Source organism: Hemitrygon akajei, unplaced genomic scaffold (assembly GCF_048418815.1).
Source record: "Hemitrygon akajei unplaced genomic scaffold, sHemAka1.3 Scf000047, whole genome shotgun sequence".
NCBI classification, from domain to species: domain Eukaryota; kingdom Metazoa; phylum Chordata; class Chondrichthyes; order Myliobatiformes; family Dasyatidae; genus Hemitrygon; species Hemitrygon akajei.
In genome coordinates this window covers 1,438,836-1,499,783 of record NW_027331933.1, presented here as the reverse complement: position 1 = coordinate 1,499,783, position 60,948 = coordinate 1,438,836, and the positions used below count along the sequence as shown (strand labels likewise).

The window sequence follows — 60,948 nt, the reverse complement described above, 5'->3', positions numbered from 1 at the left end:
TCACTGACCCTCAGGTCACATAACCCACAGGGTTGTCTCTTTGGCCCTCTCCTTTACTTTCTGTGCACCCATGACTTGTGTTGCCACCCACAGCTCCAATCTACTAATTAAATTTGCTGACAACACTACATTGATTGGCCTAATCTCACATAATAACTTAAAATCGTTTAAATGCCTCCTGACAAGTCTCGGTCCAAACAAACATTTCACCCTTCTTCAGGTTAGTCAGAGGAAGAGCGACAGCAGCAAAGTTCTTACAGAACTTATGATAATATCCATCCATTCCCAGAAACCTTCTAAGAGCCTTCTTCACAGTCAGAATAGGAATTTAAGAAATTGCCTGGACTTTTGCCCGAACAGGAGCCAACTTGCATTGACCGACAACATAGACAAGACAGGTCAGAATGGCATGGCCAAATTCACTGTTAGCTAAGTTAACTGTAAGGCTGGCCTGGGAAAACCTGTCAAACAATTTTTCTACTGCAAATATATACTCTCCCAAGTGTCACTCCCTGTGACTAAGTCATCAATATAGGCATCTGTGTGTTCCAACCCTCGAATTACAGAATCATTCATTTTCCGGAATGTTCCTGGACCAGTTTTCATTCCAAACATCAAAACATTGTATTCGTACAACCCAGATGGTATCACAAATGCAGAATTTTTTCTACCTCTGTCCGTCAATGGAACACACCAATACCCTGTAAACAGATCAATCTTTGTAAGAAATTCAGCTTTTCCAACCTTATTGATGCAATCATCCATCCTAGGGATAGAATAGGCATTTGTTTTTGTTACTGCATTTGCGTTCCTATAATCAGTGTAAAATCTAACACTACCATCAGGTTTAGGCACAATAATGCAGGGTGAGCTTGAATCTGATGCTGAATGACTAATAATACCATTTTCCAGCATATTTTCAATTTCTTGCTCAGCCTATTTACACTTTTCTACGTTCATGCGATATGGGTGTTATTTAATCGGTTTATCCAATATCTCCATCATGTATTGCGACTGTGATTTGCCTGGGAACATCGGGAAATAAATCTTAAAACTGCAGAATTAATTCCTTCGGCTGTTGTTGCTTTGGCTGCAGATGAGCCAACTTGTTATCAATGTTTTCTGGAACAACCGAGTTCATTATCCTAACTGGGACCATGTTTGGCTTGTGAAAAGTCTCAGACAAGGCTATTGTTTCATTCTCAGGGTTACCAGATTCATATGTTTTGACAACAACACTCACAGATGGTGCCTGCTTGTCAAAATAAGGCTTTATCATATTTATCTGTACCACCTGTGTTAGTTTACATCGGTCTGGTGTTTTGATAACATAATTCACATTATTAATTTGAGAGACTATTTCATACGGTCCATTGAGTTTTGCCTGAAGTGGATTTGTCAACATTGGAGATAAGGTAAGCACCTTATCCCCACCTGGTATTTTCTTTCGCAAGCCCACTTATCAAACCAACACTTCATTTTTTTTTCGAAATCTTTATGTTTTGTCTCGCTAGACTACAGGCCTGTAGTAGTTCATCGTTGAACCTCAAAACTTAGTCTAACAAGTTATCATGCACATCCCCATCAATTCACTGTTCCTTTAAAAACGTCAAAGGTCCCCTCACTCTATGACCAAATACAAATTCAAATGGACTAAAGTCCAGTGATTCCTGTACCAACTCTCTTACTGCGAACAAAAGCAAATATATTCCTTCATCTCAGTCTTTTCCATTTTCAACACAGTATGTCTTTTTTTGGCATGTGCGTGCGTGCGTCCGATAATGTATTTTTCAAGCCTTTATAAGTCATGGAGTGAGAGAGAGAGACAGTGTGGAACACATTATGTCTTAATCATTGTTTTGAGGGTAGAATGAAATCTTTCTAGAACCCATTGCAATTCTGGATAGTACGCAGACGATGTAATTTGTTTAGCTCCCAGTTCATAAACTACCTGCTGGAATAATCCAGATGTAACATTGCTTCCTTGATCAGACTGGATTTCTTTAGGCAAACCAGATAAAGTAAAAAAAACTTGGTAAGAGCCTTCGCCACAGTTTTAGCTTTAATATTTCTGAGAGGTATTGCCTCTGGGAATCTGGATGCAGTACACATAATAGTTAGCAGATACTGATGGACAGCTTTAGTCTTTGGCAATGGGCCAACACAATCCACTATAAATTTTGAAAATGATTCAACAAATGCAGTTATATATAGACTGCAGTGGGGCCACTGGGGTGACCTGATTAGGTTTACCCACAACTTGACCAATATGACAGGTTCTGCAAAAGGTCACATCTTTCCTCAGATTAGGCCAGTAGAATTATTTCATAATCCTGTTTACAGTTTTATTTACTCCAAAATGGCCACCAAAAGGCATACCGTGGGCCAAAGTTAAAATTTCAGTCCTAGAAACTTTAGGAACTACAACTTCGTGAACAATTGCCCATTCCTTACTCACTGGTATAGTAGGTGGCTTCTACTTCTGCATTAACACTCCATCCTTGAGATAATACCTATCTGGCACTTTCTTAATCTCATCATCTGAGAGAGCTGTTTCTTTTAAAGCTTCAATCTCAGGGTCTCGGTTCTGTTCTGCTATAAACTCGTCAGCATCGGCAGACATTTTAGCCATACTTCGAGTTCCTGCGCAGGAAGGATAAATGTTAAAATCCATCAGTTGGTCGTCAGTAGTTGGGTTACTTGTTAACTGCACAGCAGGAACAACTTTACCATCTGCCTGGTCATTCACTAACAGCAAAATAACATCTTCCTCTGGTAAACTGGAGCACAATCCGATCTCAACAGATCCCGAAACCAACCCCGACAGTAAAGTTACCTTGTGCAATGGCACGGAAACCATGTCGCCCCCAATGCCTTTAATAAGATTTACCTCACCAGTGTTAGTCTCATCATCAAACTTTAGAACGCTGTCTGATATAAGTGACTGAGAAGCCCCAGGAACTTAAAGAGTTTTCACTGGTACCGGGGTTGACGCTTCCTTTACTAATACAAACACATCTGACATAAAATGATCGAATCCCTTCTTAACACGGTCAGACCTCTCAGACCTTAACTGAGCCTGAAACAGAATGTTCCGAACCCTGTGGGTTGACAGGTGCTTCAACATACTGAACACAGGCATTTGGGACTGTCTCCTTTTCCTTTTTCCTCTTCAGGATGGAACAAATATCCATCATATAACCAGCTTTCTTACAATAGTAACAAATGAGACCAAAATAATTCTCCTTCAACTGCTTCCCTTCATCCTTACTCTTGTCACAAGTCCCAGCTTTAATGTCTGGTTTACCCTGGTGATCCCTGCTACTCTTTTGGAAGCTCTTATTCAGGATAATCTTAACCTTATGAGTAAAAACAATTCATCTGCTAATCTAGCAGAACCCTGCAAAGTGGCAGCATCCTTTTCATCTAAATATCTCTTTATGTCATCGGGAATGCACCTTTTGAATTCTTCAATTAAAAGCAACACTTTCAGGCTGTTACAATCATCATTTATATTTTTATATGTGCACCGGCAGTCAAAACACAACAAACTTCTCATAAGCAAGTTCCATATAAGTCTGTTTCACAGATTCCCTCAAATTTCCAAACTTTTGTCTGTATGATTCTGGGACCAACTCGTAAGCTTTGAGCACAGACTGTTTCACTAGGTCATAATCAGCTGCTTCATCAACTGTCAAAGCAGGATAGGCTTGCTGAGCCTTCCCCTTAATTACACTTTGTAAGCGAAAAGGCCAACCCTCCTTTGGCCACTTTAAACTTTGAGCAACCTTCTCAAAATGCTGAAAGTATATATCTACCTCTGCTTCGTCAAATGGAGGGACAATTTAACTTCCTGACTGGCCTTAAACTTATCACTAGAGTCTAAGGCCAGACCCCTTTGCTGCAATCTCTCTATCTTTTCAAGCTCAAACAGCCTCTGACTTTCTGCTTCCTCCCTTTTTTTCTGCCTCCCTAGCCTCAAACTGCCTCTGCCTTCCGCAGCCCCATCTTTAATTTTTCTCACTTGTACTGGAGCACAAGCCCATGAGGTTTACTTTCAGGAAACACCTCCAACTCCTCCACTTTAAACACACCCTCAGATACATAATGTTCAGCTATTATCCTCTGCATCTGTGCCCTCCTTATTGTCGATTTCAACTTAGCAAGTTTTAACCTTCTAGCAAGACTCAACAACTCAGTCCATTTGGCATCCTCTAATGCCTCAGAGGTTGGCACTTCCTGACATCTATCAACATCCATTGCTACTGATTTTCCACACACAAATAAATCAAAGGGACTTCCTCAATGAAATCGATGATTAATGACAATGCCCCCAAAACTGTTAATATCTGGGACGCAGGCCCAATTTTGTTATGAATCTTAATGCTTTAGAAATGAACCAGCAGCAATAGACTACACCTGGAGTCTGTTTTTGAAGTTAAAACTATGATTATTTGAATCTACTTATAATATAGTAACAAGCAAGATAAACAAAAGTTAACATTGTTGTGTGTATATATATGTGCAAATATAACTCCAAAATTATTGAGCTCGGGGGAAACAAGACTTGGAGTCTTGAGATGGCAAAGTATGAAAGTTCAGTTCAACCATGGAATAGGTGATGAGAGAGATATTTGTAATCCAGCGTAAATGTTTAGAGAAGGCAATTATGTCGAATTCCACAGGTTTCATGCTGGTGAAACAAGACAACAGTTGCTGTAAATTTTATCCGTCATCATTCCAAATCCACATATGAATTATCACGGAAAGTGACTTGTCACAAGGGGTATTGTCTTCAAGCAAATTACCACACCACACCCAGCCAAGGGTTAATACATCAGTGGTCTTCATAGGATACCCCAAATCAGATCCACTCCTACCGATCAAACGAGGTGACAACCACACATTTGAGTACGCTGAATCGATAATTAACCCACCCTTGTGGGAATAGGAAAGTTGCGATCAGTGACCCTTGGCCACCAGTTCTCTTGTTCTGATCTTTCCATTTTTCCTTCTTCGTCTCCGTCTATCTCTGAGTGTCTGTGTCCTCGGTTAAAACTAAACAAGCTGCGAGCGATGTAAACAAGCTGCAAGGCAGACTGATTCACCTTCTTAATCTCTCTCTCTCTTAAAATGATAGTCCACGGCAAACAAAACCTATGGAATCATAACAACGGCCACATCCCAATGTGAACAGACTGGTGTGCCAGTAATTGGGGTGACTGAGTGAATCCTTTCCCACATTCTGAGCAGGTGAATGGCCTCTCTCCAGTGTGAACTTGCTGATGTCTCTGTAGATGGGATGACTGAGTGAATGTCTTCCCACAGTCAGAGCAGGTGAACGGCCTGTCTCCGGCATGAACTTGCTGATGTACCTTCAGATGCGATGATTTAGTGAATCCCTTCCCACAGTCTGAGCAGAGGAATGGCCTCTCTCCAGTGTGAACTGATTGGTGTCTCTGTAGGTGGGATGCCAGTGAGAATCCCTTCCCACATTCTGAGCAGGTGAATGGCCTCTCTCCAGTGTGAACTCATTGGTGTATCTGTAGGGTGGATGACTCAGTGAATCGTTTCCCACATTCTGAGCAGGTGAATTGCTTTTCCCCCGTGTGAACTGACTGGTGTGCCAGTAATTGGGATGACCGAGTGAATCCCTTCCCACACTTTGAGCAGGTGAAGGCCTCTCTCCAGTGTGAACTCGCTGATGACTCTGTAGTGTGGATGACTGTGTGAATCCCTTCCCACAGACTGAGCATGTGATTGGCTTCTCCCCGGTGTGAACTCGCTGGTGAATCTGTAGGTGAGATGAATGAGTGAATAACTTTCTGCAGACTGAGCATGTGAATGGCCTCTCTCCAGTGTGAATTCGCTGATGACTCTGCAGATTGGTTGACTGAGTGAATCCCTTCCCACAGACTAAGCAAGTGAACGGCTTTTCGCCAGTGTGAACTCACTGGTGTGCCATTAGGTCAGATGACTGAGTGCATTCTTTCCCAGAAATTCAGCAGATGACAGCCTCTGCCCGGTGTGAACTGACTGTTGTGTCCACAGGTGGGAAGACTGACTGAATCCTTTCTTACACACAGACCAGGTGAATGGCCTTGCCCAGTGTGAACTTATCTTCAGTTGAGATGACCGAGTGAATCTATTCCCACTGTCTGAGCAGATGAACGGCCTTTCTGCTGTGTAAAATGACGGGCGTGCCAGTTGGTCAAATGCACGACTGAATCCCTCCCTACAGTCTGAGCAGGAAGGATGGTCGATTGAATCCCTTGCTCCACTTTTTGAACATCTAGACAGAGACAACAAAACTGGCGTTCCGTGTTTGTGATTCCCGGAGACAAATTCCTTCTCATTTTTAACCTGTAAAAAGATTTACAAAATACATCAATGGGTGTAGGACAACATTTCAAGTGAGATTACTTGAGTTGCCAAGGTTATTTCCAAGCACCTTAAAACTATGCCCCCTCGTGTTAGCCATTTCAACCCTGGGAAAAAACCTCTGACTATCCACACGCTCAATGCCCCTCATCATTTTATACACCTAAAAAAGGCTCTAAACACAAACAAGGAAATTATACATTGGATTGAGGATTTGTTAGAAGTATAGAAAATTATGAGGGTATAGATAGGGTAAATGCAAGCAGCTGTTTCCACTGAGGTTGGGTGGGATGACAACCAGAGGTCATGGGTAAGTGGGGAAGGTGAAAATTTAATGGGAACATTTGGAAAAGCTGTTCACTGTAATGGCTGTGAGAGTGTGGAATGACATGTCAGCACTAGTGGTGAATATGAGCTCGGTTTCACCACTTAAAGGAAGTTGGGATGGTAGCCTGGATGATACGGGTATGGAGCGTGATGGTCCCAGTGCAAGTAGTTGCATTAGACAGCTTAAATGTTTTTTTCAGCATTTACTAGATGGGCCAAATAGCCCATTTCCGTACTGAACTTCTCCATGTTTCTGTGACAGAGAAGCTGGCCAAACTTGTTTGGAAGGGAAAGATAGAAGTGACAACAGAGCAGCAATGGCTGGAGTTTCTGGGAGCAATTCGGGAGCTGCGTGATTCCACAGAAGTGGAAATATTAAAACGACAGGAGGACAGAACCGTGGCTAAAATGAGAAGCCAAAGCCAACATAAAGCCAGAGAGAGGGCACATAATAGAGCAAAAACTTTTAGAAACCAACAGCAGACAACTAAAAAAAACTCAGATGAGCTCAGTGTGTGGAATCCTGATACTGTAGTCATTAATGGATCTTGGTAGCACCCAACATTCTGAGGGATTTAGAGGAACAAAATATCTGGGGCCTCGATATCTCTTGAAAACCAAGGTTCCCTGCACCAGTTATCTCTCAACTTTTATTTTGGCAGGCACATACTAACTCTACACCCTCAAAATTTCACTTCTGAAGGCCTCCCACTTACAAGTACTCCGTTGCCAGGAAACAGCCTGTCCCAAAGCACATTTGTTAGATCCTTTCTCATACCATCAAAATTGACCTTTCTCCAATGTAGAATCTCAACCCATGGTCCAGACTTCTCTTTTTCCATATTTCCTTTGAATCTCATGGCACTATGATCACTAAATTCTGTCACCAGCCTTGGATCATTGCCTAACAGCTTATTGCACACTTCTACGTCGGGAATTTTACGTACTGATTAAAGGCACTTTTGACAAACTCTATCCTATCTAGTCCTTTTACAGTATGGGAGTCCCAGTCAATGTATGTAAAGTTAAAATCACTTACTGAATATACCTAAGTTTATGGACATGGTCTACAATCTCTCTACAGATTTGTTCCTCTAAATCCCTCAGACTGTTGGGTGTAAACAAGTCCCAATAATGGCTATAATATCATAATTCCCTGTCCTGAGCTCATCTAGCTTTCCTACGATGCTTCTTGCATTGTGATATACACAGCTCAGCACATTCATCGCACCATGCTCAACCATTTGATTGCTGACTCTATCTGAGGTCTGAACAAGATCTGACTGGTGTCAAGAAAACAAACTCTCCCTCATTGTCACAAAAACAAAGGAGCTGATTGTGGACTACAGGAGGAATGGAGACAGGCTAACCCCTATTGACATTAATCAATCTGTGGTTAAGAAGGTGATGAGCTTTAAGTTCCTTGGCATAAACACCACCGAGGATATCACATGGTGCCGTGACGAAGGGTCTCGGCCAGAAACGTCGACAGAGCTTCTTCCTATGGATGCTAGCTGGCCTGCTGTGTTCCACCATCATTTTGTGGGTGTTGCTTGAATTTCCAGCATCTTCAGATTTCCTCGTGTGTACGTACCAGCTGTGTTGTGAAAAAAGCACAGCAGCACCTCTTTCACCTCAGACGACTGAAGAAGTTTGGGTTGGGGGCCCAAATACCAAGAACTTTCTACAGGAACACAATTGAGAGCACTCTGACTGGCTGCATCACTGCCTGGTATGGGAACTGTACTTCCCTTAATTGCAGGAACCTGCAGAGAGTGGTGCGGACAGCCCAGAACATCTGTAGATGTGAACTTCCCACTATTCAATCCATTTACAGAGACAGGTGTGTAAAAATGTCCAAAGGATATTGGGGACCCAGTTCACCACAACCACAAACTGTTCCTGCTGCTACCATCCAGGAAACGGTACCACAGCGAAAGGACCAATAGGCTCCGGCACGTTTGTTATGTGAAAGCTACTTGTTGCCCAGGACCAAGGTTTCTGATGTCATTATCTTCACAGAGAGAATGGGTCAAAACATGTCGTCACGGGTAGAAAGGTCCAGAACAAAAGGAGGTAGAGCAAGCCACACACACAAAATGCTGGAAAAACTCAGCAGACCAGGCAGCATCTACGGAAAAGAGTACTAATGCTCTAAAACTCAAGAGTTCCTCCGGCATTCTGTGTGCGTTGCTTGGATTTCCAGCATCTGCAGATTTTCTCTTGTTCGTGATTGGAAGTGTAACAAAGGTGATTTTCTCAACTGGTGATGTAAAAGATTCTGTTCCCTTTCTCCGAGTTCCTAATCCTTGCATTTAGATAGCTGGAGCTCAGCTCTGTCTGAGAGATCCATCGGTTCCCATTCCCTCCCCGGGGCCCGTGTACGGATCGTGGGGCTGAGAGAGCGGGAAGAGAGCATGACTGTGTCGGGATTGCGGGCCACTGCACCCGCAGTTCACAGCAATTGACCCTCACTCGGTGTTTAAGACAGTCACTCCGAGATAATCGCTTACCTGCGTCCGAGACCAGCAGCCGTGTTCCCGAGAAGCCTTTTCTGAGCTGCGCGCATGGGTGATATTCGCCAACGTCATCAAACTTGACGCCTGCGCAAATGATCGATGTTTCAGCGCCGGTGCACGGCATTATGGGTAATCACAGTGCAATTAACTGTTTCTGCAAGCACAGGTTCCATGTCCATATCTCAGTATTTTTTGTATATAGAAAACTCAGCAGCTGTTTCAACGCAGAAAGAGGCTCCCATAAACAATATACTCAATATCAACGTGTATCTAATGCCAAAGTACAATCTCTTACAAAGGTCGATATGAAACACAAGAAATTCTGCAGCAGCTGGAAATACAGAGACGCACACACACAAAATGCTGGAGGAACTCTGCAGTTCAGGCAGCAACTAAACAGAGGAGTACACAGTCCAGGCATTCTGAAGGAGCCCGGCCTGCACGTTGTCCATTTATTCCTCTCCAATTTTGCTGCCGGATCTGCCGATTTCCTCCAGCGTTTTGCATTTTTTTTCCACTCAATTTCCAAATGTTTCCGATCGTTCATCTGTAGGCACATCCTGCTCGCCTGCTTCCTCCTTCTCCTGGGAAACTCTACACCCCATCTCTCTCTGGAGCCCCAGAGTCCTGATTCAGGCTGGCAGTACTTTGCTTTCTGACTCTGCACCATCGAAGATTCACTCACTGGTCTGCTGTCAGACTTTAGAGGCGCATTGCAACAACCTAGCTGTCTGAAGGACGTCCTCTGAAATGTGACAATATTACAATGACGTTCAAAAGAGCAGGGAAGGAGTTTAACCACCTTAGTCCGGAGCCCTGGGGAACGTCACAACCACAGTGAGCTCATCGTCTTATTTAGTCTGGAGAAAATCATGCAGGTGTATAAGATAGGTACATGGAACTTAGAAAATTAGAGGGTAATGCAGTATCGTCATTCTAGGCAGTTCCAAGAGTACTTTATAAGGTCAGCACAACATTGTGGGCCGAAGGGCCTGTATTGTGCTGCAGGTTTCTATGATTCTATGACATTCAAGGAGATCTCTTCTTCCACGGACTGGTGACGTGTTGCAACCTGTCATCACTGGGAAAGCGAGAGGGAAACGGCAGGGAGAGATTTTAAAATACTGTTATGGAACAGAAACATGGGCAGGGTCCAGATGGGCCGAGTGGCCTTTCTAGTGTACATTGTGAGTGTGGTAGAGACTGTAAGTACCTGAGACACGGGATTTGATACAGAATTGATTTATCTTTCACAGATCCACAATATTAAACACCAGTCTAGTTTAAGGCTAACATCAGCAGAACAGACTCCTCCAATGCTCAGTGACCAGGGTTCAGTCCTGGGTGCGATGAGCAGCCGCAAGAACTGCAGAATCTGACAGTAACAGTCCCTCATGAACCTGCAGCTGCCTTCAGTCACCGTGATGGTTAAACATTTAACACGGAGCTGATTTGAACTTCCTCCCTGATGTGAAGTTGCTGGTGTTGCAGCAGCTGGGATGATTGAGTAAAACTCTTTGCTCACTCCGGACAGAAATGCGGCCTCTATTTATTGTGAACTCACCGGAGCATCACAAGGTGGGTTAACTGAATGAGTCTCTTCGCACATACGGAGCAGGTGAGCGGCCGCTTCCCAGTGCGAAGTTGCTGGACTTTTGGAAATGGTGAAGGATGTTGTCACGCTGAATAAATCAGAAGGTCAAACAGTTAAAGAAAGCTGGGAATTATATTAACGAGAGGGAGAGAGAGAGAGAGAGAGAGAGAGAGAGAGAGAGAGAGAGAGAGAGAGAGAGAGAGAGAGAGAGAGAGAGAGAGAGAGAGAGAGAGAGAGAGAGGGAGAGAGAGAGAGAGAGAAAGAGAAAGAGAAAGAGAAAGAGAAAGAGAGAGGGAGAGAGAGGAGGAGAGGGTGAGAGAAAGATAGAGAGAAAGGAGGAAAGAGAGAGAGGGGGTGGAGAGAGAGAAAGAGAGAGAGTGTGAAAATGTGAGCGAAAGAGAGAGGAGGAGTGAGAGAGAAGAACTTACAGGATGCTGGATAACTCGGAATAACTCGGCCAGAAGTTCATTCGGCGAGGATCAGGACGACCGAGCCCCGGGGGATTAGCACCGCCCCATTTGATATACTCCAGGGCACGAAGGAATCAGAGCCCAGACTCGGGACAAGTTTACAGGTAACCAGTCTGATAAGAGGCAAAAGTCCAAGGGGACTCAACTGGATTTATGCAAAGTCTGAAGGAGAATTAATTCGAAGTATCCAAGGATAATTGCAGCGTGATTGTAAACTATGGAAGACACAACTCTAACATATAAAAATCCCCGAAGCGCAACAACACATTATAACTATAATTAATAAAACTCAGAGAATGACAAAAAAAAGCAGCAAAAGGGAAAAACAAAGAGCTGAGAATACTCTGAACCGAGGGTGAGGCAAATTCCGTCCCACCATGGCCGGCATCTGACGGCCCAGTACTGTCCGGAATGTCCTTTGGAATTCTAAATTAAGGACAGGATCCAAAATATCCCTGGTTCCTCCGGACCACATCCCTCCCATACTGGTAAAATGATCCCCAGTGGTGAGGGGCGGAGGAAGAGGCATGTGTGGCTTCCGATTCGGGGCCAAGTAGCACAACACACAAGTTTAAATCCCGATACATGTAAGGCGGGATGAGGGGGAATGGTCTCTGTTGGAGGCTTGTGGAGAGATGTTATAGGGGGAGACGTGTGTTTACTGGGAGGTGTGTTTAATGAGCAGGCGAGCTGAGGGGGAATGGTCTCTGGTGGAGGGATGTGGGTACAGCCCGTCCGGAAGGCGCTGGGTGATTGGAAGAGGTTAGAGGAGGACTTGTGGTGTCTGTGGGGGCTGAGAGATTCCGAAGGTCAGTATCTGTAGTTACTTGGAGACACGCGTAGTCAGTGTGAGATTGTCGCGCAAGAGGCGTGTTTTATTATCGGGAGTCACGATCTTCAGTATTTTATTTCACCTGCTATATTTCCCATTAACCCTCTATATCACGGTTTTGTTTTCCCAAAGTTTTCCCGCTCTCCATTAGGGATTATAAAAATTTGGAAATGCTACTGGCATTTGAGGAAGTCCAGTGTGAATCCTTCACCGGTCCGGAGAAGCAGCAACATTTCAGGGCTTGATTCTGCAGAGTCGCGCTCCCCGTTATTGCACGATATCAAATCTCCATGGCAACCCGATTATCCAGCAGCTTTTGGAGGTCAGTAACTGCCCCTTTGCATTAGCTTGCGCATCTTCTGCTTCACTGAAGGGTTTTCCCGTGTTACTAAGAAGGATTTTTTTAACAACTTCGTTCTAATATATCTCAATTGTCCTAGTGAATGCAAATTGAGCCCCTTCCCTGCATCTCCATCCTCTGTGCGGAATGTGTTTTGATTCCCGGTCAGATTCTTCGAGACACAGTCACTGTATTCTTCCGGTACCGACAGTCCACAGTCCTTACACCCACTCTGACTCTGCCTTCCAAATTCTCAATCATCCCGGCAGACTCCCCACATCTTCTCTCTTCTAGGCATAATTTAAGTACCTTCTCCAAATCTTCTATATAACTGAAAGCCAACGTTCTTAGCATTTGACTGTCCTACAAAACTTCCATATCATCCGGGCCGATTCCATCACAGCCTCTCATCTTCCAAGGATAATCTAACCCCTCTCGCCAAATCACCCGTATCACTGATAGCAAACGCTCTTAGCAATTATGTTGCAAGTTTATCGTTTGATTGTCACGATAAGAAGACAACATAAATAATAAAAATTAACACTGTGATTGACCTTACTGAAGCAAAATTGCCGGGCACACATTAGTCCGACGGAAGATAATGTCAAAGGTGAAAACCAGGCAGCTTCATCACAATAAATGACTCGTGACTGCCCCCTACAGGAATAGTTGGGGTAACGCATTCCCTTTCGTCCAATGTGATCACAGGCGATCGGCACGTTTTATCACATCCGTTCAATATGATATTCCTCAACAGACCAGCAAGAGCTTCCGGCCCGGAACGTCGACTGTACTCTTTCCCATAGATGCTGACTGGCCTGCTGAGTTCCTCCAGAATTCTGTGTGTGGAACCTGTAATTCGACAAGAAGTGCATCAGCTGCACGATCTTCCTTCTAAAACCTACACTCCACGGAATATAAACATCGAGAAATCGCCATTGACCGCGGTATTCGTGAAATATGGTGGAAATGCTTTCCCGTCATACAGTCAGCATTCAGCATGGGGAATGCTTTCATAGCCTAAGAACGTTGCTGGAAATTTGAACTCGGTTAAACTAATCAATAGAATAAAGTCCCTCCTCTCACTTTGTCTGGGAAGTTAGTCCCATAGTGACATGTGGTTGTACATTTCATTTGGTTCACGTTTGTAAAACTACCGTTCGGCCTGTTCCTGACCAACAACAACGAGACCGCTCTCACTGCCGACTGGTATGTACAAGCAATTTATTCCGTTCTTTTACAACTGATATTTGTGGTTGTTGCCGACTGTGTCAGCGATCCTGCACCACGCGATAGGGGAAATGTGTGAAGGGGTTAAACGATGGCATTGGAGAGCGAGGGGCTGGAAACGGAACTGCAGGAGAGCGAACAACTCCGGAAAATCTGGATTTAACGCATTTCCTCTGTCCACAATGCCGGTTATGACGTCAGATCTCCATTGCTATTAGTTATTCTTCTACATTCTTCAGGTTTTATCTTCCGCCCGTTTTAATCTCCGAAAACACTGTAATGAAATGATTTTACATTTATTGGAATCGCACTGACAATCCCTAATTCCAAACACTACACCTACGGATAAACTCAGAGAGCGCGGCTGCATCACCACTGAACGATTCTTTGCTCTAATTGTGTAACATTGAATGTGCTGTCTTCACTAAAAGACATGTAACCCCACTGGGACATTAGAAAGCACCATAACCGATCATGCAGGTAGAATTAGAAAAGGCGCAGCGGGAGACCCAGCATCTTCCAGTAGCTTCGGCATTTCAGAATTATTTTCCTAAGCAATACAAACATGGGACACGACTTTGTCAGTCAGAGACAGACTACTCACGTCAGGAACGAGATACTCAAAGGAATAGGTCTGAATTTTAAATCAGTAATCAGACTCTGCCGGTACCTGCAAGTAGAAGTGAATTCAGGATTTTGCTGCATATCAAGTTTAAAACATTCTAATGGGGATCACTAAACTGAACACACGGCAACCCCACCCTTTCGGCCACTTTCCCTCGGAAAAGTAACCGGGAAACAAAGCGGCACGACAGGTGCAGGAATTTCGAGACAATTCTGATGTTTCAGTGATTAGAAACGACTTCTCATTGACATAGATAGATAGATACTTTATTCATCCCCATGGGGAAATTCAACCGTTTTTCCAATGTCCCATACACTTGTTGTAGCAAAAACTAATTACATACAATACTTAACTCAGTAATAATATGATATGCATCTAAATCACTTATATGATTAACGCTGTATATGATACACCAATTGGGATTGCGCAGTATGTTTCCAGCAATCCCGAATCAGACGAAGGAGCAATTTCAATGGCGGGAACTCGATCAAGTTATGAAGTCGCTCCGCTGATTGGGACGTTTCTCCGGAAAGTGTCTTTAAATGGTGCAAACCGGGCAGAGATCAAAATCAGCACGTCAGCTTTATATTGAGTTAATTCTGGGTAGGTAGAGTCAAAAATAGTTAATTCAACGCTCTTAATTAGATAATCTGTACTGTTCGTGCTGATTTTAATATACCGGCTGTCAACGTGTTAGTGGGACAAGGACAGACGTCTGAATTTCCAGACGTATCGCGCTCTTTTGAAATTGGAGAATGATGACGAATATATTCAGTCCAGCAGGAAAACCGGACAGAAAGTCGCCAGATGATTCTGACTTTGAACTTACACTTTAAAATCTAAGAACAGGCGTTGAAGGCTTGAGGAACCGGTGCGATGTGTCTTTGAATCAGCATAAATGTAATAAGACCATAAAACCCTTGAAAAGAATTAGGCCATTCGGCCAGTCGAATCCGCTCCGCAATTCCATTATGGTTGATTTATAGTTATTTTTCTGCCTTCGCGCCCCTAACTTTTGACGCCCTGATTAACTAAGAAGTTATAAAACTCCGGCTGAAACCCATCCAGTGTCTCGACCGGCACCGTCGACTGTGCCAATCGATTCACAATGACTTTCCGTGCGTGGCTAAAGGAAAAACTCTTCATCTGTGTTGTAAATTGACGTCTCTCAATTCTGTGCCCTCCCCTCCTAATCTCCCCCACTAATGGAAAATGCCCTTTCAACTCCACTCTATCGAGGCATTGCAACATTCGAAATGTTTCAATCAGATCCCGCCTCATTCTTCTGAATCCCCGTGAATACAGACTCGGAGCCATCAATTCACAGTAATTGTTTACAACCCATTTGCGTGCGACACGTGACATTGCAAAGGGGTCACAGTTCAATACCATCACAGTCCAACATCCCTAGGAAACAATGACACCGGGAATATATGAATCAGGACATTAGCTTGAATGATCAGGGCAGTAATGGCTCGAACTCAATGTGAATGTATACATTTTAGAACTAGTGTAAGGAACAAAGCGTAAGGTCTTTAAACTTGCTTCTAGTCGTTCCCCATGTTCGACATCATTACTGTGAAGGGCCAGTGCTGCAAACCTGCTGTAGCAAGGACAGCCTGTATTCACTGTGTGGAAATACTGTCAGGCCAATGGGAAATGTGTCCCGATGTGTTGTCAAAGTAGAGCGAAGTTGGGCCGAAGCAAAATGATTTCTCATTCATACTGTGGGCTTCGACTTGTGCCGAAACTAGAGAGCTTCAGCCAGACAGAGAAAGGAAAAAACAATCACCCTGCAGAAATAAATTTAGCGAAAACACCGAACAAGAGAGAGAGAGAGAGAGAATGAACGTTGGGTGTCCGGTTCGGCAGCCACGGCCAGCACTCTGCAAACGTTTAGGTAATACACACCTCGAGAATGGATATATGTGTTTTCAATATTAGATACCCGGGTGATTTAATCTGCAAGGTAAAATACATTGCTACGGGAGGGATGTAATCAAACGCCGTTATCAATAACGGGAAAGGAGAGTCTAAATGAAAGGTGATGCAGTCCTGCTGGGAAGAAATGTAATCACTGAGAACACCGTTTTCAGGGAGTTTAATTTATTATCCTCCTTGTGGATCAAGTGTGGGATTACTTCCGATATTGGAACAGTATTTGACGCGTTCATCTGAGCGGTACAGACTTCTAAAAAATTCAAAGCTGAGGTACCGGGGGAGAGCAGAAGAGCTTTCACCTGCTCTCTGAATCTGGTCTGGGTCACTCCGTAGATAAATGTATTCGTGCAGCTGCTGAAATTCTGAATCACAGAACCCCAAAACTGTGCCTGAAAAAGCCGGATTGACACTTCCAGGTCGGTGTAGAGGCATCGCATGAGAATGAAGACCAGAGTGGTTGTCGCCCAACAGAGAAGGAAACTCGCCGACAGGCTGAAGAGCTGAATGATGGATTGTCTCCGACTCTCCATCTCCGGATCCCCCTGTTTCCCGCAATTTCCCCGTCCCTTCAGTCCCCTGCGGACTCTGCTCGCAGCCAGTATCTGTCTGACGGTCAGAGCATTGAGGGTCAAAATGAGGAAAAAAGGAAGTAGCGGATTCAGCAGACGGTCCACCCAATAAAACCACTCAAACGGTCCCGAGACAAGAAGTACGAACCTACTGAAACAGATCCAGTCACCCCTCACCAACAACGCTGCTCTTTCCAGGTATACGAAATAAAATGGGATGTTCTTCAAAGAGAAACCGATCGATATTGCGCCAATCACCAAACCCCCAATTCTGGGAATGCAGTATATTGTTTTAAATTTGGCGGAGCAAATGGTAACAAAGCGATCGAAAGTGAAAGCGACAGTAAACCACACGGAACAGTCAACGGCCACGTGACACAGGACATAGTGGACAAGGCAGAACGGAGCGGTGTCCAGGAATCTGTGAAATCCGTATGCTTGACTCATCTGGTAGAACAGGACTTCAAAAATCACCACCATTAGATCCGCCGCGTGACACATTTGGAGAGACCGCAGTTTCCTCGGCTGAGAATGATGATTGCCACAAGGTTAACTGCAGTGAAGCAAAAATGGCCAAAAATAAGAATCAAAAAATTCAAATGTATTTTTTGTAGAAACACAGCCGTCAATTGTTCTCTTGAAATTAAATCTCTGCTGGACAATATCAGTGGAAGTAAAAAGATACTTTGTTTGTTTGAACATGTGACCGCAGCATACAGCGTTTTACAGTAGCGCATGCTCACATTAATCTCTTCACGTTCACCGATGCAGCAGCGATGAGCAGAGTCCAAGAATGATAGATCACAGAAACGCGTCCTTCGGCCCAATATCTCCATGCCGACCGACGTGGCCACCTGATACCGTTGTCCGTGATTGGATTAGACTCGTCAAACTGTCCATGTGTACTTTAAATATTGTTAACGACTCTGTTGCTCCGATTTCCTTTCTCAGGCTGTTCAATACACAGAGCAACTTCTATGTGAGGAAACGTCGCTCGGAATCCAGCTACATTTCTGCCCTCAATAAAATGCCCCTCGGGCAAACCTCTCCCTGTAACTCAACCCCGAGAGTCCCGGCAGCGTCTTTGTGAATACTGTCTGCACTCTTTTCAGCGGACTTCTGCCTTTCCTATAACAGGGCGACCAAGACTGTTCACAGAACTCCAAGCGCGGTATCTCCAAGGAGAGGGGGAGTGTAATTGAAGTGCGAATCTACGCTTCTTTCCGAAAGTCTGAGTTACTATTCGATTACAAGGTCAGATTTTGGAAACAAGATCTTGCACCGCAAACTTCCCTCTGTTTTATTTTACTGCTTCGGGGACAAACCATTGCTCTGAGCAGAACATTGTTACCCGGTCTTAAAAGTGCTCGGTACTTGTAATGTTTTTTAGAATCTGTAATATGCAAATGAAACGATGACAAAACATAACACACAACACACGTAAACACTGTCAGACAGTCACAATTGACAGGGAGGATGCAACAGTGAAATGTTCTGACGGGACGGCGATGGTGGTTTCTGAACAGTGAGCGACCAACTTCCATTCTGTCTTCATTGTGACCATTTGTGACAGTGTTGTAACCTGAAACAATGACAATGCACGTACGCTGAAGCTAAAATGTTTCAATGTAAATGTGGTTAGTTTAATGTTTAGCCATTTATGGATTATATTCATTAATACAGTTAAATTCATCATTATATTACCAAAGATTTCGAAAGATTTTAGCATAATTTCAAAATGATGTTAACATGGTATAAAAGAAATTCCAGCTGCTTGTCCATAAATGCCACGTCCGCGGGGGAATTTCAATCATGGCGAGGCTGTGGTATGGAATTGATGATGGGCGCAGTAAAAGAAGTCCTGATCCTTCGAGCCGGAATCGAACCAGCGACCTAAGGATGACTCCATTTCCTCTACAGTCCTCCGCTCTACTAACTGAGTTATCGAAGGAAAAGCGACACCAAGTTTCTTCACGTTGGCTCCTACCGACAATCATTATGCAGATTTCAGCCTGGCATCTGTCGACCTATGGCAAAAGCCGGCCTATGGCAACTATCTCGTCCTTCCAGCACTGGGGGCCACAGGCCACGGGATGACGCCTATCACCGCGCTTCTGACAATTCTAGGGACACTACGATTCCAACACAGCTCTTTGATCGTCCTTGCCCGTTCAAATCAAAGGTTACTCAGCTTTCTCTTTTCACCCAGTAACCAGGGCAATGTCCTTCTAACCACTCACCTGATTTGTGCCTGAATCGTCGCCTGTATCTCATGCATTACTGAAACACCAGCTGCCAGTCAGCTTTCCCTCCTATCGGCTTTCAACGCAGCAAACCTACGACATTTTCTCCCGGCCCATTCACTGAGACCCTTTCCGCTCGCTCTGCGCCAACCGCATCTTTTGTGCATTCCAAGTTCAGGGATTTGGTGCGACGAATCCTCTGAATACAAAATGTCAATGGAGAATGCGAGCATCGATCTCGCTACCTCTCGCATGCTAAGCGAGCGCTCTACCATTTGAGCTAATTCCCCAGCACACCGCGCTAACCTCTTATAATTTGCTCCGTTGGACAAACATCATTGCATGCCTGCCACTGTTCACCGATGCACAATCAGCAGTTCACAGACAGGCACACACACTCACTCACTCACTCACTCACTCACTCACTCACTCAATCACTCACTCATCAGTAGCTGAGAGCGGCGTGAGGTCTCTGCTTCCGTATAAGTAATGCAAAGGTACTTACCCGGGATACCGACAATTACAATGACTGTGTAACAAATATCCCTGTCTGGAAACATTGTTGATCCAAGGGTGTTCTGTTTGGAATGTTGTCAATTTCAAAATTTCATAAAAGTTGTAAATAGCCAGTAAATAAACTCAAACAGTTATAACAACGCCCAGAGAGCGAATTTCTTTCGCGCCTACTGGGTAAAACTCTTCACGGATCACACATTGTTGAGAGTCCACCGCGTCTGGATGTTTCCGTCCTCAATGTAGCTGAAGCACAGAATGACGTACTTTTTATAGAAAAATCGGTCACTAATAGTGAAAATAACTTGTACAGTCACTGGTGCTAACTACCGCTAGTTAGCAAAAATATCTCTGCTCTGACGAACCGTAATGCCAGTGGGGAAATAACACGCTTGATTTCATTGAACTGAACGCAACACCTGTCATGAAGCCTCAAGAGACGGCCGATGCTGGGATGGCAACACCAGATGCGATGTTGTCAAACTACTCCGTGTAATGACAGGACATTATCTGCGCATCGCTGGTGACGACAGTAGTCTGTAATCATGTGGGTGAGTCCACCTCATCAGCGCTGATTCCACTCTCACATTGCGAGTGGAGTCTCTGTCTTGTTACTTCCCCGTGACGACGCACCTTTCATGTGATTCACTGTCACTATGCTTGCGGAGATTTATTTTTTACTGGACATTAACATGAATGATTTCTGGCGCAGACCCTCACTGTTTGCACTGTTACCGGAGTCAGTCGCAAACACAGATCTTGGCGAGTATGCGGCGCGAAATGCAAACCAATGACCCCAGCATTACAGACATTGTCCGCTGCTGTACCAGACAGAGAAAAACAGAAAACATTGTATCAACATCTTTTTTAATGCAAATAGGTAGCAGTAACGATATTAAATATGTTACAGAGTTACTAGATGATTTTCGAAGTTGAACTTCAGAAAAACTTGATTCAGGGTAAAAGTGCGCATTAAGCTGCTAAACAAAGATGAACTGCGTAATGGGGCATAAATACACTTTTCAACATAATTGTATGAGGGCTAATAGTGTTGTAAAAACAAGCCTGAAGGCTTTGTGTGTCAATGCGAGTAGCATTCATAACAAGGTGGGTGAATTGAATGTGCAGATAGTTATTAATGAATATGATATAGTTGGGATCACAGAGACATGGCTCCACGGTGACCAAGGATGGGAGCTCACATCCAGGGATATTCAATATTCAGGAGCGATACACAGGAAAGAAAAGGAGATGGGGTAGCATTGCTCGTTAGAGAGGAGATTAACACAATAGAAAAGGAAGGACATTAGCCTGGAGGATGTGGAATCGATATGGGTAGAGCTGCACGACACTAAGGGGCAGAATACGCTGGTGGGAGTTGTGTACAGGCCACCTAACAGTAGTAGTGAGGTTAGGGATGGCATTAAACAGGAAATTAGAAATGTGTGCAATAAAGGAACAGTAGTTATAATGGGTGACTTCAATCTACATATAGATTGGGTGAACCAAATTGTTAAGGGTGCTGAGGAAGAGGATTTCTTGGAATGTATGCGGGATGGTTTTCTGAACCAACATGTCAAGGAACCAACTAGAGAGCAGGCCATTCTAGATTGGGTATTGAGCAATGAGGAAGGGTTAGTTAGCAATCTTGTCGTGCGAGGCCCCTTGGGTAAGAGTGACCATAATATGGTGGAATTCTTCATTAAGATGGAGAGTGACATAGTTAATTCAGAAACAAAGGTTCTGAATTTAACGAAGGGTAACTTTGAAGGTATGAGACGTGAATTAGCTAAAATAGACTGGCAAATGATACTTAAATGGTTGACGGTGGATATGCAATGGCAAATATTTAAAGATCGCATGGATGAACTACAACAATTGTTCATCCCAGTTTGGCAAAAGAATAAACCAGGGAAGGTAGTGCACCCGTGGGTGACAAGGGGAAATAGGGATAGTATCAAGTCCAAAGAAAAAACATATAAATTAACAAGCAAAAGAGGCACACCTGAGGATTGGGAGAAATTCAGAGTCCAGCAGAGGAGCACAAAGGGCTGATTTAGGAAAGGGAAAAAATATGAGAGAAAGCTGGCAGGGAACATAAAAACTGACTGTAAAAGCTTTTACAGATATGTGAAAAGAAAAAGATTGGTCAAGACAAATATAGGTCCTTTACAGTCAGAAACAGGTGATTTGATCATAGGGAACAAAGACATGGCAGACCAATTGAATAACTACTTTGGCTCTGTCTTCACTAACGAGGACATAAACAATCTTCCGGAAATAGTAGGGGACCGAGGGTCTAGTGAGATGGAGGAACTGTGGGAAATACATGTTAGTAGGGAAGTGGTGTTAGGTAAATTGTAGGGATTAAAGGAAGATAAATCCCCAGGGCCAGATGGTCTGCATCCCAGAGTGCTTAAGGAAGTAGCCCAAGAAATAATGGATGCATTAGGAATAATTTTTCAAAACTGCTTAGATTCTGGATTAGTTCCTGAGAATTGGAGGGTGGCTAATGTAACCCCACTTTTTAAAAAAGGAGGGAGATAAAAACCGGGGAATTATAGACTGGTTAGTCTGACATCGGTGTTGGTGAAAATGCTAGAGTCGTTTATCAAAGACGTGATAACAGCACATTTGGAAAGAGGTGAAATCATCGGACAAAGTCAGCATGGATTTTTGAAAGGAAAATCACGTCTGACGAATTTTATAGAATTTTTTAAAGATGTAACTAGTGGAGTGGATAGGGGAGAGCCAGCGGATGTAGTATATTTAGATTCTCAAAAGGCTTTTGACAAGGTCCCACACAGGAGATTATTGTGTCAACTTACAGCACACGGTATTGGGGGTATGGTATTGATGTGGATAGAGAATTGGTTGGCAGACAGAAAGCAAAGAGTGGGAGGAAACGGGACCTTTTCAGAATGGCAAGCAGTGACTAGTGGGGTACCGCAAGGCTCAGTGCTGTGAACCCAGTTGTATACAATATATATTAATGATTTAGACGAGGGAATTAAATGCAGCATATCCAAGTTTGCAGATGACACGAAGCTGGGCGGCGGAGTTAGCTTCGAGGAGGATGCTAAGAGGATGCAGGGTGACTTGGATAGGTTAGGTAACTGGGCAAATTCATGGCAGATGCAATTTAATGTGGATAAATGTGAGGTTATCCACATTGGTTGCAAGAACAGGAAAACAGATTGTTATCTAAATGGTGGGCGATTAGGAAAAGGTTAGGTGCAACGAGACCTGGGTGTCATTGTACACCAGTCATTGAAGGTGGGCATGCAGGTACAGCAGGCGGTGAAAAAGGCAAATGGTATGTTGACATTCAGAGCAAAAGGATTTGAGTACAGGAGCAGTGAGGTTCTACCGCAGTTGTACAAAGCCTTGCTGAGACCGCACCTGGTGTATTGTGTGCAGTTTTGGTCCCCTAATCTGAGGAAAGACATTCTTGCCATAGAGGGAGTACAAAGAAGGTTCACCAGATTGATTCCTGGGATGGCAAGACTTTCATATGAAAAAAGACTGAATCGACTAGGCTTATACTCACTGGAATTTAGAAGATTGAGGGGGGATCTTATTGAAACATATAAAATTCTAAAGGGATTGGACAGGCTAGATGCAGGAAGATTGTTTCCGATGTTGAGGAAGTCCAGATTGAGGGGTCACAGTTTAAGAATAAAGGGGAAGCCTTTTAGGACCGAGATGAGGAAAAACTTCTTCACACAGAGAGTGGTGAATCTGTGGAATTCTCTGCCACAGGAAACAGTTGAGGCCGGTTCATTGGCAATATTTAAGAGGAAGTCAGATATGGCCCTTTTGGCTAAAGGGATCAAGGGGTATGGAGAAAAAGCGAGTACAGGGTTCTGAGTTGGATGATCAGCCATGATCATACTGAATGGCGGTGCAGGCTCGAAGGGCCGAAGGGCCTATTCCTGCACCTATTTTGTATGTTTCTGTGTTTCTATGTTACACGGACATAGTAAAGCATCAGGATAATTAAACCGAGCTATTCCTGAAGCACGCTGTTCTCCTGTTTAGATAGAGAAACATGGAGAAACAGGGAGCCGGGGGTTCTTTGATATTTCATATATCATCATTTACAACAGGCCAATTGCGTCACTTCCGCTACAGCACATCAGGAACAGAATGACGGTCCAAGGAGGAACGCATTGGAAAGAACGCAGCATTATGAACCAGCATCAGTAACTGAGCTTCCGGGCGTGCACTGGCTTCAGATTAGAGCCGCGCAAATATCTGAGTGCCGGGGAAAGCGGATTGATGGTAAATCAGGGAGGATTCTGGCACTAATTGTCGAACCGCTTTCTATGTGCATGAGAATAAAATGGTTAATTGTGCGCAGCGATCCCCTCCTCGAAGATCTGTACACCATGGATTCTATGAAGATTAAAGTTAAAGTGTCTCGACCCGAAAAGGCAACTGTCCATATTCCTCTCCTGATGCTGCCGACATGATAAGTTCTTTCACCATCGTGCCGGTCGCTCAGAGATTCAGTCACCGGAGTTTCTGAGCTTACTCAAGGCCAAATCAAGAGCCGCCAAATTCAGAAGCTAATTCCAAGTTGTTTTCTGGAATATTATATGTTGTTTTGCCAAATCATTGCTTCACGGACTGACTAGAATTGCACAAGAGTGCGGTAATTATTTCTGCCTACAGCAGACTATGAGAGAAATGGTCAGTGGTCCCATATTGATGCCTCGCCACACCCACCCTGACGGGAGTACCCTTACCCCTCTGGGGAACATCCCGCAGTGGCATTTGGTCACAGAGTCATCGAGCAGTCCGGCACTGAAACAGGCTCATCTGCTCATCCTCCAGCGCCGAACTGATCCTCTCCCTAGTCCCGTGGACACTGCACCTGGACCATGCCGTCCATAACCCTCCCATTCATGTCGGATCCAATTTCCTCTTCAATGTTGAAATCGGTCCTGCATCCGCCATTTCCGTTGGAAGCCCATTCCACACATTCGCTGCATCAAGATGATGTCCCGCCGCATATTGCCCGGATATATTTCACCTTTCACCCGTAACTCACTACTTCAGTCAAACCTCAGTGGAAAATACCTGCTTGTATTTACGCTATCTATACCCTTCATAAATTGGAACATCTCGTATAAACCTTCCCTCTTCCTCCAACGCTTGGAGGAATGCGAAACTATTCCTAACTTACTCAATCCTTCCCTCCAACTCCCCTCCTCATGTGTCGGCATCATCCTTCTAATTTTTCTATGTACTCCTTCAAGATTATTGATGTCGTTCATGCAAGTTTGTGACCAGAACACATACAATACTCGATATTAGGCATTACCAACGTCTTATACAGCTTCAGCATAGCATCACAGCCCCTGTACTGGTTGCTTCGATGTCTGAAGGCTGATGTGCCTATAGTTCTCTTTACAACCCTATCTGCCTGCGACGCCACCTTCAAGGGATTATGGGTCAGTCTTCCCAGGTCCCCCGTTATACCGCAGTACTCAAGGCCCCACACCTCCACCTTTTACAGTGTAAGTCCTACTACGGTTTGTCCTCCCAAAATTATTCACCACACACTTACCTGTATTCAAGACCATCAGCCACTCTCGCTGTCTACCACTCATCCAATATCCGTATCATTCGCAAATCTGCAGAGTGAATTTATCAGATTGTCAGTCAGATCGTTGATATCTTTAACAAACAACAATGGACCCAGTGCAATCCCTGCGGTACACCAGAAACTACAGTTAGAGAGGCCACTACCTACTACCACCCTCTGGATTCTGCCTCTAGGACAGGGTTTCCAATATTTTTATTACATGGAGCCCTACGATTAACCGAGGGGTCCGTGGATACGAGGAAGGGAACCCCTGCAGTAAGCCAATGTTGCATCCAATTTACTACCACATTCACAGTGCCAAAAGACGGAACATTCCGGACCGACTTCTCAGGCCCGACATTGACAAAGGCTTTTTCTAAAGTCTAGACGGACATGAGCCACTGAAATTCCTTCATCAGCTTTCCTGGTCACCTCCCCGAAAAACTTTGTAGGATTGGTGAGGCACTACGTAACACGCACAGACCTAATCAGACCCGATGTAACCAAATATTTACATATTCGATCCCTTAGCTAATCTGCTAATAATGTTCCCACTTCTGACGTCATGTTCAAGGACTTAGTCCCAGAATCTTTCTCAGGTAACAGAATTCATTAGCAACCATCCAGTTCTCAGGCACCCGACCCGTGACAGACCGCGACAGACCCAAATGCGGTGGAACCAACACGCCGGAAGATTGTGAAAATGAAAGCATGTTGAAATTTGATTTTGAGTTATAGAATAAGGAGCCGTTTGCCATTGGTTTGCTAATCTGGGCTTGGACTGCACTGTAAATCTCCGCACTGAGTGCAGTATTGATCCGGTTGCATGGCGGCCCGGTATGGGAACACCAATGCTGCAGAACGGAAACACCTGCACAAGGTAGTGGATGCATCCCATCCCATCACAGGAAAAGCTCCACACACCCGACAGGTGAAAACACAGGAAACTAGCGACACATCTACAACGTGTGACGTCACAAGGAAGCAGATGGCGTAATCAGGAGCGCCCACCTTCCAGGTGATTCTCTTTTATCCCGGCTGCCATCGGAAAGAGACACAAGACCAAGTTTTGGAACAATTCTTCACTCCGACCATCAGGCACCTGAAACAACGCGGATTACTTCACTCACCGCAAAACTGAACAGATTCCACAACCACGGACACACTTTCAATGGCTCTGAAAGTCATGTTCTCGTAATATTGATGTGATGTATTCATCTATCAAGTTATCTATTTCCCTGTATATCTGACTCCCTATCTACTTATATTTATTTATTTATTTATCCATCTATCTATCTATCTATCTATCTATCTATCTATCTATCTATCTATCTATCTATTTATTTATTTATTTATTTATCTTCCCATTTATTTATTTATTTATTTATTTATTTATTTATTTATTTATTTATTTAATTATTTACTGATTTTCATTGTTCATGATTCACTCCGTTGGCCAGTGTTGACCATGGCTGATGCGACCGAGTTGTCTCCCTGATACACAAGCCAATATGCAAAGCCATTGCAACAGGACACGCAGAGCACGTTGTTGCCACGTAGTTGTTTGTTCCCAACATTTCCCCGTAGTTTGCTACCGAAGCTTTCCCCAGGACTGGGTTTTGTCGTAGGTTTGAGTACAGAATTTTCCATCACATGATGAGTGCCAACCCCGGCTGACAAGCCCCATCCGTCCGAAGCCATGGTGAGCCGCCTTTGCTCCTCATCCTGTCCATAGAAATTGCTCCGCCGGGCTTAGTAGTTAAACCTCATGTGAAGGTCAGGAGTTGGGCTTGTTCAGACGCGCTAGACAACTCAGAGGTTGTGTGAGAAACACGCCATTGAGAGATGTTTTGTGTAGTGGGAGTTAATCAACATTACCAACCCCGTCTATCACACGCATAATGAAGCTTTTCATTCTGATTACTATTTAAGTTTTTTTTTTCTCAGCTCAAGCTGGTCAAACGTGCGGCATGTCCACAGCCGAGGGCACTTATTTTCTTAATTGCGGGGAGTTTTAGGAGCATTCTAGAGTTGTTTATTATTGTGGCTTTCTCGAGACTTACATAAATATTGCTGTGAAGGCCGAACTGTTTAAAAATACTGTATAGTGTGTTTGGGATGAGACCAGTTGTGAATATTACTATTGGGACAATGTATACTAGACAATGTATGCTAGAGCTGTTCGGGAGGGTTTAAACTAATTTGGCGGGGGTGGGAACCGGAGTGTTCGTGCTGAGGATGAGGTACGAGGGGTGATTGACGGACGGGCGTCATGTATTGGCCCTATTTGTAATAATGGACAAGCCTTAATGTAATTGTAGGACTTCGACTCTCAAACTGGATCAGGATCTCTCTGTAGTAACGTACGCTGCCTTTTATGAGTTAGCATTTTAAAGCAAGAATTTGGTGAATGACGCTTGCCACCTGATTTCACCTGTATCAGTAATCAAACTGATTTAATCTCTTGCAGGATCCTGTGCTGCGATCGATTGTTTCAGCTTTCTCGTGACATTGTCGTCTTGAACTTGTTGTTCTTCTGTATTTTATATTGGTTCAGAGTTCACCACCTTGTGTTGCCCCGTTCCTGGGAAAAGGACTCCAACTCTGAGCCAAACCTTCGACGTTTCCTTGTCGACATCGACTCTGTTCAGATCTTGGGGATGTCCTCCGTGGAAGGTCATGTTCTTCCATCGGATAACTTTCAGTTCTGAAGTGACAATTTTATTATTTTCCCTATATTCCCAGATACAAGTATCTGGGAGTACAGTTAGACGAGAAGCTAGACTGGACTGCCAACACAGATGCCTTGTGCAGGAAGGCACAGAGTCGACTGTACTTCCTTAGAAGGTTGGCGTCATTCAATCTCTGCAGTGAGATGCTGAAGATGTTCTATAGGTCAGTTGTGGAGAGCGCCCTCTTCTTTGTAGTGGCGTGTTGGGGAGGAAGCATTAAGAAGAGGGACGCCTCACGTCTTAATAAGCTGGTAAGGAAGGCGAGCTCTGTCGTGGGCAAAGTACTGGAGAGTTTAACATCGGTGGCTGAGCTAAGGGCGCTGAGTAGGCTACGGTCAATTATGGATAACCCTGAACATCCTCTACATAGCACCATCCAGAGACAGAGAAGCAGTTTCAGCGACAGGTTACTATCGATGCAATGCTCCTCAGACAGGATGAAGACGTCAATACTCCCCAATGCCATAAGGCTTTACAATTCAACTGCCAGGACTTAAGAATTTTTTTAAGCTATTACTAATGCTTTTTGAGTCAGTGATTTAGATGCATATCATATTCTTACTGAGTTAAGTATTGTATGTAATTAGATTTTGCTACAACAAGTGTATGGGACATTGGAAAAAAAGGTTGAATTTCCACATGGGGATGAATAAAGTATCTATCTATCTATCTATCTATCTATCTATCTATCTATCTATCTATCTATCTATCTATCTATCTATCTATCTATCTATCTATCTATCTATCTATCTATCTATCTATCTATCATATTGTACTTTCATTTAAGTTTAATGGTGTGGTCTCCATATCAGAATTCCACATGTTCGCGTTGATTACTAAAGCTTGTCTTCCTTGATGAAAAGTTACCTTTCTGAGTTTCATCTGGGTGGTGTATAAACTTATTACGTGTGTTAATTCTCTTCCGCCTCTGTCCGAGGTACCTGCTCTCAAGTGCATGTAGTGTTTTCTAAAATTTTCATTTCAGTTGTAATTTTTCTTTATCAGTTTTCCAGATAGGTTTTGACAAACAAATATAATGTATTTGCAGCAAACCTATGTGTTGCCTTTGTAATATTTTCACTATTGAGCTCTTTCTGGCGCATTTTCTTAAGCCCTGAAGTGATTTATTTCCATTTATCACACTATGATCCAATTCGTTTGCATTTTGATATCCCAGGTGTTTATCTGTTTCATTTCCATCCATCGGGAGTATTGGACCTTGCTGCTCTACTCGCTCTATTGCACCTTTCATTATGTATAATGTTCTGTGGTTGTCCAGTCCAAATGACATGTTTCTCTAGTGTGGGACAGAATTGAATGATTTTTGGTAGTCAACATAACAACATGAAAGCTTTCACATATTCATTCGGGCTTGATTTAGAATTACAGAATCTATCATCAGTTATCTGTACATATTTTCACACCCTCACGGCATACTTTCTGCTCTTCTGTAATTATATTGTGATTATCTAAGTGAGTGTCGAATAGCTGTGGGATGCATGATGCTACAATTATATATCCTGCTTTTAAACAGGTAAATTATTATCAATGGTATTTTTTTTCCTTTTGCTCTCAGCTCCGGCTGCTAAACCCTGAGGCCCGAGCAAACCTCACACACCTACTTCTCAATTCGTGTGAACTTTCCAGCCACTCTATTCGTGTGAACTATCATGGCGTTATGGAGACTGACATCAGTATTGCTGTGTCGGCCTCATTGTTTAATGCTGCTATGTGCTGACTTTCGGATGATGTCAGATGTAGCTGTCACAATTGAAAGAATGTGTTACAAGGATTACCCATCAGCAATAATGATCAGTTAGGTACAGAAGGAGTTTGTATTTATTGATAAGTGCCTTTATTGTCTGAGCTAAATCAGCACGTGAACGTACACAGCCGACTAAGTTTCCATAAACCTGGGACAAGTGTCAAATAATCGAAAAGATGGTTGCTGGTGAAGAGTGGGGTTCCACAGGGCTCCATGTTGAGACCGATTCTTCTTACGTTTTATGCCAATGATTTCAATGATGGAATTTATCGCTTTTATTTGCAATGTTTGCAGGCGATATGAAGAGAGGTGGATGGGCAGGGAGCTTTGTGTAAGTAGAGAGGCTACAGAAGCACCGACATAAATTAAGAGAATGGGTAAAGAAATGGCAGATGGAAGTTAGTACCGTCTCTGGTCATGCACATTGGTAGGGGAAATGAAAGCATTGATTCTTTTCTAAACGGAGGGAAAATACAAACAGAAACTCAGGGGGAAAGGGACACGGGAGGTCCTGTGTAGCAGTCCATAAAGGGGAATTTGCAGGTTGAGTCTGCGGTGAAGAAGGCGTGCAATGTCAGCGTGGATTTCCAGAGAACCAGAATATAAAAGCAAGAAGATAATGCGGACACTTTATAAAGAACTGGTGGGGTCTCACCTGGAGTGTAATGAGCTGTTTCCGGCCCCTTGTTTGACTGGAGATGGCTCAGATCAGTTTCACGAAAGTGATTGCAAGATTGGATGGCGTGCCGTCTGAAAAATGTTTGATGGCTTTGGGTCTGTATTCACTGGAATTCAGAAAAATTAGGAGTAGCCTCATTGAAAACTATGGAATAGTGAAAGGCCTTGATAGAGTGGGTGTGGAGAGGATGTTATGGAAGGCAATCCTTTTAAAATAATGAGGAAGAATTCCTTCAGCCAGAGAGTGGTGAATCAGTGGAATTCTTTACCACTGTCATCAGTGCAGACAAATGTGTTTCTGTATATTTAATGCACAGTGTGACAGATTCCTGATTGTTCAGGACATGAGTGGATGTGGGTGGAAGACAGAAGACTGGAGCTGAAAGGAAAATTGGATCAGCCATGATGGAATGGCGAAGCACACTCGGTGTAACAAATGGTTTAATTCCACTCCTACAATTATGGTCTTATGTCATTGAATATTAACTGGTTAAACAGCCTCATGAGCGGAACCATCTCAAAGGCCTTCTGAAAATCCAAGTACACAAATCCAACGATTCTCCTGAATCTAACCTGCGTGTAACTTCTTTAACAATTTTCAGAAGATCTGTCCGGCAGGATTCCACATTAAAAACCAGAAGATTGAATAAGTGAAGAAATTCTTGGGAGATCCGCTGGTGCCCTCAGTCTCCCCGGATGATCAGGTCTGGTTGGAAAGTGGATATACTAGATAGGTGATTCCTTTTACCGGTAACTTTTGTGGTTGGACCAATCAGAGAAACAAAAACATAAGCGAAGTTAGAATTAGATCCTGGTTAGCACTGTTGAAAAATTATGATTGACACAACCGAGTAATCCGGACGTGGATAGGTGTTCGGGCTATGGGACAAATTTGTGAAAGATAGGTGGAGGCGTTGATAGGGCTGAGGAAGCAATGTGATTGCGGCAGGACACGGGCAAATGTGAAGAATGGGCAAAAATGTGGCAGATGGAATACAATATTGGGAAATGTACGATGGTGCTTTCTGGCAAAATGAACAATAGTGAACAATTATCAGATTGGGAAGAAGGTTCAAGCAACAGAAGTACAGAAGAAAATATGAGTCCTCGGGCAAGACTCCCAGAAGGTTAATTTACAGGATGAGCCTATGTAAAGAAGGCAAATGCAATACTGGCATTTATTTAGAGTGAAGTGGAAGATATAAGCAAGGAGATAATGCCGGGAGTTTATAAGACCTTATTAGGCCACACTTAAATCATTTGGGACCCATATCTCGGAAAACGTGTGCTGTCGTTGCAGAGAGTCCAGAGGATGTTCAGGATGATGATTCCGGGAATGAAGGGGTTAAGTTATGAGGAGCGTTTGCCAGCCTTGGCCCTGTACTCCTGCACTGACAAGTTTAATGAATGCGGGTGGTGGGGTGGCAAATCTCACTGAAACCCACCGAATGTGGGAAAAGTCTAGAAAGGGTGGATGAGGACTGGTCTTTTCGTATGTTGGGGATAGCCATAACAGAGGACACAGCCTCAAAACTGAGGAGCGACCTTTCAGATTAGTTATAAAGAATCTTATTCAGTCAGAGAGCAGTGAATCTGTGGAATTCTCTGACACAGACGGCGGTGAGGGCCACATCTGTGGGTACATTTAAGGCAGAATCCAGAAACTTGCTGATCAGTCAGGGCATTACAGGATATGCCGAGGAGGTAGGTGCATGGGGTTGAGTGAGAACCGAGATCAGCCATGATAGAATGGCAGAGCAGGCTTGACGGGCTGAATGGCCTAATTTCTGCTCCTATGTCGTATGGTCTTATACAGTGAAGAATGACACAAAATACTTGCTACGTTCGGCCGCTATTTCTTTGCTCGATCGGCAGCATCATCTTCCAGCGGTACAATATCAACTCGCCCTCTTTTACTATTTGTATGTATGAACAGCTCTTGATAACTGATATTATTGGCTCACTTACTTTAATTTTTCATCTTGTCTCTCCTGTGTGTCTTTTTTCCGTTGTCTCCTGTTGGTTATGTAATTTCCAATCCTCTAACTTCCCACTTTTTTCTTGCAATATTACGTGATTCTGCTTTTGTTTTATCAAAAACAGGAGAAAATCTGTGGATGCTGGAAATCCAAGCAACACAAACACAAAATGCTGGAGGAACCTAAGAGGCCAGGCAGCGTATATGGGAAATAGTAAACAGTCGACGTTTCGGGCCGAGACCCTTCATCAGGACAGGGAAAAAAAGATGAGACGTCAGAGGAAGAAGTGTGGGGGTGAGAGGGATGGAAGAAGTGGTAGATGACAGGTGAAACTGGGAGAATGGGAGTAATGAAGGAAGAATCTTCTCAGGATATAATTTCCTTAACGATTCTCAAAAGTTCATTGCTAATACCTCCACATCTCCTCAGCCACCTCTTTCAGATCTCTGGAGTGTACACCATCCGGTCCTGGTGAACTATTTAACTTCAGACCTTTGTGTTTCCCAAAAACCTTCCCCTGAGTAACGTTACTTTACACATTCTGACCACTGACATCTGGGACTTCCGTATTCCTGGCAGAGTGATAAGAGTGATGTACAATACTTATTCAGTTCATCTGCCATTCCCATGCACCCCCACCACATTACTACCTCTCCAGCATCATTTTACAGTGGTCTGGTATCCACTTCCGCCTCTCTTTAACACTATATGTACCTGAAGAAAAATATGGCATCCTCTTGAATATTACTGGCTAGCTCACCTACGTATTCCATCTTTTCCTTCTTAATTATTTTAGTTGCATTCTGTTGGTTTTTAAAAGCTTCCCAATCATCTAGCTTCCGAGTAATTTTTGCTCTAAGCCCTCTCTTTGGTTTTCATGTTGTCTTTATTTCTCTTATCAGCCACGGTTTTGTCACCTTACCTTTAGAATTCCTCTTCCTCCTTCTGATGTATATATCCTGTGCCTTCCGAATTTCTTCCAGAAATTCCAGCCGTTGCTGTTCTGTTTTTACCCTGCAAGTGTTCTTTTCAAATCAATTTTGACCAATTTTTCTCTCGTGCATCTCTAATTCTCTTTATTCCACATCTGACTTTAGTTTCTCCTTCTCTAATGTTAGGGTGAATTTGATCATATTAAGATAACGTCTCTAAGGGTTCCTTGAACTTAAGTGACCGAATTAATTCAGGTTCATTACAACACACAATCCTGAATAGCTGATCCCCAAGTGGGCTCAACCACGAGCTGCTCCAAAAAAAAAGCATCTTGTAGGCATTCTAGGAATTCCTCCTCTTGAGACCAACACCATCCTAATTTTCCTAATCACCTGCATGACAATCCTCCATGACCATTGTAACATTGCCCTTTTGGCACGCATTTTCTATTTCCCAATGTAATTTGTGGACCTCATTCTTACTATTGTTTGGAGGTCTCTATACAATTCCCATCAGGGATTTTATTTACATTTGCTGCTCGTTAATTCTACCCAAGGAGTTTCTACACCTTCCAACCCCATGCCACCTCTTTCCAATGATTGTATTTAATATTTTACCAACAGAGCCACGCAACCCCAATAGCAGCTTGATCTTCGCTTGTTCTTTCAAGAAACATAAGTATCTGGGAAACAAGAGGACCTGAAGATGCTAGAAATCTAGAGAACTACACACAAAGTGCTGGAGGAGCTCAGCATGTCAGGCAGCATCTATGGATGGGAATCAACATTTCAGGCCAAGACCCTTCACCGGGACTCTTGATTCCCACGTATCTGGGAAAACCTTTGACAAAATTTAGTTCAAGGCTTAAAAAAACCCTGTCAAACAGAGCACAATAGTTAACAAATACAACAAATGCAATAAACACCTTCATCAATACCGACATTGATTTTTCTTTAATAAAAATATCTTGGTCCCATTTCAATCAGCAAATTTACAAAGATAAATAGCAACTTTAGAAAAGACTACTTACACTCAAACCCACTTAGACTTTGGACAGAAGGAGGAAGATAAATCATAAATCATAAATCAAAGATACTTCTCTATCTTTGCTGGTAAGTCACCCGGTTACTGGGGAACATAACAACACATGAAAAAAAAATCACACAACAGTCAGATGAAACTTCTAAGTATATATTTTCAACAAACATGAATAGGATTCCGCACTCCATGTGTGGATATGCAATCGTGATAAGAAATACAGTCCAGAACACGTAAATGAGAGGCCAACTCAGAAAAATGAGTCATCACTATGGAAGAAAACATTAACCAGTGGAATGAGTATGACCCTCCATGGGAGACATCCCAACGATGTGAAGCAGACTAGATGGTGACAAGGAAGCATCGAGCACCTGACTGAGAGTTGGAAACCTGTTCCCAGAAAGAGAGACATTCCTTACAGAAATACAGGACAAGATGGTTAACAAAATGTTAAAAAAATCAAAAATACATGAAATACAAACAAACAAGGCAGTAAGTGCACAAAATGCCAAGAGAAACCAGACACAATCCAACACAATCCAGGATCCTGCAGCAGTTTAACTCAGTCCAATTACTTACAAAAGTACAATCAAATGGCAAATATCATTCACCAAAATCTTTAAAATACAAACTCATGAATGACCTCCATCACTTCAAAAAGCCACCATAAATTCAAGCCTGATCCAGTTTTAGAGTCAAAATCTTACAAATTACATGATAATACATTATTTCTGATAGGACAACCCATAATAACCACCCAGATACAACATTACCGGATAAACAAGCAGGAACAACTCCCTCAATAGATAAAACTATTCCCAACACACACACACACGTTCCTCGACCAGTGGAGCACCTCTTCACAGGTATTGTGTCATGAGTCAGACAACGAAATTATTTTCTCCGTCAATCATCTTCCAAATGTTGCCACTCTGTCATTTGTTGCCACGCCCCACTGCTGATTCCCTTCTCCTCATCACCCGACCATTATCCAGAGCCCCAAACTCTGCTCTGTGCGGACCTGCCTCTGGTTTCTAACCCTGCTCCGTTGGACATCCAGCTAATGGTTTCCCATTCTGCTTTCAGTCATTAGAGGACAGTGGTGTTTTCTAACAACCCTTCAGAAGCAGGGAAAGTGACCCATAATCTGGAAATGAGCCGTGATTAAGGAGGTAAACTCCCAAAGTCATTCTTCCTCAACCCAGAGATGAGAGGGGCGAAGAACATCTCAGACAGAACTACAGTCAGCTCAACTTCTTCAGTCTGCAGGAAATTCAAGGGAAACCTCTTCACCCACAGAGTGGTGACTGTTTGGAACCCATCACCACAGAGAGAGCGAAAGGGGAACAACAGGGGAGGATTTAAAGGACTGTCATGGAACAGAATCACTGGCAGGGTTCAGCTGAACTGAGTTGACCCTCTACTGTACACTAGGTGTGTTATAAATTCACTTAGTACCGGAGACAGAGTTTAGAATGGAACTGATTTATTTGTCTCAGATCCAGAATATTAAACTCCAGTCTCATTAAAGGTGAATATGCAGCAGAAGAAACTCCTCCCATGCCCAGTGACCAGGGTGCATAACTGGGTTTGGTGAGCAGCAGCAATAGTTGCAGAGTTCAACCGACAGTCACTCTCGAAATTGCATTTAGCAACGGTGATGGACAAATATCCAGCATGCAGCTCATTGAAACTTTCTTCCTATTGTGAACCACAAGGTTAATTGTGCCACAAGGTTAATTACTGAGAGAATCCCTTCCACACTCACAGCAGGTGAACAGTCACTTCCCAGTGTGAACTCAGTGATGCTCATTTGGTGGAGATGACTGAGAGAATCTCTTCCCGAAGTCTGAGCAGGTGATCGGCCTCTAACCAGTGTGAACTCGCTGGTGTTTCAGTAGATGAGATGACCTTGTGAATGCCTTCCCACATTCACATCAAATGAACGGCTTCTCCCCAGTGTGACCTCGCTGATGACTCTGTAGATTGGATGATTGAGTGAATTCCTTCCCATAGTCTGAGCAGGTGAACGACCTGTCCCCAGTGTGAACTGACTGGTGCGCTAATAGGGAGGATCACAGAGTGAATCCCTTCCCACAGTCTGAGCATTTAAACGGCCTCTCCCCAGTGTGAACTCGCTGATATTTCCATAGGGTGGAAGAGTGAGTGAATCTCTTCTCACAGTCCGAGCAGGTGAATGGCCGCTCCCCAGTGTGAACTCGCTGATGTACCTTCAGATGAGATGACCAAGTGAATTCATTCCCATTGTCTGAGCAGGTTAATGGTCTCTCCTCTATGTAAAATGACGTGCGTGCCAGTCAGTCAGATGACCGAGTAAATCCCTCCCCAAAGTCTGGATCCCTTGCTCCACTTCTTAAATATCCAGACAGAGACAACAAAACTGGTGTGTTGCGTTTGAATTCCCATAGACAAATTCATTGTCAGATTTAACCTGTAAAAATATATAAAAAATCCATCAGTGGGTGAAGGACTGATCAGATGAGATCACTTGAGTTGCCAATGTGTGATCTGACATCACACTGTTACAATGAGGTTGAAGCCAAGTTGGACAGAGAAATCATCTCCTGACTGGGCAGAGTGCTGGTATCTGGAATGACCATCAAACTGTCTGATGCTCTTCCTGTCTCCATAAAAATGGGGCATTTGTGCCATCTCCAGTCTGTGACCTGGCTCAGTTTGACTCTCTCCATTGGTATTATTCCCTGTTCCCACTGAGTTGCATGGGTGCCTGTCCCCACAGTAACTGAACACTCTGACGCAAATAGCCTTTGTTAACGTGCAGATGGGATTTTCTGTTATGTACTGTTAACTTAAAGTATCACAACTTTAACGCCATGCAGATATCTCCAACTCAGATGTATGGTTGGTCTGCACAGCTGCTAAAATGAATTAGAGTGAATATTAGTATTATTTAAGGTTCTGTGTAGAAAAATTCAACACAGAAACAGGCCCTTTGGCCCATCTAGATGGTGCCAAGCTATTTAAACTTTCTGTTCCCATATCCCTACCATCCAGATATCTATACAAACCTCTTAAATGTTGAAATCGAGCTTGCATGCACCACTTGTGCTGGCTGCTCATTCCACACCCGGATGACCGTCTGGGTGAAGAAGTTTCTCCTCATGTTCCCCTTAACATTTCACCTTTCACCATTAACCCCTGGCAACTGGTTGCAGTCCCACCCAAACTCAGTGGAAAAAGCCAGCTTGCATTTACACTGTCCATGCCCCTCTATCACAATGAAATCTACCTCAATCTCTAACATTCCAAGGAATAAAGTCCTGACCTGTTCAATCTCTCCTTATAACCCAAGTCTTCCAGACCTGGCAACATCCTTGCGAATTTTCTCTGAACTCTTTCAAAGTCTTTATATCTTTTGAAACTCTTCATAACTCGAGGGATCGAGTTTAAGAGACGCGATATAACGATGCAGCTCTATAAAACTCTAGTTAGGCCACACTTGGAGTACGGTGCCCAGTTCTGGTCGCCTCACTATAGGGAGGATGTGGAAGCATTGCAAAGTGTACAGAGGAGATTTACCAGGATGCTGCCTGGTTTAAAGAGTATGGATTATGATCAGAGATTAAGGGAGCTAGGGCTTTACTCTTTGGAGAGAAGGAGGATGAGAGGAGACATGATAGAGGTGTACAAGATACTAAGAGGAATAGACAGAGTGGACAGCCAGCGCCTCTTCCCCAGGGCACCACTGCTCAGTACAAGAGGACATGGCTTTAAGGTAAAGGGAGGGAAGTTCAAGGGGGATAATAGAGGAAGGTTTTTCACTCAGAGAATCGTTGGTGCGTGGAATGCACTGTCTGAGTCAGTGGTGGAGGCAGATACACTAGTGAAGTTTAAGAGACTACTAGTCAGGTATATGGAGGAATTTAAGGTGGAGGGTTATATGGGAGGCAGGGTTTGAGGGTCGGCACAACATTGTGGGCCGAAGGGCCTGTAATGTGCTGTACTATTCTATGTTCTATCTTTCCTGCAGGTTGGTGACCAAAACTGCACACAATACTCCAAATTAGGCCTCACCAATTTCTTGTACATTTTCAATCTTTTTTTACTGATTTAAACAAAATATAAGGATAGATACAAGTCAGAGAAGTTATATCAAATATATATTTCAATAAAAGTACAAAGGAATATGCACTGTCAAAATCATGTATAGTATAATATTGAGCTAACATAAAAAAGGAACCACAACTCTTCGTAACAATTCATATTTTTAAAAAAGTCTCAAAATTTCTATTATTGAGAAAGAAAAAACATCACTTCCCGGTATTTCCTTCTTTCGGCAAAAATCTCAGGAGCAAAATCTTCCACTATACCAATTTCAGTTGAATTGTAGATTAGTTGTCCTCTTTTTCTAGCCTCTCGGAGTATAGCTTTTTTGCTTGTATAACAATGCAAGAAAAGTTTGAGTGGTCGTGGACGTAATTCAGATAAATGCCGAAATCTCGGAATTCTATGTGCTCTGTTGAGTAAAGGGTTCACTTCAAGGATCTCACTAAAAAGTGAATGCAGCATATCTCAGAAGAAATTTAACAGGTCACCAGTTTCAGTATTTTCAGGCAAACCCAAAACTTCCTCCGGCGCGCTCTGCTGTCTAAATCAATCATTTTTTTTTCTCTTTGTTCTTGATAAGTCCAATGTGACTTCATTAACTTCCTTTTCCATAGTTGACATCTTCAATTCTTATTCGATAATTGTTTGCCTGAATAGTTACTGTTCCATCTCAATTCGATGCATAGTCTGTTTGAACATCTGAAATTGAAAGTCCAAATTCTTCAGAGATTCTTGAACAGCAGAGATAGATTTGTCAATCTTTCCGTTAGCATCCGTCATCCGTGAGCGAACCAAATTCAAGTTTCATATCATGTATTTTTGCGAAAGCAACAGATTTCTCCGATTTCTTTATTGGTTCTGTTTGTTCCATTTCAGGAAAGGTCTTGCCGCTTCTCAATTCAATACCAGATCGACTTCATGCCATCATGATTAAATCATAAATCCTTTAACAAAAATAATGAATCTTCATTTTCATTTTCAGAATCTTTTTATTGATGCATAATCTTCTACAGCTATAAAATGATACAAAACTTCAACAAGTTGATATATACAATTAATAAAGCTGAAGAAAAAAAGTTTATCAAAATAAATGAAAATGAATATATATATATATATATATATATATATATATACTTTAATATAAGGAAAATAAGGAAAAAAGGAGAACCCCAACTAACTAAAAAAAAAAGAAACCCTACTAACTACAAAAAAAGGAAAAACAGAAAAAAAAAACATTAGGAATCAACTCCCAAGGCAATACATCTTACCATCATATGAATTGGCAGTTAATGATTCTTTTTCTGAGAGAGAGAGATATCTTTTTATATATATATATATAAAGAAAATGAATCATTAACTGCCAATTCATCCTTATATAAAATGAAATTGGAAGGAAACCATATAAAATAATTCAAATTAAATAATTTGGCAAAACAGCTCCATCTTCTCTTAAAATCGAATCAAGGATCACAATTTCTACTTCCATTTTTTTTTTCAAACCGAGATATAACATTACTTGAGAAAACCATTGAATTAATGTAGGGACAGAGGTATCTTTCCACTTTAATAAAATAGCCCTTCTTGCCAACAATGTAACAAATGCAATTACATGTTGATGTGAAGATGCAATACCCTGAATATGATGTGGAAATATTCCAATTAGAGCAGTCAATGTATTAGGTTGTAAATTAATTTTCAGAGCTTTAGAAATTGTAGAAAACAAAGATTTCCAAAAAGATTTTAATGAAGAACATGACCAGAATATATGTGACAAAGTGGCTATTTTAGTTTTACACCTATCACAGTAATTGTCTATGTTAGGAAATATTTTGGATATCTCACCTTGGTTAAATAATAACGGTGAACAATTTTAAATTGAATTAAACTGTGATTGGCACATATCGAAGAAGAATTTGCTATTTTCAGAACTCACAAGCAATCTTCATTAACAAAGGTCATATTAAGTTCTCTCTCACAATCTTGTTTAATCTTTAGTGAGAGGATATCTTTTTATAGTAAACATAAATTATAAATTCTACCAATGGAACCTCTTACTATGGGATTCAAATTCAAAATTGTATCCAACAAATCAGATTCTTCCATATATAGAAACTTAGATAAGTATTGTTGTAAAAAATGTCTAACCTGAAAATATTGCAGGAAGTGTGTATGAGAGAGAGGATATTTGTTAATTAACTCTTCAAAAGTCATCAATCGGCCATCACAAAATAAATCTGCAAAAGAACAGATCCCCTTATTTCTCCACAGGAGAAAAATAGGATCAGTTATTGAAGGTTTAAATAAAAAAAATCAATATAAAGAACCAGACAATTTAAGTTGTTTAAAATTTTAAAAATTGCAAAACTGAAACAAAATCCATAAGGACTGTTTAATAACAGGGTAGAGATTTAAATTTGGAAATTTAGAGAGCTGTAAAGGTAATGGAGCTCCTAATAATGAGGTTAAATGAAATTGTTTGACAGCTTACAATTCCAAATCAATCCAACCTGGTTTTGGGCTCTTATCAAGCCAATATAGCCAAAAACATAATTGTCGACTATTAACAGCCCAATAATACAGTCTTAAATTAGGAAGTGCAAGTCCACCATCTGTTTTAAGATTTTTTAAAATGATACTTATTAACTCTTGGTCCTTTATTGTTCCAAATAAAGGACAAAATAAGTGAGTAAGTTTGATCAAATTCATTTTATTTAAAAAGATAGGAATATTTTGAAAAATATATAAAAATCTAGGTAAAAAAATCATTTTCACGGCATGGTTACGACCTATTAAAGAAAGAGTAAGTGGATTACATCCAGAAAATAGCTGATTCATGGAGTCCATTAAAGGAACTACATTAGCTTTATAAAGATCTTTATATTATTTGTAATTATAACACCTAAATATTTAAAAGAATGAACAATTCTAAATGGAATATCATTATATATAAACACAGGGGCATTTAATGGAAACAATTCCCTTTTATTGAAGTTAAGTTTATATCCTGAAAATTTACCAAAATCTTTCGGTGTTTCCAAAGTTTAGGAATTGATTCCACAGGGCTCGAAATAAAAACCAAAAGATCATCTGTGTAAAGAGAAATCTTATGTATGGTTCAATTCATAGAAATACCATGAGTATTTTTAGCTTCACAGAGTTTTATGGCCAAAGGCTCCAGTACAAGATTAAATAATGAAGGGCTTAATGGAAAACCCTGGCTTGTGCCACGTGAAAGTGAAAAAAGGACCTGAAATTATTAGTAATAACTGTGGCAATAGGATTCTCATAAATCATTTGAATCCACCTATTGAAATTATTACCAAAACCAATTTTTTTCTAAAACTTTAAACAAATATGACCACTCAACTCTATCAAATGCCTATTCTGCATCGAAAGAGATAACACATTGGGGTTCCTTAGATAGTGATGAATATATAATGTTCATCAATCTCCGAACATTGGAGAAACAGTAACGACCTTTAATAAAGCCTGTTTGATCCATCGAGATAATTTTAGTTAAAATATTTTCCAAGTGGTTAGCCATTATCTTAGACAGAGTTTTTGAATCCATATTTACTAACGAAATAGGTCTATATGATGAACATTCAGTAGGATTTTTATCTTTCTTAAGGATTAAAGAAATAGAAGCTTCATAAAAAGAAGGTAAACTACCCTTCTCAAAGGATTCATTTGTATTTCCAACAGGTAAGGAGAAAGTAACCTTTCAATATTTATGTAAAATCCTACCAAATACACATCAAATCCAGGAGCTTTACCTGACTGCATTAACAACATAGCTTTCTGAATTCCATGCTCAATAATTGAAGCATCAGGCATCTGTTGATCTTCAACAGTAATTTGAGGAAATTTAATCTTATGTAAAAAAAATCCTTCATTTTGGAGGAATCTGCAGGAAGTTGAGATCTATAAAGATCAGAATAAATATCCTGAAAAATATTATTGATGTCTATATCATTACCTGATATATCTCCATTATTTTTACAAATCTTTAAAATTTGTCTTTTAGCTACAGCTGCCATTAATTGGGAAGCTAAGTGCTTAGTATTTTTATCCCCAAAAATATAAAACTGACTTTACAATTTAAGCAAATATCCTTCAATAGGATATGTTAGTAATAAATTATACTATGATTGTACTTCAACTCTTCTTCTAAACAAAGCAACATTTGGAGAGGTAGCACTGATGTTATCTAATTCTTTAATTTGTATTAGAGATTTTATCTAATTCCATTCTTGTCTGTTTCTTCAGTTTAGCTATATATGAAATAATCTGACCACCTAAATAATGTATCCCAAATTACTAACTTTGAGACGTTTCCTGTATTATTAAAGAGAAAAAACTCTTTTATCTGAGTTTCAATAAACTCAACAAATCCAGAACCTCGTTGACAAATGTTCTGGAAAACAACAAAGTGGTCTGGTAGAAGCAACATCTTTCAGTTCAATTATTAGGTTTAAAGGAGTATGATCAGAGATAACAATTGCATCATGTTCACATTTCTGAACATTAAATAGAAATCGAGGGTCGACTATAAAATAGTCGATTCTCGAATATTTATTATGAACATGTGAGAAAAAAAGAGTATTCTCTATCACTAGGATGCATAAGCCTCCAAATTTCAATTAAGCCATAATCAATTAAAAAGGAATTAATAAGTGATGCAGAATGATTAGGAAATTGATGTTCGGATGATAGAAACACAGAAAATAGGTGCAGGAGTAGGCCATTCAGCCCTTTGAGGCCTGCATCGCTATTCCGTATGATCATGGCTAATCATTCAACTCAGAACTCTGTACCTGCTTTCTCTCCATACCCTGATCCCTTTAGCCACAAGGGCCATATCTAACTCCCTCATAAATATAGCCAATGAACTGGCCTCAACTGTTCCTGTGGCAGAGAATTCCAGATTCACCACTCTCTGTGTGAAGAACTTTTTCCTCATCTCTGTCCCAAAATGCTACCCCTTTATCCTTAAACTGTGACCCCTCGTTCTCGACTTCTCCAACATTGGGAACAATCTTCCAGCATCTAGCCTGTCCGATCCCATTAGAATTTTACACGTTTCAATAAGATCCCCCCTCAATCTTCTATATTCCAGCGAGTATTAGCCTAGTCTTTCCTCATATGAAAGTCCTGCCATCCCAGGAATCAATCTGATGAACGTTCTTTGTACTCCCTCTATGGCAAGAATGTCTGTCCTCAGATTAGGGGACCAAAACTGAACACAATATTCCAGGTGTGGTCTCACCAAGGCCTTGTACAACTGCAGTAGAACTTTCCTCCTCCTGTACTTGAATCCTTGTGCTACGAATGCCAACATACCATTTGCCTTTTTCACCGCCTGCTGTACCTGCATGCCAACTTTCAATGACTGGTGTACAATAACACAATGACTCCCCTTTTCCTAATTGGCCACCATTCAGATAATAATCTGTTTTTCTGCTCTTGCCACCAAAGTGGAGAACCTCATATTTATTCACATTAAATTGCATCTGCCATGAATCTGCCCACTCACCTAACCTATCCAAGTCACCCTGCATCCTCTTAGCATCCTCCTCGAAGCTAACTCCGCCGCCCAGCTTCGTGTCATCTGCAAACTTGGAGATGCTGCATTTAATTCCCTCGTCTAAATCATTAATAAATATTGTAAACAACTGGGGTCCCACCAATGAGCCTTGCAATACCCCACTAGTCACTGCCTGCCATTCTGAAATGGTCCCGTTTATTCCCACTCTTTGCTTCCTGTCTGCCAAACAATTCTCTATCCACATCAATACCATACCCCCAATACCGTGTGCTTTAAATTTGCACACTAATCTCCTGTGTGGGACCTTGTCAAAACCCTTTTGAAAATCCAAATATAACACATCCACTGGATCTCCCATATCCACTCTACTAGTTACATCCTCAAAAAATTCTATAAGATTTGTCAGACATGATTTACCTTTCACAAATCCATGCTGACTTTGTCCGATGATTTCACCTCTTTCCAAATGTGCTGTTATCACATCTTTAATAACTGACTAGCATTTTCCCCACCACCGATATCAGGCTAACCAGTCTACAATTCCTCGATTTCTCTCTCCCTCCTTTTTTAAGAAGTGGGGTTAAATTAGCCACCCTCCAATCCTCAGGAAATGATCCAGAATCTAAAGAGTTTTGAAAAATTATCACTAATGCATCCACTGTTTCTTAGGCTACTTCCTTAAGCACTCTGGGATGCAGGCCATCTGGCCCAGGGGAGTTATCTGCCTTTAATCCCTTCAATTTAGCTAACACCACTTCCCTACGAACATGCATTTCCCTCAGTTCCTCCATCTAACTAGACCCTCGGTCCCCTACTATTTCCAGAAGATTATTAGTGTCCTCCTTAGTGAAGACAGAACCAAAGTAGTTATTCAATTGGTCTGCCATGTCCTTGTTCCCCATGATCAATTCACCTGTTTCAGACTGCAATGGACCTACATTTGTCTTAACCAATCGTTTTCTTTAAAAGGCTATAAAAGATTTTACAGTCAGTTTTTATGCTCCCTGCCAGCTTTCTCTCATAATCTTTTGTCCCTTTCCTAATTAATCCCTTTGTCCTCCTCTGCTGGACTCTGAATTTCTCCCAGTCCTCAGGTATGCCACCTTTTCTGGCTAATTTGTATGTTTCTTCTTTGGAACTGATACTATCCCTAATTTCCCTTGTCAGACACGGGTGCACTACCTTCCCTGGTTTATTCTTTTGCCAAACTGGGATGAACACTTGTTGTAGTTCATCCACGCGATCTTTAAATGCTTGTCATTGCATATCCACTGTCAACCCTTTAAGTATCATTTGCCAGTCTATCTTAGCTAATTTCTGTCTCATACCTTCAAGGTTACCCTTCTTTAAGTTCAGAACCTTTTTTTTCTGAATTAACTACGTCACTCTCCATCTTAATGAAGAATTCCACCATATTATGGTCACTCTTAACCAAGGGGCCTCGCACGACAAGATTGCTAACTAACCCTTTCTCATTGCTCAATAATACCGTCTAGAATGCCCTGCTCTCTAGTTGGTTCCTCGACATGTTGGTTCAGAAAACCATCCCACATACATTCCAAGAAATCCTTTTCCTCAGCAGCCTTACCAATTCGGTTCACCCAATCTATATGTGGATTGAAGTCACCCATTATAACTGCTGTTCCTTTATTTTACGCATTTCTAATTTCCTGTTTAATGCCATCCCCAACCTCACTAGTACTGTTAGGTGGCGTGTACACAACTCCCACCAGCATTTTATGCCCCGTAGTGTTATGCAGCTCTACCCATATCGATTTCACATCCTCCAGGCTAATGTCCTTCCTTTCTATTACACTAATTCCCCTCTCTAACCAACAACGCTACCCCACCTCCTTTTCTTTCCCTCCTGAATATTGAATATCCCTGGATGTTGAACTCCCATCCTTGCTCACCCGGGAGCCATGTCTCTTTGATCCCAACTATATCATATTCATTAATAACTATCTGCACATTCAATTCATTCACCTTGTTACAAATGCTCCATGCATTGACCCACAGAGCCTTCAGCCTTGTTTTTAAACACTCTTAGACCTTATACAATTATGTTGAAAACTGGCCCTTTTTGATTTTTGCCCTGGATTTGCCTGCCTGCCACTTTTACTTTCCACCTTACTACTTTTTGCTTCTATGCTCAGAAGTGTGAGGCGGTGCACTTTGGAAGGTAAAATCAAAGTAAATGGCAGGATACTTGGTAGTGTGGAGGAGCAGAGGGGTCTGGGGGTTCATGTCCACAGATCCCTGAAAGTTGCCTCATAGGTAGATAGGTTAGTTAAGAAAGCTTATGGGGTGTTAGCTCTCATATGTCGAGGGACAGAGTTTAAGAGTCCCAAGATAATGATGCAGCTCTATAAAACTCTGTTTAGGCCACACTTGGAGTATTGTGTCCAGTTCTGGTTGCCTCACTATATGAAGGATGTGGAAGCATTGGAAAGGGTACAGTGGAGATTTACCAGGATGCTGCCTGGTTTAGTCAGCATGCGTTATGATCAGAGATTAAGGGAGCTAGAGATTAAGGGAGCTGGGGCTTTACTTTCTGGAGAGAAGGAGGATGAAAGGAGACATGATAGAGGTATACAAGATATTAAGAGGCATAGATAGAGTGGACAGCCAGCACCTCTTCCCCAGGGCACCACTGCTGAATACAAGAGGACATAGCTTAAGGTAAGGGGTGGGAAGTTCAAGGGGGATATTAGAGGAAGGTTTTTTTACTCAGAGAGTGGTTGGTGTGTGGAATGCACTGCCTGAGTCCGTGGTGGAGGCAGATATAGTGAAATTCAAAAGGCTACTAGACAGGTATATGGAGAAATTTAAGGTGAGTGGGGGATATATGGGAAGCAGGGTTTAAGGGTTGGCACAACATTGTGGGCCGAAGGGCCTGTACTGCGCTGTACTATTCTATGTTCTATAATCAGCTGCTTCATCAACTGTCAAAGCAGAATCGGCTTGCTAAGACTGCCCCTGATTTACACTTTGTAAGAGAATACACCAACCCTCTCTTGGCCACTTTAAACACTGAGCAACCTTCTCAAAATGCTGAAAGTATTTATCAACCTCTGCCTCGTCAAATGGAGGTACCAATTTAACTTCCTGACTGGCCTCAACTTATCACCAGAGTCTAACACTCGACCCCTTTGCTGCAATCTCTCTATCTTTTCCAGCTCGAACAGCCTCTGCCTTTCTGCTTCCTCCCTCTGTTTTTCTGCCTCTGCCTTTCCGCAGCCTCCAGCTTTAATTTTTCTCACTTGTACTGGAGCTCAAGCTCACTAGGTTTACTTTCAGGAAACACCTCTAACTCCTCCACTTTAAACACACCCTCAGATACATAATGTTCAGCTATTATCCTCTGCATCTGTGCCCTCCTTATTGTCGATTTCACCGTAGCAAGTTTTAACCTTCTAGCAAGACTCAACAACTCAATACATCTTCTAATGCCTCAGAGGTTGGTGCTTCCTGACATCGATCAACATCCATTGCTGCTGATTTTCCACAAACAAATAAATCAAAAGGAATTTCCCCAATGAAATCAATAATTAATCAATACACCCCCAAATCTGTTCATATTCTGGACGCAGGCCCCAATTTTATTCTGAATTGTAACGCTTTAGAAACGAACCAGCAGCAATAGACTACATCTGGAGTCTGTTTTTGATGCTAAAACTATCTTTAATATAATCTACTTATAATATAGTAACTTAAGGAAGATTATCAGAAGTTAACAGTGTCATGTGTATATATGTGTGTAAATATAACTCCCAAACTATTGAGCTCGGGGGAAACAAGGCTTGGAGTCTTGAGATGGTGAAGTATGAAAGTTCAGTTCAACCACAGAATAGGTGATGAGAGAGATATTTGTAATCCAGGGTAAATGTCGAGAGAAGGCAATTATGTTGAAATCCACAGGTTCCATTGTGGTAAAACGAGAGAACAGTCGCTGTAGATTTTATCTGTTGTCGTTCCAAATCCACATACGAATTATCACCGAAAGTGACTTGTCACAGGAGGTATCATCAAGTGAATTACCACACCACACCCAGGCAAGGGTTAAAACATCAGTGGTCTTCATTGGATACCCCAAATCAGATCCATTCCTATAGATCAAACGAGGTGACAACCACACATTCGATGTACGGTGAATCGATAATTAACCCACCCTTGTGGGCACAGGAAAATTCCAAACAGTGACCCTTGGCACCTATTTCCCTGGTTTCGATCCTTCCATTTTTCTTCCTTCATCTCCATCTGACTCTGAGTGTCTGTGTCCTCGGTTAAAACTAAACAAGCTGCAAGTCAGACTGATTCACCTTTTTAATCTCTCTCTCTCTCTCTCTGTCTCTTAAAATGATAGTCCACAACAAACAAAACCGAGAGATTCATAACAATGGCCACTCCCCATTGTGAATTGACTGGTGTGCCAGTAGTTGGGATGACTGAGGGAATCCCTTCCCACATTCTCAGCAGATGAACGGCTTCTCCCCAGTGTGAACTTGCCCATGTCTCTGTAGGCTGGAAGAGCGAGTGAATCTCTTCACACATTCTGAGCAGGTGAATGGCCTCTCCCCAGTGTGAACTCGATGGTGACTCTGCAGGGTGGATGACTGAGTGAATCTCTTCCCACATTCTGAGCAGGTGAATGGCTTCTCCCCAGTGCGAACTCGCTGATGTCTCTGTAGGCTGGATAACTCAGTGAATCCTTTCCCACATTCTGAGCAGGTGAATGGCCTCTCCCCAGTGTGAACTCGCTGATGACTCTGTAGGTGGGTTAACTGAGTGAATCTCTTCCCACATTCTGAGCAGGTGAATGGCTTCTCCCCAGTGTGAACTCGCTGATGTACCAGTAGGGTGGATGACTCAGTGAATCTCTTCCCACAGATTGAGCAGATGAACGGCTTCTCCCTAGTGTGAACTCGCTGGTGTTTCCACAGGGTGGAAGAGTGAGTGAATCTCTTCTCACAGACTGAGCAGATGAATGGCCTCTCCCCAGTGTGAACTCGCTGGTGAGCCATTAGGTCAGATGACAGAGTGAATCCTTTCCCAGAAATTCAGCAGATGACTAGCCTCTGCCTGGTGTGAACTGACTGTTGTGTCTGCAGGTGGGAAGACTGACTGAATCCTTTCTCACACACAGAACAGGTGAATGGCCTTGCCCAGTGTGAACTTGCTGATGTACCTTCAATTGTGATAGCCAAGTGAAACCATTCCGTCTGTCTGACCAGGTGAATGGCCTTTCTCCTGTGTAAAATGACGGGCGTGCCAGTTCGTCAAATGACCAAGTGAATCCCTCCCCACTGTCTGAGCAGGAAGGAAGGTCGATTGAATCACTTCTCCACTTCTTAAATATCTAGACAGAAACAGCAAAACTGGCGTGCTGTGTTTGAGATTGCTGGAGACAAATTCCTTCTCGTTTTTAACCTGTAAAAAGATTTACAAAATCCATCAATGGGGTTAGGACAACATTTTGGATGAGATTACTTGAGTTGCCAAGGTTTTATCTGGTATCACACTGTTACAGTGAAGTTCTACCCAAGTTGGACAGAGAAATCATCTCCTGACTGGGCAGAGTGCTGGTATCTGGAATGACCATCAATTCCCTGATGCTCTTCCTGTCTTTATAAGAATGGAGCATTTCTGTCATCTCCAATTTGTACCCTCGCTCAGTTTGACTCTCCATTGGTATTATTCCCTTCTCTTGCTGAGCTGCATGGGTGCCTGGTCTCACAGTAAATGATACAGTCTCACGCAAATAGTCTTTCTTGATGTGCAGCTGGGATTTTCTTCTATGTATTATTAACTTAAAGTCCCACAGTTTTAACGCCATATAAAAAATTCCTGCTGAGATGAATGGTTGGTTCGCACAGCTGTTAAGAGGGCTTAGAGTGAATTTTTGTAATATTTCGGGTTCTTCTAGAAATGTAAAACACAGAAACAGACTAAAATAATAGATAGGGATGGGGGTAAGGGTGGGGGGCAGGGGTATCAACGGAGGTCAGTGAATTGGACATTCATGCCGGCAGGAAGGAGGCTACCCAGGCGGGAGATAAGGTATTGCTCCATCGACCTGCATGTGGCCTCATCTTGACGGTAGAGGAGGCCATGGACAGACATGTCGGAGTGGGAGTGGTCTGTGGAATTGAAGTGTGTGGCCACAGGGAGATCCCGCCACTGCTGGAGGACCGAGGGCCGGTGTTCGGCGAAACTGTCTCCCAGTCTGCGGTGGGTCTCCCAAATGTATAAATGGCCACATCGAGAGAACCGGATACAGTATATCACCCCAGTTGACTCGCAGGTGAAGGGGTGCCTCACTTGAAAGGACTGCCTGGGGCCTGGGACTTCATTAACTTCGCCTCCAACTTTCACCCCACCCTCAAATTCACCTGGTCTATTTCCGACACCTCCCTCCCCTTTCGAGATCTTTCTGTTTCTATCTCTGGAGACACCCTATCCACCGACGTCTACTACAAACCTACTAACTCCCACAGCTACCTAGACTATTCCTCCTCCCACCCTGTCTCCTTCAACAATGCTATCCCTTTCTCTCAATTCCTCCGCCTCCGCCGCATCTGCTCTCAGGATGAGGCCTTTCATTCCAGGACAAAGGAGATGTCTTCCTTTTTTAAAGAAAGGGGCCTCCCTTCGTCGACTATCAACTCTGCCCTCCATCGCGTCTCCCGTATTTCACGCACCTCTGCCCTCACCCCATCCCCCCGCCAGCCCACCAGGGATAGAGTCCCCCTGGTCCTCACCTATCACCCTACCAGCCTACAGATCCAACGTAACTTCCACCACCTTCTAAGTGATGCCACCACCAACCACATCTTCCCCTCCCCCCCACGCTCGGCTTTCCACAGGGATCGCTCCCTACGCGACTCCCTTGTCCATTCATCCCCCCCATCCCTCCCCACAGACCTCCCTCCAGGCACTCATCCCTGCAAAAGGAAGAAGTGCTACACTTGCCCCCACACTTCTTCCCTCACCACCATCCCAGGCCCCAGACAGTCCTTTCATGTCTGTCCGTGGCCTCCTCTACCGTCAAGATGAGGCCACACATAGGTCAATGGAGCAATACCTTATCTCCCGCCTAGGTAGCCTTCTTCCTGCCTGCATGAACATCCAACTCACTGACCTCCGTTGATACCCCTGCCCCCACCCTTACGCCCATCCCTATCTATTATTATAGTCTGGTTCTCTTTCTCTCTCTTCCCCCCCCCCCCACTATAATCTCTCCCCCCAGCCCTACCTTTCTTTCTCTTTTATTTCCCATAATTCTCCACCTTCCCCCAGCCCATTTCCCTCCAGCCTATTACTTCCCAGCTCTCTACTTTATCCCTCCCCCCACTTCTTATCCCCCACCGACCATCCCACGTTACTTCACTCCTGATGAAGGGTTTCGGCCCGAAACGTCGTCACTACCTCCTCCCATAGGTGCTGTCTGGCCTGCTGAGTTCTGCTAGCATTTCGTGTTTTTTTATCTATTTCTAGCATCTGCAGACTCACTCGTGTTGAACACAGAAACAGGTCCTTTGGGCCTTCTAGTTTATGCTGAACTATTTAAACAGCCCACTCCCACACCTCTACCATCCAGGTACCAACACAAACCTCTTGAATGTTGAAATCGAGCTCGCATGCACCACTCGTGCTGGCTGCTCATTCCACAGCCGGATAACCGTCTGTGTGAAGAAGTTTCCCCTCATGTTCCCCTTAACATTTCACCTTTCACCCTTAACCCATGGCCTCTGGTTGTCGTCCCACCCAAACTCAGTGGAGAAAGCCAGCTTGCGTTTACACTATCTATGCCCCTCTATCACAGTCAAATCTCCCCTCAATCTTCTGCATTCCAAGGAATAAAGTCCTGACCCGTTCAATCTTTCCTTATAACCCAAGTCCTCCAGACCTGGCAACATCATTGTGAATTTTCTCTGAACCTCTTTTACGTCTTTCCTGTAGGTAGGTGACCAAAACTTCACTCAATACTCCAAATTAGGCCTCACCAATGTCTTCTACAAGTCAACATAACATCCATCTATTGTCAATATTTGGTTCATGAAGGCCAGTGAGCTAAAATCTTTCCTTCCGTCTCTATCTAACTGTGAGACCACTTTCAGTGAATTAAGGACTTGTATTCCCAGGTCCCTTTCTTCCACAACACTCCTCTGTGCCCGACCAGTCACTGTGAAAGACCTCCCCTGGTAGGTCATTCCAAAGTGCAACAACTCACACTGGTCTGCATTAAATTCCATTTTCCAATTCTAAAACCATTTTCCCACCTGGTCCAGATCACACTGCAAGCCATGATAGTCTTCCTCACTGTCCACTACACCACCAGTCTTGGTGTCACCCACAAATTTGCCGATCCAGTTAATCACACTATCATCCAGATCACTGATATAGATGACAAACAACAAAAGATCCAGCACTGATCCCTGTGGCAACCACTAGACACAGGCCTCCAGTCAGAGAGGCAACCATTTGCTACCACACTCTGGCTTCTCCCAAAGACAGTGTCTCATCCAATTTACTATCACATCTTTAATGCTGAGTGACCGAACCTTCTTGACCCACCTCCCATATGAGACTTTGTCAAATGCCTTGCTAAAGTCCATGTAGACAACATCCACTGCCTTGCCTTCATCCACTTCCCTGATAACTTCCTCGAGAGAATCTGTAAGACTGGTTAGACATGACCTACCATGCACAAAGCCATACTGCCAAAACTGAATCAGTCCACATTAATCCAAATACTTATATTTCCAGTTCCTGCACATACGCTCCAATAACTTTCCCACTACTGATGTCAAGCTCACTAATGTACAATTTCCTAGTTTATTTTTAGAGCCTTTCTTGAACAGCAGATCAACATTGTCTGTCCTCCAATCCTCCAGTACCTCACCTGTCACTAAGGATTATTTCAATATCTCTACTTGGACCCCGACAATATCTGCACTTGTCTTCCGCAGGGTCCCAGGGAACAACTTGTCAGGCCCTGGGGATTGATCCATGCTAATTTGCCTTAAGGCAGCAAACACCTCCACCTCTGTAATCTGTACAGGGTCCATGAAGTTGATGCTGCTTTGCCTCACTTCTATAGAATCTGTGTCCACCTCCTGAGTAAATGTGGATGCAAAACTACTATTTAAAACCTCCCCCATCTATTTTGTCTCCTGTATAGATTACCATTCTGATCGCCCAGAGTGGGCATGTTTCTGTTCTGACCTTCTCCATGTTTCTGTGACAGAGAAGCTGGCCAAACCTGACTGGAAGGGGAATCTGGTAGGAGTGACGATGGAGCAGCAATGGCTGGAGTTTCTGGGAGCAACTCGGGAGCTGAGTGATCGATATATCCCAAAGAAGTGGAAGCATTGGAAAGGCAGGAGGACACAACCGTGGCTGAAAACCCAACATAAAAGCCAAAGAGAGGACAAATAATAGAGCAAAAAACATTGGGAAGCTTTTGGAAACCAACAGAAGACAACTAAACAAAGTCAGATGAGCTCAGGGTGTGGAAGTATGATATTGTAGTCATTAATGTGTCTTGGTAACACCCAACAGCCTGAGGAATTTAGAGGAACAAAATATCCGGGGCCTCGATATCTCTTGAAAACAAAGGTTCCTTGCACCAGTTACATTTCAACTTTTATTTTGGTAGGCACATACAAACTCTGCACCCTCAAATTTTCACTTCTGAAGAACCCCCACTTACCAAGTACTCCTTTGCCAGAAAACAGCCTGTCCCAGTCCACACTTGTCAAATCCTTGCAAATACCATAAAAATTGATCTTGCTCCAATTTAGAATCTCAAGAGAGGTCCAGACCTCTGTTTTTCGGTACCTACTTGGAATCTCATGGCATTATGATCACTATACACAAGGTGTTGCCATACACTAATTTCTGTCACCAGCCCTGGATCGTTTCCCAACAGCTTATTGCACACTTCTACACCAGATGTTCTAGGTACTGATTAAGGAGCATTTGACAAACTCTACCCCATCTAGTCCTTTTACAGTATGGGAGTCCCAGTCAATATATGAAAAGTTAAAATCACTTACTATATCAACTTTTGTTTCTTGGTATAGTCTGTGATCTCTCTACAAATTTGTTCCTCTATATCCCTCAGACTGTTGGGTGCAACCAATTCCCAGTAATGCCTATGATATCATAATTCCATGCCCTGGGCTCATCTGGCTTTGCTACGATGCTTCTTGCATTGTGATTTCCACAGCTCAACACATTCATCGCACCAGGCTCAAACATTTGATGCTGACTCTATCTGAGCTCTGAACAACATCTGTCTGGTGTCAAGAAAACAACCTCTCCTTCAATATCAGAAAAATATCTGACGCTGATTTTTGTGGTGAGGACGCAGGAAAGGTTTACTTCTGATGACTCTTACGTGAAGGTCATGTTTGTGCAGATGTCGCTGCACAATAGAACAGTGCACCACCACTCCAGAGTCTGCTAAATCTTCCTGAAGGTCTTTTTACAGTCAAATGGGGGTTTTGATTTGTCTTTCTAGCAATCCAATGATTAGTTCTCTCGGAAAGTTTTCTTGGTCTTCCAGACATCAACTTGACCTCCACCGTTCCTGTTAACTGCCATTTCTTAATTACATTACGAACTGAGGAAACGGCTACCTGAAAACACTTTGCTATCTTCTTATAGCCTTCTCCTGCTATGTGGGCATCCATTACTTTAACTTTCAGAGTGCTAGGCAGCTGCTGAGAGGAGCCCATGGCTGCTGATTGTTGGGACAAGGTTTGAGGAGTCAAGGTATTTATAAAGCTTTGTGATTTGCATAACCTGGCCTGTCCTAACGATGACTGTGAACAAGCCATTGTCCTAACAAGCTAACTCAGGCCTGAGACCTTGGTAAAAGTTATCTGAGAGCTCAAATCTCTTGGGCTGCCCAAACTTTTCCATGGTGCTCCTTTCCTTTTTTTCCCACTCTAAAATTGTACAAAACAGAAATAATACACTAACTTGCTTAAAATGTAGAAGAATGTTTCATCTTTAACTTTATGACTTTTCGAGACCAGTTCACCTTCTACTCACTTATTCACAGTAACAGAAAGTTTGACGAGTGGTGCCCAGCCGTTCGCATACCACTATATGGGATGAGGTGGAGAGCGTGTGGTGTGACGGGAGAGAGGGGGAGGAGGAGGAGTGACAGAGGGCGAAGAGGGAGAATGCATAGGGTGAGTGGTAGATTTAGAGGGTGAGAAGGAGGGGAAGACAGTGTGGGATACGGGAGCCAGCAGGGAGAGTGTTTGAGGGGGGGGGAGGATGGGATGTAGGGAGAGAGATAGAGAGTGAGAGAGCTGGAAATGGGGGAGGTTACAGAGTGGTGGAGGTGACTGAGTGAGAGAGACAAGTTTGATTGAGGTGTGAGGGTGCGTGAGAGAGGAGGAGATGGAGATGGGAAGGCAGTGAGTGACTGAGATTGAGAGTGAGGTGGCGGGTGATAGGGGTAGGGACAGGGATTGTGGGATGGGAGAGAGAATGGAAGAGTAAGAGAAACAGATGGCTAGAAGGGGAGAGAGTGTGAGAGAAATGAAGAGAGGCATGAGAGAGTGAGGAGATGAAGAGAGACGAGAGAGGAGTACGATTTGTTAATAGAGGAGCAGAGAGAGTGGTGATAGAGAAGCAGAGTGTGAGGAAAGGGGTGAAAGAGTGGGAGACTGGTTGAGTAGCAGTGTAACAGGTGGATAAAGAAGAAGGAAGGGGGAGGGGAGAGGTGGGGACGAAGCAAGGATGATTGAGAGGGAGCAAGAAGGGAGAGCTGGAGTAGAGGGCCCTATGAGGAAGAGAAACTGTGAGGAGGGTGTGGTGAGGGAAATGGGGTAAGTAGCTAGGGGTGAGGGAGAAAGGCAAGGAGATTGGTGTATATGATTTGAATTGTTAGACGAACTATTTATTCAGTCCCCAGTTGCAGGGTCATTAATCACGTATGTTCACAAGTCACCGAACAAATCCACCGTGGGATTACGGTTCCATGCTGGGAATTATGAGTGTGAGGGCAGCTTGCTGTTCTCGGTGTCGGATATGGGAGGTCCCGGAGTCTTCCAGCCTCCCGGACGTTCACATCTGCGCCAGGTGCGCCGAGCTGCAGTAAATAAGGGACTGTGCCAGGGAACTGGAGCTGCAGCTCGATGACCTTCGTCTGGTCAGGGAGAGCGAGGAGGTGATAGAGAGGAGTTACAGGCAGGTGGTCACACCAGGGCCATGAGAGGCAGACAGGTGGGTCATGGTTAGGAGGGGGAAGGGGAAGAGTCAGGAATTAGAGAGTACCCCAGTGGCTGTACCCCTTGACAATAAGTACTCCTGTTTGAGTACTGTTGGGGGGGGAAGCAGCCTACCTGGGGGAATCAACAGCGGCCGTGCCTCCGGCACAGAGTCCGGCCCTGAAGCTCAGAAGTGTACGGAAAGGAAGAGGAAGGCAGTAGCAATAGGGGACTCAATAGTTAGGGGGTCAGATAGGTGATACTGTGTACACAGTCAGGAGACCCGGATGGTAGTTTGCCTCCCTGGTGCCAGGGTCCGGGATGTTTCTGATCACGTCCATGATATCCTGAAGTGGGAGGGTGAGGAGCCAGAGGTCGTGGTACATACAGGTACCAATGACATAGTTAGGAAAAGGGAAGAGGTCCTGAAAGGAGAATATAGGGAGTTAGGAAGGGAGTTGAGAAGAAGGTCCGCAAAGGTAGTAATCTCAGGATTACTGCCTGTGCTACGCGGCAGTGACAGTAGTAATGGAATGAGGTGGAGGATAAATGCGTGGCTGAGGGATTGGAGCAGGGGGCAGGGATTCAAGATTCTGGATCATTGGGACCTCTTTTGGGGCAGGTGTGACTTGTACAAAAAGGACGGGTTGCACTTGAAACCTAGGGGGACCAACATCCTGGCGGGGAGATCTGCGAAGGCTACGGGGGAGACTTTAAACCAGAATGGTTGGGGGGTGGGAATCAAATTGAAGAGACGAGGAGAGAGGAGGTTAGTTCACAAATACAGAAAGCTTGTAGACAGTGTGAGAAAATCTAGGAATAATGGTGTATATTTCCCTGAAGGTGGAATCTCATGTGGTGGTGAAGAAAGCTTTTGGTATGCTCTCCTTTATAAATCAGAGCATTGAGTACAGGAGTTGGGATGTAAAGTTAAAATTGTACAAGGCATTGTTAAGGCCAGATTTGGAGTATTGTGTACAGTTCTGGTCACCGAATTATAGGAAAGATGTCAACAGAGTACAGAGATTTACTAGAATGTTACCTGGGTTTCAGCACCTAAGTTACAGAGAAAGGTTGAACAAGTTAGGTCTTTATTCTTTGGAGCGTAGAAGGTTGAGGGGGGTCTTGATAGAGGTATTTAAAATTATGATGGGGATAGATCGAGTTGACGTGGATAGGCTTTTTCCATTGAGTGTAGGGGAGATTCAAACAAGAGGACATGAGGTGAGTGTTAAAGGGCAAAAGTTTAGGGGTAACACAAGGGGTAACTTCTTTACTCAGAGAGTGGTAACTGTGTGGAACGAGCTTCCAGTGGAAGTGGCATAGGCAGGTTCGATTTTATCATTTAAAAAAAAATTGGATGGGTAGATTTACAGGAAAGGAATGGAGGGTTATGGGCTGAGTGCAGGTAAGTGGGACTAGGTGAGGATAAGCGTTCGGCACGGACTAGAAGGGCCAAGATGGCCGGTTTCCATGCTGTAATTGTTATGTGGTTTTACCGCGTACGATTCTGGTCTCCATATCCAACAGCGGGGAGTTTTAACACATACGGGGACCAACTGCAACTCAACCCCAGCTGATGCTGGTGTTTCTACTGTTCAGGTGGCGGTGAGGAAGGTGTTAATCTCGGGTTTGTGTATATCGAGGGGCGGTTGCAGTGGGAAAGGGCCGGGACCGAGCCGGACAGCTGGAGGCTCCAGGCTCACCAGTCTTGCATCCCTGGTTTTAGTTTTGCACTGAGTCGAGATTGCTGGATCAGTTTGCTCTGGTTCCCCAAGCTGGGAGGGTGGACGTGGGTGAAGGGGACCTGTCTATATGTCGGTGTGGGTTGAATGGTCAGAAGGGTGTGGGGCCACTGGCGGGACACAGGGTGGTTGGGGTACTTTGGGTGATCGGAAGTAACATGACCTGGGTGGATGGGCAAGGGGTAAATTACGTTGTCAACGAGGGTGGATCTGGTCCAATGAATCAGACAGCTCAGCTCGCGTGTCCTTTCAGGAGGCCACAATTCTCTCTTCATCTTAATCACTGACTTATCTTCCTGTTACAGAGCCCCAGAGTCTGGGAATGGCTGGGCGGTAGGAAGCAGAAGGTGATGGTGAGAGGCTGTTTCTTGGACTCGAGTCCCGTGCTTACTGACGTTCCCTGAGGTTACGCCCATTGCTACTTGTCATCTATGTCAATAATTTGGTTGAGAAAGTACAGGGTATGGGTAGAGAGTTTGCAGCAAGTTCAAACAAATACTGTTTTTGAAAGACAGTCAGCATAAATACTCCCCTCTCTTTCCCTCTCCCCACTCAGAACTGACCAAAAGCTACATCAGAAGATGCAAGATCTTGAACTGAGTAACCACTGTGAGGGAATGGGAGTGGTTTCAAAGGGCTGGGCTGCCGGAAGCACATTACCAGACCTGGAGTGATTGTAACTGGGTCTGACACAGGCATAACTGGTTCTTCTGGGCACATTCAGTCTCACTCCCAACTATTTCCTACCTTCCTTTGTGCAGGTACGTAATGTCTAAAGGACCAGTGTTTAAGTAAATGAGACTCACCAAACTTTCTCCTGACTGAATCAATGGAAACTCTGAGTCAGATGGGTCCTCTCGTCGGTGCTCTCAATCCTCGGGCTGGTTCACTTGTTGCTGTTCCCTCGTCTTCAGTCGTGGTTTGCCTCCAGTTGGGTTTTTTTTTCAAATAAATCTCTCACCACAGGTCTAACTTTAACCAGAGAGACAATGAAGCACATTAATAATGAAAAGGAGAACTAAACATTTCTGCTTAATGTTACTAAGAACAAAACTCACTGAAATTTAAACACTGAAGGCAGATCTAATGATCTCAGTGAACAATCTTTTATTGTCACTCACATGTCACAGACAACATGGGATAAGAAGGAGCCATCATTCAGTCATGGTAAGACATAAGACACAGGAACAGAATTAGGTGATTCAATCCATCTGGTCTACCCACCATTCAACCATGGCTGATTTTTATTCCAACACCATATTCCTGTCTTCCTCCTGTAACCCTGAAGCTACTTAGCAATCATGAGTTTATTAATCTCTGTCATAAATATACCCAAATGGCAGCCTCAACCAACCTCTGTGGCAACAAATTGCACAGATCAGACATCTTTTCGCCAAAAATTTTTTCTCATCTGAGTTTTAAGGGGAAGCATCTTTATTCTGAGACCGTGCTGTCAAAGATCAAAGCAAAGCATGCAGTTTAATGTGGATAAATGTGAGGTAATCCAGTTTGCTGGCAAGAACAGGAAGGCAGATTACTATCTAAATGGAGCCAAGTTAGGAAAAGGGGAAGTACAACGAGATCTAGGTGTTCTTGTACATCAGTCAATGAAAGCAAGCATGCAGGTACAGCAGGCAGTTGTTAGGGTTAATGTTAGGGTTAATTCGAGACTGCCATTACAGGTCAGGAGTGGCTCACGTAATATTAGGAGACCGGAATGCGAGGGGGGGGGGGGAAGCGAAACTGGGGACTCCGCTACACCGAAACTACTAGTGTCACGCGATACAGTAAACAAAAGAAACAGGTAACTCGTGAGTGTATGGCATCGGGCCAATAAGATGGACACAAGTGCCCGATATTACCTAATATGTAGCGGGGGGCTGTGCTGGGGGGAAAAGGGGTATAAATAAGAGCAGATTGTAAGGGGAAGTCGGAACGCGCCTTCTCCAGCGACTCCGTGGATTCGCTGTGCCAGTTACGGATTCTGCAATAAACCCAAGTTTTGTAATATTCCGGTGTTGGGTGTCTCTCTTCCTAAACGAACACAGGGCAGAATTTCAAGCCCAACACAGTGAAGGAAGCTAATGGCATGCTGGCCTTTATAAGAAGAGAAATTGAGTATAGGAGTAAAGAGGTCCTTCTGCAGCTGTAGAGGGCCCTGGTGAGACCCCATCTGGAGTATTGTGTGCAGTTTTGGTCTCCAAATTTGAGGAAGGACATTCTTGCTATTGAGGGAGTGCAGCGTAGGTTCACAAGGTTAATTCCCGGAATGGCAGGACTGTCATATGTTGAAAGATTGGAACGACTGGGCTTGTATACACTGGAATTTAGAAGGATGAGTGGGGATCTGATTGAGACATATAAGATTATTAAGGGACTGGACACGCTGGAGGCAGGAAGCATGTTCCCGCTGATGGGTGAGTCCAGAACTAGAGGCCACAGTTTAAGAATAAGGGGTAGGCTATTTAGAACTGAGATGCGGAAAAACATTTTCACCCAGAGAGTGGTGGATATGTGGAATGCTCTGCCCCAGAAGGCAGTGGAGGCCAAGTCTCTGGATGCATTCAAGAGAGAGTTAGATAGAGCTCTTATAGATAGCGGGGTCAAGGGATATGGAGCGAGGGCAGGAACGGGGTACTGATTGTGTATGATCAGCCATGATCACAGTGAATGGCGGTGCTGGCTAGAAGGGCCGAATGGCCTATTCCTGCACCTATTGTCTATTATCACAGACTCCGAATCTAATGGAAACATCCTCTCCATGTTCACTGTATCCAGGCTTTTCAGCATTCGGTAGGTTTACTTAACCATACATCCCTCCACCACCCCCACCGTCCCTCTGAACTCCATCGAGCACAGGTCCAGAAACATCAAATGCTCCTCATACATAACACCGATCATTCCTGAGATTATTCATGTAAACCTTGTTAGCAACAACTGTACTGAACACATTTCCAGCAATAACAGACAAATTGGTACCAGGATAATTGACAGGGAAACGTTGTGTTCTCTTTACTGTTCTACTATCACA

General features: G+C 43.3%; 1 non-coding gene and 2 pseudogenes across 1 annotated transcript; all 3 read right to left on the bottom strand.

Moving 5' to 3' along the window:
• Positions 1 to 5,137: 5,137 nt before the first annotated feature.
• Positions 5,138 to 9,351, bottom strand: LOC140720806 (uncharacterized; annotated as a pseudogene).
• A 9,937-nt stretch (positions 9,352 to 19,288) lies between these two features.
• trnaa-agc (transfer RNA alanine (anticodon AGC)) lies at positions 19,289 to 19,361 on the bottom strand. Its single transcript has one exon. It is a non-coding gene; the product is annotated as a tRNA-Ala (tRNA).
• Positions 19,362 to 48,330: 28,969 nt separating this feature from the next.
• Positions 48,331 to 58,885, bottom strand: LOC140720805 (uncharacterized; annotated as a pseudogene).
• Positions 58,886 to 60,948: the final 2,063 nt, after the last annotated feature.